This window comes from Symsagittifera roscoffensis, chromosome 10 (assembly GCF_963678635.1).
Source record: "Symsagittifera roscoffensis chromosome 10, txSymRosc1.1, whole genome shotgun sequence".
In the NCBI taxonomy this organism is placed as follows: domain Eukaryota; kingdom Metazoa; phylum Xenacoelomorpha; order Acoela; family Convolutidae; genus Symsagittifera; species Symsagittifera roscoffensis.
The window spans coordinates 40,224,229-40,292,300 of NC_087071.1; the positions used below are offsets into that span (position 1 = coordinate 40,224,229).

General features: G+C 34.2%; 2 protein-coding genes across 2 annotated transcripts; both read right to left on the reverse strand.

The window, feature by feature from the left end:
- Positions 1-9,848: 9,848 nt before the first annotated feature.
- Positions 9,849-18,164, reverse strand: LOC134855297 (uncharacterized). The gene is made up of 6 exons (XM_063871783.1): positions 17,451-18,164; positions 16,054-16,305; positions 14,726-14,938; positions 13,486-13,806; positions 12,025-12,173; positions 9,849-10,055 (listed from the first exon to the last, which is right to left on the reverse strand). The coding sequence occupies exons 1-6, from the start codon at positions 17,650-17,652 to the stop codon at positions 9,849-9,851; spliced, it is 1,344 nt and encodes a 447-aa protein (XP_063727853.1). The 5' UTR covers positions 17,653-18,164.
- A 24,905-nt stretch (positions 18,165-43,069) lies between these two features.
- On the reverse strand, positions 43,070-49,921 carry LOC134855257 (synaptotagmin 2-like). Its single transcript, XM_063871722.1, has 5 exons — positions 49,226-49,921; positions 48,549-48,653; positions 45,552-45,695; positions 44,198-44,390; positions 43,070-43,820 (listed from the first exon to the last, which is right to left on the reverse strand). Exons 1-5 carry the CDS (start codon positions 49,715-49,717, stop codon positions 43,393-43,395), a joined length of 1,362 nt encoding a protein of 453 aa, XP_063727792.1. The 5' UTR covers positions 49,718-49,921; the 3' UTR covers positions 43,070-43,392.
- Positions 49,922-68,072: the final 18,151 nt, after the last annotated feature.

Genomic DNA, 68,072 nt, shown 5'->3' on the forward strand with positions numbered 1-68,072 from the left:
GATTTTGAAAAAATAATTCGAAAACTTTGACGACCTGTTTTTTTAGGCCGATCAACATTTTATTGATTTTCCGAGCTCTCTTAAAACACTAAAAAGAGGCTGTGCAACTGGGGCGGATTTAGGGGGGGGGGCGGGGGGGGGGCGGACGCCCCCTCCTCAGGGATTCGACCCCCTGCCGACCCAAAGGGTCCCCCCTTTGATACTTTTTCAGAAATCAATTTTTGGCCGACCGACCCTAAAATTTTTCTAAAGGCGCCTTAGGCGCCAATATATACTAACTTTGAGGGGGAGCGCGCGCCAAAAAAACGCGATTTTTTTGTCAAAGTTTTTCAAAAATTGCCCGAAAACGGCTTTTCTGACTGTTTTTTCAAAAATTTGCCTGCGGCGCAGAAAATTTAGCCAAAGTAGGGGCAAAACAGTGCTTTGGGAGAGCTCGAAAAATCAATTTGGTCGACCTAAAAAAAAAAAAAAGGTCGTCAAAATTTTGGAAAATTTTTTGAAAATCCGCCCCCCCCCTCGAGAAAATCCTAGATCCGCCCCTGCTGTGCAAATTTATGAAAAAACTGGTTAAAAAGCCTTTTTTGGAGTAATTTTTGAAAATTTTTGAGAAAAAAATTGCGTTTTTTGGCGCGCGCTCTTCCTCAAAATTAGTATATATTGACGCCATAGGCATCTTTAGAAAAATTTTAGGGTCGGTCAGCCTGATAAAATGTTACTTTGTTGTAGCTAATTCTAGGTTAAAACTAATAAAAAGAATAAGAATTAAGATGAATTAGTCGATAAGTTAAAACATTAAAACAATGAGAGATCATTCTCTCCGCCGGAGAGAATGGCTCATGAAGGTCATATATGAGTGACCGGTTAATTAACTAAGTATGTTTTGCAATAATTGCAAAACCTGATGTAAGATCACAACATTCCCCTAAGCAGGAAAAAATTTAAATTGCGAATAAGGTAATGCACTAAAACTAACTATGACTGACTCCTTTCTCCCCCTTTAAGGACGAGGGAAAAAAATTAAAGCGCCTTAAAAATGAGGAACTGACACTAACTAAAGCTCCCTATAGCCTTAAATATAGCTATTATAACTGCAAGAAAGATTATCCGGAATCCAACGGATAGGGGTTATGTTAAAGCAAAATAAAATGCGGTGAAGTTTACCCAACGTTTTATGGGAGGGGTCTTGCTTTGTAATAGGCTAACTAAAGGGAAGTCGATTTGGATGATTTATGAGAGCACACGATGATGTTTTCTTTTTTTTTTTTTGGATTAAGTTTATCCGAAGGATAAAGTTCTTACGTTTACCGATCGACAAATTAGTATTTGAAGATTAGCACCAGTTTATAAGGTAGTATGTGCTACTTGGTAAGCCAAAATAACAGATTAGAGTATAGCTGAGTGATTACAAAGATTTATATTCTTTTAGAAAGTTTTCAAGTTCTGTGTTGAAAAGTTCGCTATCGAGATCGGAGTGATCTCCAAAATTTTCTATTTCCATTCTCAGTGATTCGTCGGTTGATGAAGTTGACATTTGATCAGGTGATGTTGAATTTGAATCTAAGACAATTAACTCCGCCGGATTTGTCTTGTTGATGGTGTCGTGTGGTCCTTCAATTTCTATCACGATAGGATCGGCCGCCGAACCCGAGGCTTCTTGAACGTTCTCTACTGCATCAATAAAATAACGTTTACCATAAAATTTTGGTGGACCAACATTTCTACTGGAGCGGCGGATGGTAGGAGGAATTTACCGGAAATGCTGGTAGGGTTAGCAGGTATAGTACACTCGTCAGGTAAAGTACACTCGTCGGTTGAGTCATTAATCTCGAACACCGGGAAGTCCGTATTTGAATCGTTATCCATTGGATTAGGCACGTCTTGCAGGTCCTGTTGTTCAATGGTGTCATTACCCCTTCCCTGGTTTATGGTTCTCTGCTCCTCAGTACTATGTGTTCGGTTGGCGGGTATTATACTTATTGGGCACTCGTAAAATTGGTCCAAAGGTTGTTCTCTGCTTGGTTCAATGTCGTTTTCTAAAATCTCAGATTTTATTTCAGGATTGGTTATGGTGTGATTAGAATTATTTGCGATTGAGAGGTGAGGTGTAAGTGAGTCTGAAATAAAACGCTCTCTGGCTACATCCCTACAAGGGAAGCCGCCCGCTATCCATTCCCATTCACTTGTATCCGAAATATCCGAAGGAATTAGCATAGATTCATCCGAAGCAAGGTAACCTGGAGGAGTTGATGACTTCTTTGAGTAGCGTGTTTGACTTCTTGTAGTATTGCGTGATGACCCTGATATGCGTGTCCTAGTTAAGTTGTCAGAAGGGGTCGGATCCACTTGTCTGGTCCTTTTTTTTGTTGGCTTTTTCGTTCCTGATTTACGTCTTACGCCTTCCAGTTTCTGACCTACTTCAACATTAGGATTAGGAAAATAGGGGAATGAAATGTTTCCTTTAAAAGGTCTGATTTTATTTGAAGTAGAAATAGGAATCGCAATGTCGGATTTTCGAATTATTTTTCCGTCGGATAATTTTACTGTTGAAGTAGAAGAATCTATAATTCTTTTATTTAGTTCCTTATAGAAACAGACTCGGTTGATGTTACCGTTAGTTTTCCGAAGGATTTTACCTTTGAATGGACTTTTGATTGGTAGTCTATTTGGGATGATTTTCGAGGATGAAGCATAGTCCGTGTCGTATCCTTTTTCTTTCGGGTTTTGATTCTTCTTCGCTATCAAGTCGTCCTTGTAGCCATCCTCTAGTCTGTCGTCCGCATTCCAATCCTTAGCTCGTTCCTTAGACAGAATTGATTTCCCTTTGTCTAAAATTCCAAAGGAGGGTTTAACAGAGGCTAGTTGTTTCCAAATAGTATTTGGTTTTCTGTTATAGCGGATTTCGAAGGGTGAACATTTAATTTTTGATTGATAGGTAGAACGTAGATTCCAGATGATTTTTGAAACGGCACTCTGCAGTGTGTTTTTATGATGTTCTTTTGAAATAGCCAGTAGTTTGATTTTCACAGTGTGTACTAATTTTTCAACTAATCCGTTGGAACGGTGGTCGCCTACTGTACAAAAGATTATTTTGATGTTGTTGGAATCGCAGAATGATTTGAAGTCTTGACTTGTAAAGCAAGTAGCGTGATCTACCCTTATAGAATAAGGTATCCCGTGTAAGAATATGTAGTCTTGTAAAAATTCTACAACTGTTTTTGAAGAAGTAGACGATGTAATTTTTGCCGACGGGAATTTAGAAAATCTGTCGATACAAAGTAAAATGTATTTCTTTGGCCCCCAGTAAGAATCCAAAGGACCCGCGAAATCTAAATTAAGTTCTTCGTTCGGTTCCGATAGTGGAGGAAGTTCACTAATTTGTGACTTAGGAATGACAGTTTTCAAATTCTTACCCGCCGATGTACATTCTGAGCAATTTATCCCGTGAAAGTAGATTTGCCTGTTAATATGAGGCCACCAGATGTATTGAGCCAAGTATTTCATTCCAAATTGACCTGGATGTGTTTCGTGGAGAGTCTTCATCATTGCGCTTCGTAAAGTAAATGGAATAACGAGTTTACCGTCCATATAGAGCAATCCGTCAGATTCGTGCAGGTCTCGGGTAAAATGTTTGAAGTACGGAGAATCCGCATTAATCTTCTCCACCTTATTTTGAAGTGCTGTAACAATTGGGCTTAACATGGGATCGTCTTCTGTCAAGAGAGCTACTAACTTGGCGTTAAATAAACTATTCAAATCCAAGGGTCGATCCGGCAACTTCAAGTTTTCGCGGTATTTTTTAACTAGATTAGCGTGGTCTGGTAAAAGTTGAAAGTCTAAATCTACGGAAATACCGGAAGTGGTGGGATTAATTACAATAGTCTTATTATTCATATTAACAGTATCTACAATTTTTTTTATCTACAGGTGAATTAATTAAACTACAATTAGAGATTAAAAAATAAAGAAATGCGGAATTAGAAATGGAAATAATTAATGTATTTGTATTAGAATAATCCGTTGGAATGCAATTTGAAGTACAAAATTCTGTTCTTTTGTGATTAAATGAGCAAATTGGAAAAGACGAGTTAATGAGTTTTAACACTGCTGCTATTAGGTAATTACGTAATAAAGCGTAATCGGAATTTTCCAGATTAAAACCAATGGCTGAGCATGTAGTTCTTATTTTCTTCGACGGATTTAATGATTTATTAATCTTATTAATGTTTGCTACTACGAATTCTTCATCGTAATGTGATATTGGAAGAGCTTTTCCTGATGGAATTCTAGAAATAAGGTCAGTGGAAACCCATGTATTTTCCTGCGATATGTTTGATAGAGAAATTAAAAGGTAATAATCTGTCTACCCATCTTGTTAGTCTACTGTGGTAAGTTTCATTCCCGTGGTTTGGTGATAAAGCGGATAATAAAGCTTTGTGATCAGTAATTACTTCGAAATCTGATCCGTAAAGGTAATTCTTATAATGTTCGACGGCCCATACAACCCCTAGTAGTTCGAGCTCGTTCGTAGAATATTTAGACTCGTGAGGGTTTAAAAAGCGTGAAGCAAATGAGATTGTTTTCCAATCGTTCCCATGGAGTTGTTCAAGCGAGGCTCCGAGTCCATTATGTGACGCGTCTGTTTTTACTCTAGTTTTACGTTTCACGTCAAAATGAGTATTCTCTGTTAGGTTTACGATTTCTTCTTTAATTTTTTCAAACGCTTTTGTATGGTCATCGTTCCATTGGAATATTGATTTCTTATTTAGAAGCGGTCGGAGTGAGCTTCCTAAGGATGCTAAGTTTGGGACGAATTTAATGTATTGGTTTATAGAACCAAAAAATGATCGTAGTTCTTTCAAATTCTTCGGAATAGGTAGATCTTTTATGGCTTTCGATTTGTCGAATAATGGGGTAATACCTGATTTAGAGATTTTGAATCCCAACCATTCTATTTCTTTTTGAAAGAATTTACATTTTGACCATTTCACCGCAAAATTGTATTCGTCGAGGGTCGATAAAATTTTTAATACAATATTCTTGTGGTCTAAGAATGATCCTTTGGAAGAGATTAAAATGTCGTCCAAGTAACAGTTAGTAAATGGGATTGAACCTAACGTAGAGTCCATTACTCTTTGAAATTCGTTAGGCATATCCCCTAAGCCGTAAAAACCAGTTAAAAATTGGTAAGTACCCGTAATATCACCACCCACGATACTGAAGTTACATTGGTTACTAGTGAATTTATCTAGTGCTAATTGGCTGTACGCGTTTTTTAAGTCTAAGTTAGTAAACCACACTTCTCCAACGGAATCATTAGTAATTTGTGCCGCGACATTGTTTACCAGTTCGTGGATGTTTGGCATTTGATATTTGTTCTTGTAAGTCTGTTTGTTTATGAACTTGGAATCTAAGGCTAATTTGATGGATTTATCTTTTTTACAAGTGATGACTATTGGGCTAATGAATCTGTCTTCATCGCAGTTTTCTAATTTTTTAATATGTCCTTCCGCTTTTACTCTATTGAGTTCTGTCTTAACCGCATCCAGTAAGTGAAGGGGGACTCGTCTTCCCTTTAGTTGGATTGGTTTTAAGGGTTCATGGAAATGGGTGATTTTCATCTGATTTTTAATTTTTCCAATCCGAAGGAATAAATTTTTGAATGATTTTGTTATATTCAAAATTTCCCTATCTTGGTTTGTTTGAGAGATGGAATTTATTGACTTACACTGCTTGTTAGTCTGAAAGTGTGGGAAGTGTTTCTGAGAGACTTCTATCCCCACTTTTGGAAGGTTGTCGTTTCCTAAGATATTTCTCTCGTGTCCCTCGGTTAGAAAGAATTGACAGTCGTTGTCTGACCAACCATTTGAAAATATCGGAAGCTTCACCTTTCCAGTGATTTTTATGGCATTATCTGTGAAGCCACAGTATAGGTCTCTAGTTGACTTATCCACTGGATAAATTTTCAAGTAGGGGTCTCGTAACTTTAATTCGTGAAATACGTTTTTCTTAAGGAAGCTCACCGGGCTAGCTGAATCCACTTGAATGTTTAAAATTACTTGGTTTTCTTTTCCGAGTCCAATGTTTAATAGTTTCTTCAATTCTTTTCCATCGTTATCAAAAATCGTAGTTACATTTAGTACAGAATAATCGTCGTTTTCGCTTTGTCCAGATTCTGACCATGCGTTTATGACGCCACAACATTCTCTATCCATGAGGTCAGTATTTACATCCTGAATATCCGACGGATTAAAATCTGTATTATCTACAATTTGTGTATTTACAATGTTTACAATTTTGCGACGAGATCTACAAAGTCTGGTGAAATGTCCTTTGAATTTACATGAAGTACAAGTCGTGTCCTTTGCTGGGCAAACTGCTAAGTGACCTTTTGCGAATAATCCGCCACACTTCATACAGTTGTTACTCCTTTCGATGTTAAGGGTTGGTTCTCTTTTGACGTTAAAGTGGTTGCTTGGTTTGTGTACGGATGATCCGTTGGATTTAAAATTATTGGTTAACTTCAAGTGATTTAAAATTCCTTTTTCGTCTATGAGTGCTACATTTAGTGCTTCGCGTGGAGGGAGGGTTTCTGTTAACAATTTCCTTTGGATGTCGTAGTTTTTCATATTATTTATGAAAATATCCCTTATCCACTCTTCTTCTCCTGCGATTATGTCGCACTTTTTCGCCATTTCAGCTAAGGCACCCCAGAATTGTTCAAGGGATTCTCTGTCGCGTTGTTTTCTATTTAACAGTTTATGTCGTTCAAATGTGACATTTGTTTTTCTTACGAAAGCGATCGCTAATAACTCCCAGAATTCCTTAAAAGAAATTTGTAGGACTTTCACCTTGGTATATTTTTGTCCGAAGATCCTTTTTCCTTCATTTCCCAGTGCCAGATACAAAACCGAACGTAATTTCTTGTCTGCTTCTTCTATTCGCATTCCGTTGAATTTCTTGGTTTCGGTTTTTATCGATGCTGTTTCTTCTTCGTCATATCGTCTTTGTTCTTGGGAATTTCTCTCCAATCTCGAGCGTCTTTGAGTATCTGTTTCACCGTCCGTTGAGTTTTCCAAATTTGGAGGTAGTGGGTGATGTCTCTCCGACGGATTGAGTAAATTTTCTATATCTATGTTTTCCTTAGCAATTATAGCTAATTGAAACAGATCACTCCAGTCTTCCCAAGGGATGGGTGGGTCTACCGTATGGTTTTGCCAAAAAGGAGGTATTCCTCTCACGTTAGATTCGTTAGATGACTGCGCCATGATAAAATGTTACTTTGTTGTAGCTAATTCTAGGTTAAAACTAATAAAAAGAATAAGAATTAAGATGAATTAGTCAATAAGTTAAAACATTAAAACAATGAGAGATCATTCTCTCCGCCGGAGAGAATGGCTCATGAAGGTCATATATGAGTGACCGGTTAATTAACTAAGTATGTTTTGCAATAATTGCAAAACCTGATGTAAGATCACAACACAGCCAAAAACGGATATCTTAAAAAGTACCAAAGGGAGATCCTATGGGTCGGCAGGGGGTCGAATCCCTGAGGGGAGGGGGAAATGAGAGCGAACGACGGAATATCAAAATAATGCAAGGGGGGACCCTTTGAGTCGGCAGGGGGTTGAATACCTGAAGAACTTCCCCTCTCCTTTTCCGCTAAATCAACTTTTGTACGTTATTTTAGTTTTTAAGGAAATTCGGTCAAGAAAATAATTCAAAAGTGTACCATTCCAAAATTAACTTTCCTTGCTTGAACAATTTAAGATTTTGATTCAAAAATTAATACACTGGGTTAAAGTACAAGGATAACTGGTTGCTGTGAAAGGCTTTTTTCCAAATTTGTGTGATTTTTTTTTGCGCGCGGTGTATTAGAAAGATTCAGACGAACACTTGTAATTTCCTTAAATTAGACATAATTAACAAGAGTTGTCTTCTAGAATATCAAGAACAGAAGTGCTTAATTGACAAAAAGCGCTAATGTAAACTTCAAAATCAGTTTCTTTATGGATGAAACTAAGGCAACACAGACTAAATAAACTTTTTTTATTATCTTACCTTGATAAAATTCACAGATACGTTTGATAATTTTGAAGTATAATGGAAATGATTTATTGTATTAATGCAAGTTACGAGATAGAGAAAAATTGGATTAATAAAAAAGTGAAATAAATGAAAAACTCTATAATTTATTCCTAGAAATCAACGACAAAAAGCAGATTCCACAAAAATAAACAATTGAAACTGAAAGTTTTCGGATCTGGTTGGTTTTAAGAGAACTGTGGAATCAAGTTTTCAATGTAATACTTGAGTACCATTATTGGTCATACAGTGCTGATTTAAATAATCCATACAAAATGAATAAAACTTGAAATTTAATATTCATTCTTCTCAAATTGAGTCGATTGTAAAGGAAGAATGACGAAGAATAACCTTTTTTAATTTTTTACAGAATTAATCTGGGGTAATTTGCTTTGCGAAGTTCGGACCCGAAAAATTCCACTAGAAACGATTGTTTTTGGCTTTGTTTAGACATAGACATTCAAAAAATACTTAAACCCAATTCGTTCATTTACTGACAAAACTATATCACTGCAAGCCTCTCATGTCGCCCAACAAAACTTGAGAAAGGTGTAAGAATCCTGCTTTGTAAAAACAAATTTATTTTCGTTTGATAGCCAAAGAATATCGTTTTTTTTTAAAAAAAAAAAAAAAAACCCTAATTTCTTTTAATAAGAACCTTTTGCACCCACTTTAGGCGGTTATACACTTCCTAATTTTGTTGGGCTACATAAATGGCTCGCAGTAATATGGTTTAGTTAGTAATGAACAAACAAGTTTGAAGTAGTTTGATTGTCTAAACAAATCCAAAAATGGTCCTTTTTGGGTTTTTGGGTAGTGTTTTGAGCCCGAACTTAACAAAAAAAATGCAACACATTAAATCTGTTAAATTTTTAGGCAAGGTCGATCGTCATTCTTTTTGTTTCTAAAATCAACCCATTTCGAGAAAAACGCTTTTTAACTTCAAGTTTTATTCAGTTTGTTCGGATAATTTAACTCAGCACTGTGTCGCTATGTAGCAAATTGTCTATGAACTTAGTATAGTTATGGTAATTTTTTTTCTAAATAAAAATCAAATCAACCTCCATGTTCTCAATGATGTTCTCAATGTTCGCTTACATTAGATTTTTGACTCCATCGTATTTCCAGAACGCAGTACGCTTCGATGCAAAATTACGAGTGCTTTAGAATGTCTACGGAGTTCAGTTCGCTTCCAAAGTACACAACCTTGGTGCTATGAGGGAGCTATTAAAGATCAACTTTTCACCGCAATCTTGCATCTAATTCGGTATTAGCTTCGCAATGCTAACTTTTAATATCAGCTTTAACAAGCGATTACTAACTTTGCACCAGCTTTGAAAAAAATTGCACCAGCTAAGAATGACCAGCTTAGAAAAAAAAATGTTCTACCGTCTACTCTTAAATTGCCTTCCAGATAAAAACGTTCTATGGAGTAGGAATTTAAAATCCGATCCATTATGTGCTTTCTGTATCAATGGGTTCGAGAACTGTGCCCATATGTTTGAAAATTGCATTACTATAAAACCGTTCCTGGAAAAACTTCACGTCAAAGAGTTAACCGACCTCGTCAAGAGTAACAGTGTTATAAAAACGAAAGCAGTATCAATCGTCCTTTTTGATTCATGGAAAAGCAACGATGCAGAATGTACAAGTTACAGACTCAAAAAACATACAAAGTTTACGCATTAATTTACCTAAAACTGTTTTTTTTGCTTAAACACCAAATAGTTGTAGTACATAACTTCTAAGAATTTACGATTTACATACTAACTTGTAATATCAGCGGCACTGCATAGATGGTAGTTGAACCCAATCATTGCATTCACGAGTGCAGCCAGCATCAGTTGCCCATTGTACTTAGCCGGACTCTGGCCATCGACTGCCCAAGGCGTACCTTGCAGGGTCCACCTGATTGCATTACCCCCATAGGTGATCAAGGGGGGCTCTTTCAAGTCGAAGAAACATGGAATGAGCTGCAAGTTCAGAATAAATTTCAGATTGTGTAAATCTGTTTTTCTCAAAACTTATAGTGCTGCCAGGATGTTTTGTATTACGCCTATGAACGAACATTTTTGAATTTCTTGATTGAGTTTGCAAAACTTCTACTGAAAATTTGAGAAATTGACAGAGGTCCTAAATTTGCCACGCTTGACTTTTATTGCTGCCAAGATTAACGATACGTTATATTTCTTCGTCCGTATATTTTAAAGAAGATATTATTGAGCCATATCAATTTTTCTGAGAAATTCATGAAACGAGAAATGAGAAATGAGCGTACTTCATAAAAAGAAAAAATATATTTTTAGAAAAGTAGGCTAAATTGCCATTCCAGGGCAGTTTTTTGACAAAAAAAACACTGTCTTTGCCATTCAAATTTAAACATAGCCATCAGGGCAATTGAAAGTGTTTGAAAAAAAGACTGACTAGTTTTTTGAACAAATCTCAGCTTTCGAATTTCAAAGAACTATACACATGCTTTTAAAGCTCATCAGGTTTTCAGAATAATTTAGCAAGTTTGAAACTTTTTGATAGGAGTAACCCAATTTGAGAAAACTGGATCATCCGCATTTATGAAAAGTGAAAGCAAATCAATCATAATGGATTTTTGTGGTCTAAAGTTTTGTCAAAATAATCGATTCTCATGTTAGGCCCAGAAAACAAAAATGCACTAAAAATGGATTAAAATCTATTTTTTCTCGCGAAAAAAAAATCAAATACATTTTTTTTAAATCCTTTTCAATGGATTATTTAATAAGTAGAAAATCACCTTAAAATGTATTTTTTTTACTTTATTTTTGTTTCGCTTCGTGCAAAAAATTGCAAGAATTTGCTTTTATCAAATGAGCAATGCCGAATCTTTGCGAAGCGAGTGTACGGCCTACTCCATTTCTAAACTAGGTGAGGGGATTACGGATGTAAGGGCACAAAGGGACAAACGTTGGGCAAGGGGGGTTCTGAGGGGTCGAAGGTGGAAAACGCTAGGGGTTAATGGATATAGGGAGATTAGTGTCCACCTTCAGTTTTACCCCCCCCCCCCTCCCAATTTTATAACGTTTTATGAAAATTGTTGAAAAGAACAAAACTCCGTTATTGAGTAACATAAGTGAACAACAAGTAGCCAACTTTAGTTTAGCACGCAGAAAAAAATTTATGTACGTTGAAATTTGCAACTCAATAAGTGGTAAACGTTGATCATATTTGAGTTTCTTTGACGGCGTCCTCAAAAATGAAAAAAAAAAAATCTATTATAAAGGATTAAAAACGGATTTTGTTGCCTCGAACAATAGTGATATTATAATCCATTTTAACTGATTATAATCTTTTTTTTTCAGTTTTGTGAAAACTGACAACAAAACTCAAGTATTACCGATTTTTATCCATGGAATTCCAATGCGGGAATTAATGAAAAATTCCTTTCTCTGAAAAATTTGAAAAATATTTCTTCGAAAACTGGAAATCGAACACGTTTTTGGTAGTTTTTACATTTTCGCTGTTCGATGCCTGAGTTCACTTCCTTTTAACAAAAAAAAATGAAGTGAACAAAACTGAAAAAGAAATCAAAAGTCAGACCGCGATAAAAATCCGAGCCTGAACAACTTTGAAAATTTTTGCCGAAAAAAAAACGGAAAAAAATCAATAAGACCTATAAGGTCTTATTGATTTTTTCCCGTTTTTTTTCGGCAAAAATGTTAAAAGTTGTTCAGGCTCGGATTTTTATCGCGGTCTGACTTTTGATTTCTTTTTCAGTTTTGTTCACTTCATTTTTTTTTGTTAAAAGGAAGTGAATTCAGGTATCGAACAGCGAAAATGTAAAAGATTCTGAGCTACGTCAATCGACTCTTATTTTTCTGATACTACTTTTGAGCTAATGTAATTTGTCTACATGCCCCATGAAATATTATCATTCTTTTTCTTAGTTTGATTCTTTTAATTTCTTCTAACCTGAGACAGATATGTATGAATCTGTTCGTGCATGTGTAGTGCGTACAGGTGATTGGAGTCCTTCACCCCCACAGCACAATAGTAGGTCTCTTTGGGGGGCATATTTATGAAGAAGAACACCCCCTTGTCAGTCTGGCTCCTGCTGATGTCTTAATTAAGGCGCGTTTATATAACTTGGGTCAAAAAGCGTAAGCTGCTTGCCAATGTATTGCCCGGGTTGACCTCCATAGACCGAAAATGCTAATCATACAATTTCATACACTTAGTCTATGGAAAAATGCTAGTCATACAAATTTCATACATTTTTGCAAAATGAGTTTAATCGAATTTCAAGGGAATTTAATAGTTGTTTTGGTATCGAAAATGGTATCTCTTCATTAAAAAAAGGAAGAAAAATGGTATGAAAAAAATGCTAATCATACAATTTCCATATATGGAAATTCTATGATTAGAAATTTTTTAAAATTTTTTTTTGTGAAAAAAAAAAGCTTTGAACAATCAATTCAACTGCTGGCAAAACATTTAAGCGTTTTTTGGGCTGCTACGACTGAAAACTGTGTTTTTTTTTGATTTTTGTTTTCTGAAAAAAAAAAACACTTGTCATACAATTTCCATATATGGAAATTGTATGACTAGCATTTTTTTGATGGCGACGACAAAATTTTATGTTTTTTGAAATTGAAAGTATTTTTGAAATTGCCCCCTAAAAATTTTTTGTGTTTTTTTTCCAACCGCAAATTGATTTTCGTATTCAAACAAACATTTTTTGAAAAAAAAATTTTGCATGCAAAATTTAATTTTTTGTGTGTATAACGTAGTCCTGGATATACTAATATTGGATTTTTTTCCTTTTCTCTTCATAACTTTTTTCAAAAACGCTTAAAACTCCTCTTTCTTTTGTATGACATGTTTTTGTATGCCTTGATCAATGTCTGGTAAATTAAAATCTCTAATTTTAGAATTAATATATGGAAATTGTATGACTAGTATTTTTGGTCATCCCTGATGAATATTTATCACCGGAGTCCACTTTTAAAGCAAATAACACAGACTGTTTCAATTTCCATCGATTTGGAAACAGAATTTCAACTCGCGTTTATCCCAATTTTTGTACCGACCGACCCACTTTGCCCTAGAACGGTGATATTACAACTTTGGAGCTTGTTTCACAAACGATACAATGTTTTTACAGTTCTCAAAAAACTTCAGTTCTCAGAAACTTTTTACAGTTCTCTACCAGCAAAACGACATTATCCACTGAGCTAAAGAGAAAAATCAAACGTCTCACGGAAGAATGACATCAAATCTTGTGTTTCATGTGTTAATTTGTTTTCTGCTTACTTAATGCACAAAATTCACATAAATCGCAACTTTTTATCCTATACTTTGAAAAGTTTTGCCTTTTCACGAAAAACTTTCCGAAAGTCTGGTTCTGTTCTGACCCAAGTTGTACAAGTTGACCTAAGTTCATGATAACTTTCCACCCCACCCTCCTCAGAGCAGTGAACAACTGACACAGGAGGGTAACACTGGGCAGTCCTCGCTCCCCCCGACTGTACCAAGGGTACCCTTTCAACTTGAATTCGTGACTTCCGAAATGATTTTGCTCCCCTTGGATCTCCGACCAAAACTGAGTCACAACTCCTCGAACTATGTCGACTACCTGGGAGTTCGAATTCATGAGCCGCAGTCGGTCGTTTAGGTTCAGACTGATTGCGAACATTGATTGGGTGAAATTAGGCGATATGTACAAATTGGGCTTTCGGCAGAAAAACATCGTATCTGTTTTTTGGCGCAAATGTGATAGATATATGTCCAATTTTCAACTGACTCAAATATATACATAAGTAGCCGATTGCTAGGTGTATAAGCAGGGGCGGATCTAAGATTTTCTCGAGGGGGCGGATTTTCAAAAAAAACTCGAAAACTTTGTCGACCTTTTTTTAAGGTTCGACCAAATTGATTTTGTGAGCTCTCCCACAGCATTAGAAAGACCTTGTTTTGGTCAAACTTTCTGCCCCGCAGGCAAAATTTTGAAAGGCGTTTTTAGCCACTTTTTGGAAAATTTTGACCAAAAAAAATTGTGTTTTTTCGGCGCGCGCTCGCGAAGAATAGTATTTATTGGCACCGAAGACGCCTTCAGAAAATTTCTAGGGTAACTCATCAAAAATAGAGATCTCAAAATAGTACAAAGGAGGGGCCATTTTGGTCGCCGCGGGTCGAATCCCCGAGGGAGGGAAGCGCCCCCCCCCCCCCGGCCCCTAAATCAGCTACTGTATATATAAGCAAATGACTTTCTACATGAAAATTTGTAGGCAAAATTTTTCATCAGGTTTATGGATTGTTTCTGTTTCGTGCCATTTTTTGGTCGATCATCAAAAGTAAGAGAAACCTATATTTATAAGTTTTAAAAACCTTTGCTAGTACATCGAGATCTAACGTTTGTTTTTGAGTCTGTATCCGTCTAAACCAAACCTAACTTATTTAATTTGTATAACCAGGAAACCCCGGCGAGGAGTTTTCTTAAGTTTCAGGAAACTTTTCTCCCTCGGTGGTCTTTCAAACTGATTTCATTTTTCTTTTAAATGATCTCTTTCCGTATTTTTCAAACTGGATCTAACTTGCAAACACTTTATTGATTTTTTTATCGTTTAGATGAAGCGACTCTATGTTGATGGACTTTTCGCTATCACATCGGCACCTGTCTGTGCGTCTATATTAGTCGCAGAATATAGTGTCCATCCGTAATTCGCCATAACTTGTATCATCTTCATAATTAGCAAGCGGTTTCGAACCCCGTCCTCTCCTCCTGGGTTTTGCCAGGGAAACCCTTTCAGTTTCATAGTGAAGATATTGTCTTCTACACGCGCTTGTTGGACTCCTTTCCAGTTCTCGAACACCACGTATTTCATCGCTAAATGGACATAAATAGTGAACTAAGAACTTAGGAATTTAGAAAACTGAACAATCAACTTCATTTAGAACTTAGAAGGTAGAAAAATTAACAATCAAAGAACATAACTGCAACATTTTGCATCCACAAAACCGAAAAAACGTATGAAACCAACTTCATATCCTATGCCGACCAATACAAAGACTAACGAGGATTACTGATTGCAATACAAGAAGCACCGAATGCTCCTACCATATTCGTGAAAAAAACGAAATAAACGTTTTTTTTTCCTTCGTATTAGTGTCGTGTTTAGTGCGCAATGTTATTCGAGAACTATACAAAGGCAAATAAGTTCACTTATTTCGTCAAATTGGCAAAATTTGTCTAAAAAACTGAATGAAAAAAAAAACAAAAAATTACGTTTTTCTAAATTTTTGCTTAAAACTTTTTGTCGTAAAACCTTAACTGCCAAGAAAGCGCCAAATGAAACAGCCAAAACCAATTTTTTTGAGTAATTTTTCGTAGAACGATCGTAACTCGATCGCTTTGCTCGCTAAAAAAAAACAATTTTTCTCGACACTGGGAAATGTCTTAATTAATGCTTTCTAGGTTAGTTCGAATCACTTTTGAAGAGGCTTCAGCTTACTCTTTTACCCATTCAGATGATTATTTGTGACGTCTGATTTTGCGTAGAAAACGAAAAAACAAACGAAAAACAAAAAAAAAAAGCAAAAACACCCCCGAATTCAAGTGGGCAACACTGGGCAATCCTCGTTGTTGTTCTCCCCATTTTCAATAGTCGGAACAACAACTCAAAAAGAATTTACAACTTTCAGTGTTTTGAAAATCTCAGGAAAACGCTACAACTTCTCAATTTTTTGGAACGCTGAATGGAAATTCCCATCCAGAAATCCAAAAGGTGATGTGCACTACGTTGGTTTTTACATCTGTTACGAGCAAAAAAACACCTCATGGGTATTTTCTGTTATACCGCCTAAATTGACAATTTGTCCAAATTTTAATTGAGCTGTTTTTTATTGAAAATTCCGTGATTTTTCTTCCGTCATGTTAGCTTGTGACGTATAACAGAAAAGATCCAAAGTCATTTTTAGAAATCAAAACAAACAATTTGATACCCTCGTTGATTGCAGGAGGAAGGTTGAAGAACTTCAACTTGTCCCAGCCCCACATGTCAATGGCACAGAACTCTATGTCATTCGCCACAGTGGTAGGCGACTTGTAGAAGAACCACGCACTCAAACTACAGTACCAGTTCACATCCGAAGACATTATTTTGATGTATCCCGATCTAGACAGTTCTTTCAGCAGAATACAGGCGAAGTGGACAAACTGGGCGTGGTCTGATGATTGGGGCCAGAAAGGGTTTCCTAGAACAAACACAAAACCAACCACATTACAAAACCAAAATTTTTGTGAATAGAAAGCGGGTTCCGCAACAAGGGCGCTCTCGTTCTTTTTTTGTTCTTTCGTTCTGGCAAAATTTTGACATAATTAAAGAATTGTCTCTGGATTGCAGAGACCTAAAAACACCAAATTGTGCGACTATCCAGTGCAGAGTTAGGCGTCGTAATGGACGAGTGTCATTTATTACAGTTATTCTCGAATTCATTCGCGAAATTTTGGAATATTTCGAAAATTTTGACGACCTTTTTTAGTTATTCAAGCCAATAAGTTCGGTTTACTGAGATATCTCAGCAACCCTACAAGGCTCTCTTTTTGAAGAAAAAAGTTAATAATTTCGTTTTGAGCAGTTTTTGGAAACTTGTTGAAAATTTTTAAGGGGCTGGTTGCCAAAAAAGAAGGCAAGAAGGCCCTAAAGTACGGCTGCATATCATTTTGCCTCAAAGCAATTCCAAATTGCCCCACATGCTAATTTTTCCAATGCCATCTGGTTCCAGATAATATATAAACAAAACTTGCCGCAAATTATTTGATATCCTCGTAGATCATTTAGTCGGTATAAAGATGAACAATATTTTTGTAGAACAACTAAGCATGAAAAAAAATGCGCTCAAACAAACTGTCAAGCCTAAAACGCCGCCCAGACACTGTTGGTTTCATTACGAGTCCAAACTGCGCACTGGAGCCCAACTCGATAAAAAGCAATACAACTCCAAATATGGAAAACTGCAAAATCTGCATATCACGATTTTTTTCCTGCTCTAAGTAGTCATATGACAAGAGTTGTAACTCCGTGAAATTCGTATGACTGGCATTTTTTTTAAAGTTTAGGTCAACCACTTCAAATACCAATTAATACTTTTTTTTCTGCTCGAACGCAAAAATTTTAGTTTCTTAGATACGATCTAAGAAACTAAAAATTTTGCGTTCGAACAGAAAAAATAGTATTAATTACAATATTCTGCCTATTTCGCACAACCTTTAGCCGTATAATTTGATGTTTGCAGAGGCTATCTTGGGACTTACAGTTTGAAAAATTAGCTTTTCCTTGATTATGTCATTCGCACACTTTATAATAAAATTTATGTTCAAATTTCTTGCAAAATCTTACCTTTCAACTTGAATGTGATCACATCTGACACTCTGCTTTCTTTCTGAATCCCCTTTGGCCAATTGTACATTATACATGATCTTATTTGGCCAACCAGCTGTTCATCTGCATTGAACACATTCAACTGGTCCCAGTAGAAACTGATGACGCAGAATGGCACATTTGGGTTGTTTGTTGCCAGTCGTGAATAGGTTTCTCCCATTTTTTTTTGTAAAATTAGGATGAAAGAGTGGTTCTAATAACTTGGAGGGAGAAACTTTATTGATCAAATCAGAAAGGTAACTTGTTAATAGTAACTTATGGACTTAAATTGAGTGTTCTTTATGACATCGTGGATTAATTGGAACAATCAACAATTATTGGTTTGAAAAAATTAATATTTTTAATGCAAATAATTTATGAAAGATCCTACGACAGTTTTTTGCAACCATAAACTTTTGATATCTGAAAATCAGTTTGTTTAAAAAAACAGAAAATTCAACGTATAAAATGAGTCTAAAAACGACAGTACGGAGTAAAATTGTAATCTGGACTGAAATGAAAATGATCAAGTCGTCTGGTCTACTTTAACGCCAAACAAATGGTTGAAGCTACTTATTCACATATCAAACTATGAAGGCTACATTTTATGCATAGAAAATTTGAGCCATTACCAATATTTACCAAAGAAAGTAGCATGTTGTAATGGCATATATAAGCTTTGATCACGGTTATTCCTTATTTTGCAGTTTCATGCAGATAACGTATTTTATTTTTTCAACGCTTGGCAAAATATATTTGCAGCGAGCGCGGTTGATTTTTTTTTTCTCTGGACAAAAAGTCAACGCTACAAAGCAATCTATCTTTTTATACTAACGGCACTGCGGTTGAAAAAACAATTTCAAAGACTTAGAGCTAGTCCAAGACTTTGTTCATCCGGAAAACTTGTTTGCGGATCAACAATAAGAATATGAGTAATATCGTTCAAGTAGCGAATGAAAATAAACTTTTGAACAGAGTAATCACTGCAAAAAAATAAAAAAGTCGTTTTTTCATTCCAACCACTGCATTTATGTCTGTAAACAGTACTTCCATTCCATATATTATTACATGTACACATTTGTCCATTTCTTGACCTATTCCAGACTTCGGGTGCGGTTGAAAAAAGACAATATTTTATTCATACTTTTCAAAAAGTAGACAACAATTATACATACCAATCAGAATCGAGAACAGAAAGCAAAGTTAAGAAATAAAAAACTATTGATTAATTTTTTTTAAGTTTGCCTCCTGTTCTCGATTCTGATTGTTTAATATCGTAGTTGTCAATTTTTTACGTGTCTGCTTTGTGACTTGTCTACATTTTGCTACGTAACCACCAGACCTGTACACTGATATTAGCTAAACGAGCATGCATAGAAGTTGGCAAACCTTCACAACACATGACTGAGAACTGAACAGACAATGCTTCCGGGTTAATGTTAGACGACAAGCTGGAACCTGATCTAAACTACATTTTATGATTGGATAATTTAGATATTTTACCAATGTAAAGTATTTAATATTAACCAATCATGGTCCATCTAACTAACAACCCACTTATTTGTAAGTGCTGAAGTTACTTGTAATTTTAGCACCAGAGAGATTTGAATTTAACTTAGAAATTAGTTGGACTCTCCCGAGCACTTCAGCAGCCGCAATAAACCAGTATACCCTAGATCTATTGAGCCTAGCAGAGACTAGTTAAACAACCTGAGACTAGATAGTATAAGAGTAAGATTAGGATCGGTATTAGACTAAGAAGTTGCACGAATCTATCCGGCCGAAAATAAGATAGCGTGACGAGCAGACGGTGTACCCTATCCGAAATTACTCTATGAGTTAACCAACTCGGTCATAACTCATCTGGTGCGACCAGTGAGGCTCGAACAAGACCTTAATAGCTTAGAATTAACCAAAATAGATTAGAAATTAGACAAAAACATTTACAAAATGTTATACGACAATAATTTAATCGAAATGTCTCTACGACTCAATAGATCAGAGCCAATATTCCGAACCATAACAGAACTACCCGGAATTGAAAGAAGACCTCGAACCAGAGACGACATACGACAAAGTAGAAATTTGCCATATAGCTATATGATAGTTAGGCAAAAACCAGAACAAACTTTTATATTTAGAATACTACTGGCAATGAATTTAGATTTTCATTTGCAAACATAAAACCTTGAAGTTAATCTTCAAAATCATTTCAGGCGCTAAACAAAATTATTAATATACAATAACGATTGATAGAAAGATATAAGATCGTTTTCCTAAAACTCTGCAGTAATATACAAAACATGTTTGAAAAATATTTATTGAAAAATAAAAAATAAAAATTAGTAGCATGACAATAAATGGTTAGTAATCATAAATCATCCTGTTGTTCCAGCTCCATCACCTAAAACATAACAGCAATCATAAACCCACTAATATCATCAAAACACTAAATCTTTCCTTTACACACATTTAAATTTTTATTAAAACTTAAATTCACTTAATTTTAAAACCAGATCATCAAGGCTTATCCTTGGATCTTAAATCATTTTCTACTTAATTAAATTTCAAATTTGATCATCAAGGCTTATCCTTGGATCAAACAGAACAACTTTGTTCTCCCCCACCCACTTAATTAGTGTCTAACGACCTCAAACGTCGATTCACTACCCAACCCTTTCTAAAGACCCAAGACTAATAGAAATTTTTAAACAAAACTAATCATTCAAATTAGGATAAACAGTGAAGAACTTCGGTTATTCATCCTTCACTTGACCCCCCCTCTTACCAGACCCAGGATAAATCTTAGACTTAGTAAGTTTAAAATAGTATCTAACGAACTACTCGCGTTCTAATTATACCTGAACCTTGTGGATCGATTTACTATTCTCCAACCCTTGAACACAATCACTACCCCTAAGTAAGATTAAGTAAGTTAACACCTTAACTTATACTAGCCACGAGAAAGTAAAAAATCATTCTTCGGAATCGATATACTTTTCTCTCCAACCCTGAACAAACAGACCCAGGTTAAGCTAACCAAAAAATCGTAAGAACTAACAGTTTAGGAAAATAGAAATCATTTAACAACCTTTTGCATCCGTCATCCTAAACCTTATGTCATTTAAAAACCTAGGAAATAAACAAACAATCGTTTTACACAATTGTGAAATAGATAACAAAAAATACGACCTTGTAATCACACCTCATACACAAACAGTTGGATACATTCGAACAAAACGACAAACACTAAAAAGAAAAATAATAACGAAACAAAGACAAATAACACGAAAAAGATTTTCAAAAAATCGAAACGCATTTTCAGAATCAGAAACCAACAGTTTAGACGAACTTTACAAACTAAAAGAATCAATAGATAAAAATTACCCACTTCACGATCAATTATATTTTTCTGACTCAGAAACAACTTCAAATTCATCAAAAAGAGGAAAAAGAAGAATAAAAAAGCAGTATAAACACAAACCAGTACATTTATACAATTGGAATCAACCAATTCGACACATTAATAATTACATATTAACAGTCATCGAACGAAAAAATGAGCTCAACGCACACCCCAGGTGAAGAAAGTCCAGATGATGATGAAATCTTTCCTTTTATAGTAGATGCAACCACTGATAGAGGACAGCATATATTTTGCAAAAATTTACTATTAAATTTATTTGAACCCGGAATCAGTCCATGTAAAACAGAGTTCCCAGATGTAAAAATCAAAAGACAAATCATAGACCACTACTTAAAAGATATATGCAACATAACACAACAGTATGGAATCTACTCCATAGAATTCACCTCACCAAACCATAATAATAGAAAATATACAATTCAAACAGACGATCTTGATTTAGAATTTTCAAAAGTTTTTTCAGAATATATAAAAAGCATCCAATATCATAACTCACAAAGAGCAAACTCCATATTCACCAATGAAGTTTTCGCAATAATATATAGTTATATTTCGATATTAGAAAACGAAATCCCAATAACAAATGTCTCACCGACAGAAACATCTAAACATTTAAGAGTACGACATGAAATCACACTACTCTCTAGTTATTTAAACATCATTAAAGAAAATTTCACGAAAGACGACGTTTCACAACATACAAAACACGATCTACAAAAAATTTTGGCATGGTTCATAATAGATTATTTCACACACAATATTGATTTAATTGCACAAGCAAGAAAAAATTTTAGACCCCAAAACTCGAACGATGATACCGCTATCACAGAACAATCAGATTATGTTTGGGACCCCGAATGGTCTCATCCCGCATTTATAAGCTTCCCACAAACAATCTCAAGTCAAGCAATAAGTACGATATCTTACATAAGAGATTATGTAAAAGTAATACCATTAACCATTGATGCAACACCATTAAACTATAATACATTTTTGCCAGATACACAAAATAATAGTTTAAACTCTACAGTTATACACAATGAAAACCTCAATGGAACTAGGAATCTTACTCAACAAGATATCCAGACACCATCACACTTCATAAATGAAGAAATTGTACACACAACAACTACACAACAAAGTATTTCACCAATACGCCCAAATTTAACAACACCAAGAAATACAAATCCTTCACAAACACAGGTAACCTTACAATCAACCGTTAAACCTTCGGTTGCCCCTAAATATTCACATATGGATTACCAAACATACAGACCCATGACAATACCATCAAAAACACGCAAAACATTCACTAGAAACAACTTTACAGACCATAATTATAATTATACACATCCATCAAAAACATATAATCAACCACAAAGAAATTTTAACCAATATACAAGATCTCGAAATTGGGATAACCCAATGACCCAACCTAATTCAATAAATTTCCAAACAAATCCTCCACAGGATCACAGTGAAAATTACCCATTTTTTCAACAAAATAAAAATAAAAAACAGACATCTTATCAAATGGATTATTTATCCTCAGATGATGATTTCTTACAACCAGATATATTTGCAACAAATACTCAAGAATATCGTAGACAAGGAATACAGAAAACACGTACAAATCATAGAAATTTTTCTCCACAATCAATAGATGCACAACATCAACAACCAATTCAACAACAAAATCCAATTAATACACAATCTTTTCAACCAATTCAACAACAAAATCCAATGACTGCACACTCGTATCAAGCATCACAAATGCAAAATGAAATACCACTCCCATATTATCTCCAACAACATGAAATAACAAGAAACCAACTTTCAAATTTTTCTCAAATGCCAAATGCAGCAGAATCATTACAAATGACAATGAATCCATACCTTATGGGTGGATCATCAATAACATCAAACAAACCTTTAATGGTTTTCACAGGAACAGACCCTGAATATTCTGTAGAAGATTATTTAAATGCAGTAACAGCAAACCTGATTTTAAATATAGGACCTGAACCAATTAATACGCCACTACATCAAAATTGGATACATCGACGCACAGCGTTAATACAAACAACCTTAGATGGCGCAGCCCAAAAATGGTTTTCAGTACTACCTCTAGAAATAAAATCAAACTGGAAAAGGTTTACACAGGAATTTTCAAAAATGTTTGACTCCGAAAGAAACAAACAACAACAAAGAGTTTTATGTAATGAAATTCGCAGATTACCAAACGAAACCATCAAGCAAATAGCAGTACGAATCGAAACACTAGTTCGAAAAGCATACTCACTAAATACACATGACTATAAAAACACAAAGATGACAGAAATCTTAATGATGACCTTAACACCACAATTAAGGAAAATAGCAATAAAAAAGAGAGCATCCCATCCTTCTTCAATTCGAGAACCCGATTTAGATTTTCGAAAACTAGTAGACAAATTAGAACAAGCAGAAATCACGATGAAACTAGAAGAAACGGAAAATCTGAAATTACAATACGTTAACAGAATTGAAACGACTCCCACTAATATTAATAATATACAGGAATCAGAGACAGACCTCGTTGAAAAAATCACTGAAATACTCAATATTTATGAAAAGAACCCAAACTTTAAAGGCAAACCATCTTTCAAAAAATGGTGTAATTATTGCCGACGATACGGACATAGTATTTCCGAATGTAGACAAAAACAGCAAGACAATCAAAATAAACCTCAAAAATATAAAGAACCAAATAAATCATTCCATCAATACATGAAAAAAGATCAAAACCTACCGAACAAAACAGTCTACAGCAACAACAGTTCAGGAAAACCACTCCCGAACAATACAAATTATACAAGAAATCAATCACCATATAACTCAAGTTATAGAGGAAGATCACCAGAACGAAGAAACACGCATAATTCATCACAAAATCACTACAATAGACCAAATAGTCGAAATAACTACTCCAGATCAAATTCAAATACACAACGATTTGTTTCTAGATCTAATTCCCAATCAAGAAATAACTACTATCCAAACAACCAATCACGAAATTCATCATACAATAGGAATAGAAACTACTCCTATAATCGAAATAGAAGTTATTCAAACAACCGAAACCAGAATTACCCGAACAATCAATCAAGGAATAACTCATATAATAGATCGAACTATAACAGACCAAACAACAATTATCAAAACAGATCGCGAAATAATTCACAAAATCGACATTCAAGTTATAATAATCGTTATAGAAATTATTCCCAATCACCACACAGGAATAATAACCATTATAATAATTCTAATAATCGCCACAGAAGTAGTACACCTAAACATCAAAGACAAATCAATCAAGTACAATCTAATCCAGAAACAACATCAGACCCTCCAGGTATTGATGACACAGTAACTGATACGTTACAACTCAATCAAATAAACTGTACATCATCAGATTCAGAAAGTGATACTGAAAACACTCTTTCTATCAATATGATAAAAGTCAAAAATGACTATGAATCTGTCATATATGAACAACCCTTTTCATCACACATATATGAAAATCAATCAGAATTTCTTCAAAATTATTACACTACACCCATAAATTCCACACCAACGACGCAAGAAACAAATGAGATTAACACTACAAATCAAACCAATAAAAATACCAAAACAAAATGCTTGAATACAAACCACATTTATCAAAATATACAAAAAGAACAACCCAAAGAAAAAATTTGGACAATACCATTTCTCTTAGAAAGCCCAAGAAATAAAGAATTTCAACCACCAGACCTTGAAATAGATTTTTTAATTGATTCAGGAGCAGAATCAAACATAATAAACATCCCCACATGGAATGAAATAAAAAATTTACACCCAAAGCTAACACCTCTTGAAACCTCCAGCAAACTAGCAACAGCACAAGGATCAACATTGATAAACTACGGAAAAATCCAATTATTTCTCCTCCCCACCAGAACAATGGAACAAAGCAAAATTTTAAATAAGCCATTTAAACAAATATTCCATATCACTGACATTAAATATAATATCATTGGAATACCATTTATTTCGAAGTATATACCAACAATTAACATACTAAATAGTAAAATATTGATCAAAGATAAATATACAAAAACAAAAGAAACATCCTTAACATTTTTTCAAAGATTAAATAAACAACCACCATTCTTTTCAAAATTCTACCCGATATTTAACCAACAAAGAAAACACCTAAAACCACTATCAGGAAATATCTATAATTTTTCAATCAAACAAGTTCACCAATATGATAAAGAACAAAACAAACAAAAATTTTATATGTCAGAATTTGAATTCAAACCTATTCACAAATTTTTCAAAATCACAATCTCATCCATAAAATATTTGAAAAATTCGAATTCCGATATCATTTCCTTACAGGTCTATAACAACACACCTTACCAAGTAACATTACCTTTAGGACTTTTAGGATATTGTGAAACCAACGCTACAATATCACCCATACACGAAAAAGCCTATCGCGTAAATAATATACTCCAATTACTAGATATTTGCCAATCTACAATTCTTAATGAAGAATTATCTATAAATAATATAATAAGTAACGAAAACAGAAATACGGATTATTTCACAAAAACTCCATATTTCAAACCTACATTCAACATAAGTAACTACACAGAGGATCAACAGAAATTTTTAACAATGTTTAATTTCCAACATTCACAAATAACACAAGACGAATTCGAAAAATTAGCCAAACAGCTAGTTAAATATTCATCAGTCTATGCAACATCAAAATTCGATGTTGGAAAAATCAGTTCATCACTACATCTCCCGTTAAAACCAGACGCAGTTTTCAAAAAACAGAGAGCAAGTAAAGTACCAATTCACTTACATGATAAAGTGAACAGATTACTCGATATTTTAGAACAATACAACATTATATCACCAGTTAATAAAGAAGAACAACCAAAACGCAACACATTTATCAACCCTGTTATCATTCTAGCTAAAGGAGAATCATTGAAAATCGTTCTCGATGCTAGATACCTCAATTCACTTATAGATGAATCAAAATGTAATTGGCCCATTGAACCAATACAAGTTATTTTAACAAAAATAAACGGCAAATACTTTACAACCGCCGATATGAATAGTGCATACAATCAAATGCCACTAGATGAACAATCACGACGTTTAACACAATTTGTTATCGGAAACCAACAATATGAATTCAACCGCTTATTCTATGGAATATCCATAGGACCAGCAGCATTTTCAGCTTTTATGAGCAAAATTTTTAGACCACTAATACTCAAGAAAAACGCAATCACCTATCTAGACGATGTTTTTATGCAATCACAAACAAAAGACGAAATGTTCAATGTTTTAGAAAAATATCACCAAATACTTCAGAACGAAAATCTGAAGGCCGCCCCCGATAAATCACACTTCTTTTTAACACGAGTTAAATTCTTAGGACATAATATAGAAAGAAAAACAATAACTCCATTGAAATCACGCATTGACGCTATTCAAAAACTTCAACCACCAACAAATAAAAAGAAAATCCAAGAATTTCTTGGAATGTTAAACTTTTTAAGTAAATATGTTTATAAAATGCAATTATATCTACGACCATTTTATAACATCCTTAGACAACAAAATAATTTTGAATGGAACACAGAACATCAAACACGATTTGAAGAAATAAAGAAACTTTTAACTGAACAAATTTCAAACACAATTCCAGATTCAAATCAACCATTTTATGCAATGTGCGATGCTTCGAACTTTGGCATCGGTGCAGCACTATTACAATCACATAATGGTACAAATAAAATGAACCTCATATCAGCAAATTCTCGATTATTCACTCAAGCAGAGCTACGACTCTCAACTCTAATGAGAGAATGTACAGCCATAATATATACACTGACAGAATATGAATTTCTGATACTTGGATCAAAACATCCAACAGTTCTATTCACAGACCATAAACCAATCATCTTTCTCTTTACACAAAAATCTAACCCAAACCACCGAGTTTACAGATTTCAACTAATTCTAATGAAATTTCCAAACTTACATATAGTTTGGACTGCAGGAAAAAATCTTGCATTACCAGACACCTTAAGTCGAAATACACCACCTGAATTACTTACACGAAAAACAACAGTTGAAATACCCAAAAACATAAAATTCTACCTTGCAGAAAACGAAACATCACCCCGATTGGAATGCAAATATGCAGTAAAAACTGATATTGAACAATCACAAATAAATAATTTACAACATTTCCCACTTTATTTAGATTGTCAAAATAATCATTATGAAGTTGATCTACTTGGAACATCAACTTTCAAACCAATCCCATATTCTCAATGGATAAAAAATAACACCCAACAAAAACGAACAAAACAACACCCGCCTAAGAAAGACCATTTTCCACTAATTGAAAAAGAAGATTTAACTGATAAAATAAATTTATCAGGACCACAAACAAATGATTCAAAATACACAATAAATCAAGTTTTTGACCTTCACGACCCACTTGATACAATACCCTTATCTAAATTAGAAATCGAAAACATTTTTCTCCCCCCAACAGAAACGATTACAATTTCAACACTGAAACAATATCAAAATCTTGACCCGATAATTAGACAACTAAAATCATGGCACAAATATAAAACTAAACCTGTCAAGGCAGATTCAACCATTCTAGGAAACAAAACACTCCTCCGATACTTTCGCAAATTTAACAACACAACAATTAACGAAAATACAGACCTTTTAGAGTATAACCTGAATGAATCTACAGTTCCCTGTCTCCCTTTAAGTTTGATTCTTATAGCTTTTAATATTTCACATACACAAAATATTAAAGGACACTCTGGATCAGAAAAAACATATTCAAATTTTATACAAAATTTTTACTTCCCAAATGCACCAATTTGGATAAAAGTACTATGCAATGATTGTATAGTATGTCAACTAAATAAACCTTACCCAAATCAAAAACAAATAGCACAAAAACAAGATTTTAAAGGACAAAGTTTGTACTTTAATCATCGTATCTCATTTGATACCAAAGGACCAATTTCACCCTCATCCGAAGGAAACTCCTACATTATGGTAATTGTTGACGCATTTACACATTATGTAGCACTTAACCCAGTACCACATTGTAACGCTTATTACGCTTACACAACACTCTATGAACACTGGATAGCAAAATTCGGACTACCAGAAATTTTAGTTACAGACAACGGTACAGAATTCATAAATAATGAAATTATCACACTATGTCATTTATACAACATTAAACACAAACCACGTACATCTCATGCACCTTGGACAAACGGCTTAGTCGAAGGTATGAACCGTTCATTACAAGAATATCTTAGATGTATCATCAACGGAAATGAAACAAAATATACCGAATGGTCAGCAGATGTAAAATTATTTCCCTTAGCATATAATTCACAAATTACGACAACTTTAGGAATGTCACCATACGAAATGGTTTTTAACCAAAAGCCACGCAAACCAATAATGTTTACAGCAAATTCTCATAAAAACGCACAAGGTTATTGTCAACCAAATAAAGACTCAATTTGTTATAACCTACCTTTACATACACACGATGAAGATCATTTTCATCACCCACAAATTCTTAAACTAGCCTCCGGTACACACACCGAATGGATTCTAAATAGAGATAAAAAACACAATGAAATTTATCAAAAAATAACAAAAAAGTTATTACAAAGACAAAACATTAATGAACAAATCAATTCACGTTTTACACCAGCCTCCGATTTAAAAATTGGAACATTTGTTTTAATACCTAATTTTAATACTCAAAAAGGAATTTCTAAAAAATTACAACCCCTTCGAAAAGGACCATACCAAATAATTGCAAAACCCACTGATGTCACATATAAAATTACCGACTCAAACAAAAAAGAAATCGTTCAACATCGAAACAACCTATTACCTTATTACCCAAAAGAATACGCACTCCGCGAATTAACTCAATTATATTCTTTCACAGGATTAAAAATCATTCAAAATGAACCACATCTGAAAAACACAGAACAAAATGATAACCCCACCGAAAATCAAAACACAAAACCAACCGCCACCAAAATCAATACACAAAACCATAAAGAATCTCCAAAACAAAGAAAAAATAGAAAAATGACCGAACAAATAATACCCCAAGAACAAATCGACAAATCAGAAAATAGAAAAACAACAAGACTCCGAAATCAACCACGTAAAAACTATAAAATATTCATCCCCCAATCTAAAATTTTAAAGAAAGTGGAATTTCAAAAGTAATTTTAACATTATACTTCACTATCTTGAAACCTTCGAAACATTTTTCATTTACATTTTTCAAAATAACATGCTGACAAGTACGTAATAATTCTAGTTCAAAATAAACCAATAGGATTCATCCAATCCGTCACTTTCTCTAACTCAAACTAAGACCAATTAGACGAATCATATAGAACTCCAGGCACATCTATAACTATAACTTTACGACCTCGAGGTCAAAAATAAGCAAACCACTCCAACTTGACAACTAAAATAAATATCACCATAATACCGTACCCCTCCCTTATCTAATAACCCAAAGATCAACAATATTTCCCCAACTCAGACCACGAATACCCCCAAAGCAAATTTGTTAACTTAGCCTAAAGTAACAAAATGAACATTTTAATTAGCCTAAAGTATAAAAATCTCACCATACCCCGGATCATTTGACAAACAAAAATAAAGAAAAAGACGACCTCCCAGTCACCATGAAAATTGCCCCCAACAATTTTTTACAAAACTCAACCCACTTGTCAAAAAACTAATAAATAATCCGACCACACTTGAAAATCGCCTCAAACAGCAAAAAATATTCGACCAAGAGATCATTTCTCAAATGCTCTTCTCTCAATCAGTTACTCAAATACTCATAAATTTTAAACATTTTTTTACAATACTTGAAACCTTTATAATATTTCTTTTTGATATACTTGAATCTTTTCTAATAATCATAATCATTTTTTGTAACATTTTTTTAATTTTCTACACTATACTCGAACTATTCCTCCAACTTTCCAAAACCCTTGATTACATCCACAGGTACGAGTCATATAACTTGTCTAAATGATACGAACAATTTTCAGTAGAACCGATATTTTTTTATTGTTTGTAATTTTCATAACATTTTTATCATCCCTCATTTTGACAATATGTAAATGTATAAAGAAAGCAATCCTCACATTTGCCCTAGCAACAATCCTTCTAATTCTTTTTTTGGAAGAATATTATAATAAACACAAAATTTCTCACTAAAGTAATAATTCAAAAAACTATCAAAAATTGCTACCCAAAAGTCACAAAGTCAGTCTTCACCGACATCATCCCAAGATAACCAAACACCACCTTCAATTACTCAAAATCCTCAAACATCTACACGAATTTCTTTTCAAGACAATCCATACACTTTTGAAGAACGACATGCTCGTTTATCAGAACCACTAGAACCAGTTCAACGACAAGCACCTCTAAGCGAACCAACATATAACCTATACCCAACACTACCACAAGAACTAAGTAGAATAAGAAATCCTAGTCAAAACCAAAATACAGTCGAAATAAATAGACAAATTATACATCCTCGACGAAACAGAAATTTTCAAACTCCCCGAGTTCATTTTGATATACCTCAATCCCCATCACAAAACACTCCAGAAAACCCCATTGGCATATTACCAGAAACCCCTACGCTTCTTTCACAACGTAGCACCTCAAGCCTACCATCAGATTACTTAGGTTCAACACCAACATCTGAGCAAATACGTGAAAATCCTTTCAACCCCACAAACCAAACATCACGATTTCCATATTGGACTACACATTCATTTACACAAGGTGAACCAAATTTAGTCAATGACCCCATAGATATTTCTACGGATACAACAACATCCTCATCACTACCAGAAACATTATCACTACCATCAACACCATCAATAAGCCAGATTTCACCACCACCTTTTAACTTAAATTTTCCAAATAATCTCGACGCCAGATATCGAGAACAATCATCAATAAATATTCCTTTAAGACTAGATTGGAATACATTTACAGCACCTCCACCACTATTTGGACAACATCAAGAAAGTAACCGCCTTCATAACTGGGCACTTAATAGATTACAATATCGCCAAGATATTCACAACGATATCCGTGATCACAATATTCAAATACTCCAACAAAACAGTTTACAATTAAAATTTGAAATCACAGTTAAGTTAAATAATATTACCCAACATCCCTACCCATTAAATCCACCTAACATAACAGCTCAATCACTACCACCACCGTTTATAACTACTGAAGTAATATACAAATACGACAGATATACCAAAAACACAATTGGCTACATTACATTTTATAATCCATACTCAGGATTATCATACACATGTATATTCTAAAATTATTAATTTTTCTCCAACTCCTTTTTCTAGTAATCTCAAATCAAAACATAAACCCTTCTCCTCGTACAGGACCACAAGATTTATTAGTAACACATTACGATTGTGAAGAAAATGAACAAAAAACACTACATAAATATGCAATAAATCAAGTATCACAATGTGAAACAGAACCACAAGCTATAGAAACCACAGATGTAATAGCAACACTCTATTCAAAAGCCCGAGCAACAACAGTTACAGGTTATAAATTCACAGCAACATTTTCCGAAAAGAAAGTACATTGTTCACAAGTCTCGAACGGAAACAAAAACCGACTTGACCATGAATCATTCTATCAAAGTAATATAGACCCTTTTTTACATCTCAATCCCGACGATTGTAAAAATGAATTACTTAGACTAAACATCACACGAAATAAAAACTCCCAAAGAAAGTTAGTTAATTTTCAAGTTTTTCCAGACTCTGTACATCAATCACAACTTGAAAGACACCAAGGACATATAAAACTAGACGAAAAATACCCGTATAACGGCGCACACGGACGATTAACCTATGACCTACACGATAAACATTGGATACCACACATTGGTATAAATAACCCATCAAACTGCAAAGCAGACACAAAAAATAAAGGATACCAAGAAATAATGTTTTTTGATTGGAAAATACAACTCGAAAAAATACAACTAACACGAGATTTATCAGATAATACAATGATCTATCAAGGAATCCGATTACCTTGTAAAAATGATCAAGGTTATTGCGACCCTACAACGAGAACACAAGCAACAATTGTTTGGTTCCCCGAAGATACATGTACAACATTTCAAGTAGCAAAAATACACGCTCGTATGATAAAATTTCACGAAAAATATTTTATACAATCAATTCCATATGAACAAGTCCATCCATCACGAAAACTAAGTTCTAATTTTAGAAACATAGACAATATAGAAAATAAATTGACACGTTTTCAAATATACCAAGAAACAGAACTTGCATGTAAATACAGGAATCCACTTCACAAAACACAATACTCTGAAATATTAGTTGAATACGAAAAAGGATTCGACATGACCACTGGAAAAGTAAAAATCGACCCATATGCCACAGGTCATCCTCTAAACGAAGGAACATCCTATATACCAGTTAATTTTGAAAAAAGCAACGGACAACCTGGTGGACATCTAAAACCCCATGACACCAGAAGCACACGCTTACAAGAATTATCACTAATGAATACTACATATTTCGGTAATATCCACTATGATATTCATTTAGATATGAAACTAGATTATACAATTAGCCGAATTTTTCAAGAAATGTCACTCTCCGAATTAGAAACACTACACCAACTATGCGAATTAGAACGAACACAAATATTACAATCACTTGCACTAGCAGTATTAAAAATACCCTATGCAGGATACTTATTATCTGGAAATAGATCAAATTTTTTAGACTATGAAGGAAACATCTTATGGTTTTATACTTGTACTAAAAAAACATCACCACTATACGTTTTTGAAGATAAACGATGTTATAAAAGAATCCCTATCTTTTACAAGAATAAAGTACATTTCGTGGATACACTTTCACGAAGAACCTATTTCTGGGATACCGCAGTCCCATGTGGATCAGAAAACAGCCACAATGTAGTACAACTAAACCCTGATGAAAATAAATATTATCTTCTCACTCCATATCCCACATTAATGCAATCACTCAAAAAATTTTCACCAGAAAGCATTCGCGCTATTGCTCGAAACCCAAATATAGACTTACAATCAATAGGAATCTATTCAAAATCAGATATTCAACATCACATTAGAACACAACAATTCCAAGAATTATTAACACAAATGGACACTATACAAAGACAATCAATAGACCAAAATTTACGCAAACTTGCGGAAACCGCAGGATTTGCCGATATCTACACGCAAGACTATAGCGGATATTTTAAAGACATTAAAGATTATATATATCTAAACGGTGAAAAATACCGTCCCCAAGATATATCACCAATTAACATTTTTAGCTTTGTTACACTCAAAAATGAGATCCTCGATTTTCTAGGATGGCCCTACTACATCTTAGAAAAATTGACTATTTTATACGCAATGTTTAACTTTATTGGATTTCTTTTCTCACTTTTAAAAGGAATCTACAACACATGTGCTATACACACACAAGTAAACAGACAAGCAAGCGTAGCACGCATACTCTTTGCAGGATTTTTTGGAATCTTTTCTACATCTATAAACAAAATTCTTTTAGACGCACAAATAAAAGAATATAACACAAAAATAGCAACACGACAAAGTACATACGACGAAGAACATAACAATGTAGACATAACGCCAACGGCACCACAATTACCACCCCTACCAAATAACCATCCACTATCCCTAGTCCCACGAAATTTTCGAAATTTAGCCATCACACATAATCCAAATTTTCGACTCACCACATTACAAAGTCCCATCCAACATATAATGACACACCAGTCACAAGATGATAATACTTATGAACAAATTATTGAACAACCCCATACCACCGCTTTTCAGTCTCAAAATAATCATTTTTTTAGCCCACGATGAGCCGCCAACTTGGATCACTACACCGATCAAATTCCCACCCAACCAATCTTACCTCTCCAATCCCAATAATACCACTTTTTGCTTTTCCGCCACCCGATTTTTCACCTAGTAATGTAACATCAGGCATGAATTCCGACACTAATTCACACATCTCAGTTTTATATTCCATCTCACAACTCAATAACCCGAATATTGAAACCCCCGATGAATTTGCCGACTCAGAACCATCCCCATCCAATAATTTTCATAACTCTTCTAATTTTTCTCAACCCCCTTTTCAAACCATATTATCCAATAACCCTGACCCAATCACTCCCACACCCTCTTATGCTTCCCAAGTTACCCCAACCTACTCCTCATACCATTCTGACCAATCATCTCCAGACACCCCCCGAATCTCCCCAGAGCTAGATAATTTTATTACCCTTCAACAACAACCCTACCACCTTAATACCCCAACCATAAACCAAATCTCCTCCACAATAAATTCATCCAACCCCCCTACCCCTACACCCTCTTCAAATTATACTGAATCATTAGCACCATCATCCACATCAACTGAATCTTCACTCAACACTAATAGAGCTTACCGCACTTTTAAAAGAAAGTTCCCCAACCATCCTTTCCCAGCAAAACCAGGAACAGCCCGTGAATACATCAACCACCCCAAGCATACTAACACAAAAGAATTTTTAGCCATCACCTTACCCTCATTCCCACAATACACCTTAAACACCCCCCACGACACTAACGAAACACGCAACTTTGTAGATGAATACGTTTTAATGCCCACTCTCTCTTGGACCTCATATTATCATTTTACTAACCCTCTTTGCTTACCTTTATCTAACACTCACATCGATATAGAGCGAAATACGGACATGCTATATCGACTCACTACACCACTAACCGCTAGACAATTTACTTACGTTGGATATAAAAAATCACTAAAAACACACACTGCACCTAGAGCTAACGAATATACACTCGAATACTATGATCACAACATCATCAGAGCTAACCAAGATCAATTCTTAGACGACGATCGCTTCGCTAATCCACAAATTACCGAGAAATTTTTCATCAAGACACCATATATATTTACACTAAACATCTTCGATCGAAAGTTTGATCACATTATTTCAGAAGCACTAACAGACACACAAGCATACGAAAGTTTTAAAGAACGCTTCCAACTATTTTCACTAACCTTTCATTTCCTTGCACCACACGAAAGAGATTTACACTGCTCACACGATATTATGTTGCGCACTAAACAAACCCACACATATAGTTATTATCGCTTCATCCAAAATCACTTTGACCTACACACACCCTCTAGACAACCACACCATCGTTTTCAATTCATTAATTCCAAATACACTTCACCATTTTTCCTGAATTTCACATATTGTATTAAAGACACTAACCTCCATGGTATTCTTCGTAATTATGATCCCATAACCCAAATGTACATCTTCTGTCCCATCACCAAGACCTTCAACGCCGAAGAATCCCGACCCTTCCTTATCCCGCACGAGTTTGTACAACCTATAGAAATCCCAATTTTAGAATTCATCCACAACACTAAATTCAATCACAAATTATATAATCTAATCCAAAACACACCTTATGAGTTTGCAGTTGGCACTGAAGAACTAACCACTATCAAGGCACTCCAATTGCTTTGGCCACTGCTTCAGACTAAAAATATCATCCGCATCTTAGCTAAACTACTAACAACTTCAGAACTAATTCACGACATCTTCCCCCACGGTTTTTTCCCCGACGACTAACAGGTAAGTATGAATTAAATGAATATTACTAACTAATTAAAATATTAAAAAACTCACCATACTTTATTCATGTTTTCTTTAGATTTTTAGCCTTCATCTGACGATCACCTACAAAAACCACAAAAGACAAATAGAAAAACAGATTTCAAAAACTCTATTAATCTCTTACACTTATAGATTTATAAATTTAATACCAATGCAGTAAATTCATTTCTAAAATTTTCCCCACAAGCAGTAAATCTAATTATAATGAAAATTTGTAACTTAAAATTCCCCCATAACTAGCAGTAAATTTCCAAATTCTATGCAGTAAATTAATAAAATGCAATTGCAGTACTAACCTTTTGATATTCTCATTTATTCGCACAGAAATTCTATCCACACTCGCACAGCTCGCCCACGAAGAATTGTTTAAAATAATGAATTTCAGTTTCAAGTTTTCACACTCAACAACTCTAACATATAATAACATGTTTCAAACTTTCCTTTAACCCGGTTGGAAAGGAATCATATATTAAACAAAACTAACCAACGCAGCTTACTAAATACCACAAATCATAGAATAACAGCATGACTAAGAAAAGGAAACCAACGGTACCCAAACCGGATTAACCCAGTTTAAAACTGGATAATTTATTCTTTTGAAGACTATTATAAAGTCTAAGAAAGAAATAATAAAACACAAAAAAGTCGAAAGACAAACCCATACCACGAACAATTTACTTTTTGGAAAAAGGACATAACCAACAAGACATAAGAAAAACCACAACAAACCCAACATAAAACGTTGTCACATAACAGGACCCCTCACAAAAACCGCATGAAATCATACTCCCATTCCTGAGCATGCTCTATAGCCGGCCTAACCCACCGCGCTACATCCACGCTTTGTGACCACACCTCTATTTTTAATAAGAGCTACTCAAGTGTGAGTAACTCTTCAAAATAACCGAACTAAAACAAAAAGCTTTTGTGAAAACAACTAACTAAAATCATAATTAAAAAATATTAAACTAATAAATGTTTTATAAAATGTAAATTACATTATGCAATACATAGATCAGAATACAACACCAAGGACGAACATCTAAAGACAAAACGACCCCACTATACTCGAGAGAGAATGACCAACCACAATCGATATGCCACTCACAATCACAACTCAAAGGATTTAGAGTACGACTTGACTTCGCAGAAAAGGACTTCATTGAACTAGACCAATGACCACCTCAATGTTCAAGTATACGTACAGATCCGAGTAACCAGGCATCCCCTCCACGCACAATCTCCACGCCATTCCCAAACTAGATCAGACACAAAAGAAGTTCTCCACGCAGAACAGAAAAACCTGACATAGCCAACCATTCTGAAATCAGATTTGAGTTTGTTGCGAAGACTTAGTCGTTGTCACTAGAAGACACAACGTCTTATGTCTCTAACTCCAGCTTCCTGGAACTTCTTTAACAAAAAGGAAACAGAAGAAATAAGATGTTCGCCAAACACAAACTTCCATCATCCATCCTTCGAATTGCAGAAGAACTATTCTAAAAAACTTTGTAAAACCCGGATGGGTGGAACCTGATCTAAACTACATTTTATGATTGGATAATTTAGATATTTTATCAATGTAAAGTATTTAATATTAACCAATCATGATCCATCTAACTAACAACCCACTTATTTGTAAGTGCTGAAGTTATTTGTAATTTTAGCACCAGAGAGATTTGAATTTAACTTAGAAATTAGTTGGACTCTCCCGAGCACTTCAGCAGCCGCAATAAACCAGTATACCCTAGATCTATTGAGCCTAGCAGAGACTAGTTAAACAACCTGAGACTAGATAGTATAAGAGTAAGATTAGGATCGGTATTAGACTAAGAAGTTGCACGAATCTATCCGGCCGAAAATAAGATAGCGTGACGAGCAGACGGTGTACCCTATCCGAAATTACTCTATGAGTTAACCAACTCGGTCATAACTCAAAGCGAATTAGGCTACTAGAAGAAAGTCAGCGCATTTCGGCGAAAACTTGCGTGCAAGTTGCGTGAAAACTGAGTACATGCTTGAGTTATTTTTTGGCTGAGCAAACGCTGGTCGAAATGCAAATCAAGTTTTTAATGTCAAATTTGTAAAATTATGCATTTCAAGTTTTTTCAATTTATTATTTTTTTTCAATAAATTCATGTTTAAAAACTTTGATGGGTTCTGTAATAAAACACTCTTCTTTTTCTGTGTAATATCACTCAAATAAAAAAAATGGTTGACCTAAATCATGTCGACTAATTCATAAAAAGATATTGAGTATCAATTCCCACATTTTTGGTCGTCTAATTTGCTTGTGGGCTATTTTAGTAGGCCCTTGTTTCCACATGACTGAGAGTTCGACAAAAATAAATCAAACAATTGGTATTTAAGCTCAATGTATATCGGTTACATGTCAGTATTTAGACAGCCGCGTATTCATACTGGTCAGTATTTAGACAAATACTGTTTCAACCAATCAGAATCGAGACAAAGAAGAAATTTATAAATAATTATTACTTATTTTGGATTATTTATGTATTTTCTCGATTCTGATTGGTTCATACAGTATTTGTCTAAATACTGACCAGTATGAATACGCGGCTGTCTAAATACTGGCTGCACTCCATGTATATCTTTCTCCCGGGTTGACTAAAAACGCTACTCATACCTTTTACACTTTTCATATGTGGAAAAATGCTAACTAAACACTGTTCATGCAATTCCACACGCAAGTACAGAAAAGCGAATGAAAAGTCTATGATTGTGATTTTTTATATATATGGAAATTTTATGCCGAGCATTTTCCCATAAACCAAAAAAAAACTAATTTTTAAAATTTAATTTCCTAATATTTTTGGAATGTGTTCGTGACCGAACACAAGTGACAAAAACCAGGGTTTTCTCAAAATAAGAATCACCTAATGCACTTTAATGCATTGGAAACGACCTGAATTAAATAAAAATTTTCTTACACAAATTACACATGAAATCATCAAATTTTGATGATTATTTTCAAAATTTGAATTTTTAATTTATAAGAAAGTGATCAAGGCATGCAAAAACATGTCATAGAGAATAAATAGGAGTTTTTAGCGTTTTTGAAACTTTATGCACACTAAAAAAAATTGCATGTAAAATAAAAAAAAACTAATTTTCGGGGCTATTTCAAAAATTACTTAGACAAAACTTAGTGCAGCCATCAAAAAAATAATAGCCATACAATTTCCAAATATGGAAGGAAATTATAGGGTTAGGATTTTTTGTCAAAAAAGTTTTTCTTTTTTAAAAGATACACCCAGATACGAAAAACCAACTTTTATACCAAAGCAAGAAAAAAAAGCTCTTTGAAAGGTCGATGACACCATTTTAGCAAAATGTATAAAATTTAAAATTTGTATGATTAGTTTTTTTTTCATAGACTAAGGTTTTGTAACTGTATGATTAGCATTCTTGGTCTATGGAAGTCAACCCCGGCTTACACGCAATTTCAATTTTACACTAGCGTTTTATTAATTCTCTTGCTCAATACGGAAATGATTAGATTCAACTATAATCAAAACAGCAACCCATTTCGATTTTTTCTTTAGTGTTACCGGCCAAAAGTACAAAAGTTTATTCGAGTTTCCCCCATTCACCAACAGGTCTGTTGAAATAAATGAATTTAGCTCAGAAAAGATCCCAATTTTTTGTATATCAGAAATTATTTTAATTACCTCTTCTTTCAAAAAACACAAGAAAGTTTACTTTACCCTTGATTTAAACGACGACTTATTTACAAAAATAACTTTTAAAAAACAAATTGTGAGTTTTCTACAAGGAAACTGTTTTTCTCAGATCACTGTGTTTTTTTTGTGGGTTTTTTTGAAGATGAACTCAGAATCTACAAGTCCCAAAAAAACCTGATTGTCGTGATAAGTTTGTTAAATAGACATGATAATAAAGACACGCATCAGTATTTACCAGACCAGGCTACATTAGCAAGAAGACATGACAAGAAAATTTGCAAACGATCAAAGAACGATTGAACAGCGACTATTTGAAGAAAAATTGAAGTACGATACAAAAAACAATTAAGAAAATTGTCACAATTTGAAGAGATTGAAAAATGAAACGGTTGAAAATAATTATTTGAATTGAGAGTTATTCCCAAGCCGTCTATACAAAACGTTTATTTGACAATTGATTTATTTGAAACGACATAAATTGCCTAGCCGATTATTCGAAACAATTATTTGACGAGAATTTTATTTGAAACGGGAGATATTGCCTAGCCGATGGTTTGAATCAATTACTTGAAACGTTTGACGACTATCCGAAAGCAGAGCCTTAACAGTTTTAATCAGCTAAGTCACTTCAAATTATGCAATTGTGCTCAAGTGCCCTGAATGACGTTCCCCAAGAAAAATGCATACCTTACAATTTAATTTACGGGAAAACATGCTTATCATACAGTTTTCACTGCAAAAAGTGAGTGACATTTTTTTTTCGGTCAAATTTTTTTTTCGAAAGTTCTTTTAAGACAGCTTAAAATTTAACCAAAGCAAATTGGTTGCATTTTGGTTTTGAGAGCAAAATGATTTGAAAAAGAAATTGTTTCTGAGCAAAAAAAAAACGCTTATCAAACAATTTGATATACGAAAATTGTAAAACAAAAATGAATTTTCTAAAGAAAACACATAATTTTGATGTGAGATTTTAAAAACCCTTTTTTAATTGCGAACTTGTTTATGTGCTCAAATATACATTTTACAAAAAAATTGCATGCAAAAATTGACATTTTCTGCCTATAATATAGTCCAGGTTGAGTTTTCGAGCCAAAAATTGTTTTTGATGAACACAACTATTTTTTTGTTTTTGTTTGCCAAGATAACTATGAATATATAATACAGGCCTCTTTTTTCAACTACCAAATCTTTCAAAGTAAAGTTTTCATAGATTTTATTGGTAAATAATTCTGTGTGAACAAGTTAACAATCCCACATTGCTAATATCACCAAGTTTAGCTTATCTTCGTAACTGCCAGTTTCACGCTGGGTTTTGTTATGACAAAAATCCTTTTTTTGTTTCGGAAGAGTTATTGTTCCATTTTTATTTATGGAAAAATTGGTTTTTCACTATTTCATAACTTTCTAAAAAAAGCTAATCATGCAATTGATAGTACTAAAAGTTGCGTTTGCTTTTTTCATTAACTTTTTTCCGGTAAAATTTTTTTGGCAAAAGTATCTTCAGACATTTTATTTAACATATTATGTACCCTCTGAGGGTATCGATCTGCTCAAAATGAAATCGATCTGCCTGCTACATTGCATGTTTTGGCAATTCAAAAACTCATCAAATCAGTGAATCACATTTATCAAAAGAGTTTGTCGCGAAAAGAAAAAAAAACAGATTTAAACGCCTTTATAAAGTAAAAACGATCTTATTTTTACGGACATCCAAAAGAAAATTTATTGCGATTTATGCAGAAAAAAGAACTTAATTGCCTTCATATGGCCGAAAAATGGTTTTTGAGAGACCATGAAGCGTTTTTGTTGATGTTGAAAGAATCCGTTTTCAAGTATAATGGAGTTTGTTGCCCAAGTTGGCATCACATTATCAACTGACAACTTTTTTGGCAACTTTTTGTATCGTTTTTCCGACTTTCAAAGAAAGTGACCGAACTTTTCTCGCGGTGACTCTTTTCTCCAGACAAGTTCCGACTTTTTAACTAGCGGTTTTGACAGCATTGTGTTTTTTATCAGCCAAAAGATTTTGATATCTTGAGCTCAGATTTAAAAAATGTTTCACTTGTGATTTTTATTCGTTCAGTTATAAGGGTTTGATGGCTGCCAATTTGGCACATTTGGCACATTAACGTTTAATATATCTTGTTAATAACGCATAAGCGGTAATTAAACCCGTCTTATATATTGATATAAATTGGTTGAAGACGGCTGTTTATCGAAATTGCTACGTTAATAGGAGCGAAGTTCATCATTCTTATTTTATATGGCGTGCGGGTATCTAGAAATCTCAAAGAACTGCAATTTGTTTATTGCAAGCAATGCTCGTTGGGCCTAGAAAAAGGCAGTCAGAACATTCAGGGTATCGCAGTCTGGTTTTATCTATGTAATCAACTTTACCCGGAACCTTCGATGCGGGCAACCAACTTTTTTTTTCAACTAGTTTCTTTGACCATCCGTCAAAATTGCATCCCTGTCCTTCAAATTACTCTAAAAAAATCCAGTAAAAACATAATGACAATTTCCGTTAATTCCATAAGTTGAAAACCAAAAGTAGAATATTTTTTGTCTCGTGACGTCAGTTTTTGTCATACCTGAAAAGTCTCGGTTTTTCTGAACAACTCAGCAACTCGATTGTTTGCCGAGGTGTTCAAAATCGCTTATCATGCACTTTTCATGCAAATCCATGAGTACAGAAAATTACATGAAAGGTCTATAATCAGTTTTTATATATCGTAACTGTATGACTAGTATTTTTCCATAAACCAAATTTTTGATTTTTGGAAATTTACCATCCAGTAGAGTCATCACAGGTTTGACCATCCTTCAATTTTAATGATTTGGAAACGTCATGAATTGTCTTAGATTTATTTTACACAAATAATATAAGGAAAGTATCAAACTTTTAAATTTTGGCAAAATTTTCAAAAATGATCTTTTTAGAGAGATTTTTTAATTGATGATGCGTTGAACGAGGCATACAAACACATGCCATACAAACTAAATAAACGTTTTTGAAAAAAAAAAGTTATGCAACTATTGTGCATCCAGGACTACGTTATTCAAGCAAAAAATTAATTTTTGCATGCAAATTTTTTCGGAAATTGTTTATTTCAGTACAAGTTTCGGGTACAAAAAAAGCAAAAGAAATTGGGGCCATTTCAAAATTTTATAGAAAAATTTTTTGCTGTCGCCATTGAAAAAATGCGAGTCATAGAATTTCCATATATGGAAATTGAATGACTAGCATTTTTTAGACAAAAAAAAATTCTTTGTTAATTATGACGATACACTGACTCATATGTCAAAACAAGAAAAATGTTCTTCGAAAATTCGATGAGTCCATTTCAGCAAAATGTATGAAAGTTGAATGAGAAGTAGACTTTGTTTTTTTTTGAATTTCATGCTTTTTTTTTATCTATGGAGGTCAACCCGTGTGTTTTGTTTCCTGCGTTCTTAAAGATGTAAATAGCACTTCATTTCTTCGAAGAAAAAAAAACAGTTTGATTTTCTTGAATTATATACAAGACTATGTAAACATACAATATTGACAATGGACGTACAATTATTCAATAAATTCTAGACAAAAATTTTGGTGTGGGTTATCAACATCAAGTACATAAAATAGACTTCTACTCAGAGAGCTCGCCGAGCATTTTCCGAAAAAAAAATAACCTAATCGCTTCATCCGTTGTTTAAAGTTTACACCAATAGTATGACCTTCTATTAACTGATTGATATTCCGATTAAATATCTGGGATTTTTGGCGATCAAATTGTTTGGGGGGAGGGGGGTTTGATTATTAAATTTGGAATGGTTATTTTGACAGTAGACTTTAAAGTGTATCTTCTTGTGGCATTAAATGATGCCACTCAGTTTGAGGTCGTTTCAAATTCTCAATCATGTTGTTCCACTGCCTCTCAGCCGCCTCGGAGTCCGGTTCGATCCCCAGCCGGACCGATCCTATTTCGTCATTTGATCCAAGCAAGTCGTAATCTTTTACAATTAATAACAAATCTACAAGAGGAATTTTAGTCGGTGGGATTTTGAAGGAAAAGATTGTGTTGAAATATGGGTTCAAAGTGCATTTTTTGATCGCTGTCTTGTCTTTGTAGATGATTTTGTCTCGGATTTTTAAAATAATTTTGACGTAGGGGTCCGCTTTTCCATTCCAATCCATAGATTTGAGATTTCTGCATTCGATAATTGTGACACTTAGTTTCGAGGTCGTCGGGTTGTATCTCAAAGACATGCAAACTTCGCCTATGACAGTTTAGTTAAAACAAAAAAACATCGGAAGCATCTTTTAACTTTATTTAAAAAAAAAACATTATTTCCATGAGTCGATTATTTATTAGGAAAAGAAAATTGAGCTCTGTTGTGGGTTCGTCTACAGTAGCGGAATTAGGGTGGGATGACTTTCAAATTCAATCCGGTTATTGCTTTTCAAATACATATGTCATGCTGTTCAAAGAATAAAGAATCCGCAACCCCCTTTCATACTTTTACCCGACATATATTTTTGATCGTATGTCGCGTGAAAGCTTTTCAAGGCCTCTTTTACCGCAAAACACACAAATATAAAGGACAGATCAATACTTTTGTTGGATACAAAAAATTTAAGGTGAAAGTTTTCAAACCTAGGGGATCGTCCAAGGCGGGATTGTAAGCGTACATAGGAACAGAGGCGAATCCGAGTCTCAACTCGTCCTTCAATAACTCCACTATTCCATCCCCTATCGGCATGTCTCGGAGGAATTTGTGGTGTTGATACAGTCTGAGTAAGATCCTACATTTGTCCAGATCATCGACCAGACATTTGAAATTGAACGTCTGAAACAAAGGAAACGTTTTAGGGATGGTCAGCTAAAAAGGAGCACCTTAAAATAGTACCAAATCGGGATACTTTAAATGCAACACCTCCCTCCCCCCCCCCCCCCCATAATTAAGCCCCGGAAACCGGAAAAAAGTACAGTTGGTTGATTTGATTTTGACAAATATATTCAACTTTCTGATTGTTAAAAATAGGTCCAAAAACGACCTTTCTTGTGTCGAAATTTGGTTTTAAAAAGCCAAAAGTCAGAAAAAGTTATTGAAGAAATTACCGAATCCTTCTTTTGCCCAAATCGTGGACACATCGCAGAACATCTAACAAGACAAAGTTAGGCTGTCAAAAAATTACCTTGTTTTCTTCCATAACTAAACCTTTTTTCAATAGGAGTTAAGTCTTATTTTTGATTTCAATAACATTTTGTGCCTTCAATAATAACTAAAAAGTCTAATTGAAAAATGTAAAATCGTTCCGATAATTTATTTTTGTCGGGTTGAGGTAAGGGGGGGGGGGGGTTGGTTTAATTGTTCTCCGTGGGAGACTTTATGGTGAAAAACACATTCAACCATGAAGAGAACAATAAACGAACTGTTAAGTTCTCTTTGGAAAACATAAATTTATTTATGTTGTGCACCTACGACCTATATAAGTTTTTCAAGTTGTTTTTTTTTCTAGACCGGGCAAGGCTGCCTTGTCCTCGCAAGCAACGAGCTCAGATATTGATGGGTCTCGAACCACGGACCTCTCAACTCAAAGCGGAGACCTATATAGTCACTTGCCAATCCCTTCCTAATATTGCTTAATGTTTAAGCTCAGGGGTGAATTTCGGACCTGATCATCCGAAGCATTTTCCCTTTGCTACTTTTACTTGATGTTCTATTTTAGGCGACCAATGCTAAAGTTTTTTAAAAGAGAGACTCTTGGGTTAATTTCAAAGGAGAGCTCGCGCAAAAAAAAAAACAATTTTTAGTTCAAAATTCTCAAAAAAGTGAATAATTTTATAAGACTTTTTATAGTCTTGCGGGAGAGCTAGAAAAACCATTTGTTCAACGTAAAATAAAATCCACTTTTGAAAACCAGACTTTTGTTGATTACTTTTTGAAACCCCCTCCCCTCAATAAAGTCTCTTTTAGATATGACCCTAAACAGTATATATTTATCACCTGGTTGAACTGTGGGTTGAGTGTTTTGGTGACTATTTTGGTCTCGTGCTGCTGGTCCATTTCTGGCACGAGATACACCCGCATGTAAGTGGCGAACTCCTTCATGTCCACGTCCTGCTTGTTAGACAGGGTGATATTCTTCACCTGAAATACATGCACTCTTTAAATTACTATTTCTAAAAAGCAAAAGTTTTTAAATGTAGTCATGTAAATCGAAATAATGATCGATAATAATAGTTATCATAAAATTAATCCTAATAATCATATTAATCATTTTAATAATCAGAACCAAAATCGTAATCAAATTCATTATATTCGCAATTATTGATAAAATAATGAATAGGTCTTAGAGTACGGCTTGTTTTACAACCATAGATTGATACGATTCGTTATTCACCAAGCTTCGACGTTAAACGGACGCTGAAGGTCGGAAAGTGATTGTTAATTCAAAGTCGATAACTTGGATTCGTAAGCTTCATTCCTGGATTTGCCGTTCCTTTTAGAACCACAGTAGATCCTGCAGTTTACTTTCAGAACCCTTCTCATTAAAATGTCAAGTTTTTAAATGCTGCAACTAGTAGCAAGATTCAGAAAAAGAGGGGGAGTCTTTCTTTTTATCCAACTTTATTCAACTTTATCCTTTTTCCAATTTTATACAACTTCCTCTATTGACAACCATCTTAATCAACCATTACGACTCCACGCCCGGTGACATTGGTAATGGTTTGAATTCCAATGTAATTGTCGCCTAAGTCTATCATTTTATCAAAATAAATTCAAACCGTCATGGATTTGAATCGGACAGGAATGTGTGAAACACGCTATGGTGCTTTTGATCAATCAGCCAAAAACCTGCCAAAAATGTTTCGAACCAATTTAACTTAATTTTAAATTGATTTTGATTTGATGCAAATCGAACAACAATGTACATTTGGTAAAAATTTTAAATCGATTTAAGTGTATAAAAATTCAAACTAAATTGATTTGGATGGAATTTTTATTCACAAAATATATACGAATCTTACTTACGTCCATCCAAATTTTACAAAATTTCTATTAAATCTCCTTAAAAGACACCTGAGCAGATCAACTTTGGAGTCTAACAACTCCATTTCAAATCGTTTTATTGAAAAAACTATGTACAAAATCAAAAAAATTGGTTAATTTATGTCAGATTTTGAGCTCAAAAACATGCAACTAAATTGTAGAAAAACCATCAGATTAAATCAAAGTTTGTGCAAAAATCAAGAAAAGGGTAGATATATTTATAACAAATTTTGATCTCAAAATATGCAGCGAAATCATAGAATATTATCAATACAGGCATAAATGGCGTTTCAAATCATTCCAATTTAGAAAAATAGTTTAAAATTTGAAAGTTATGATGATTTTTAATACTGCTACCAGACGCGAAGCAAATGTGAGCAAATGCAACACAAACTTAAAACTGATGAAAAAAAATTGATTTGAAAAACAATCAGTCTAAATTGATATAAATCCGTTTCAATTCCACTAAAAACAAAAACAAAAAAAAACGGAAAAAGGATTCAAAATCAGTTTTGGATCATTTTTTGCTGGGATTTAATATGAATTTTGAATGATGCTAAATTGATTCAAATCAACCCCAGTCTTTGTCTATTCAATCGTCACCTTTTTTCATACTCAAACTGATCTCAGTGAAGCGATATATATATTAAAAATTGCTTAAATTTAGGTGAAACTCCTTTGTAAATTCAGCAGTTGAACAGTGCAATTTTTTCATTTAATGAAGACAAAGTTTTTATCGGTCGCATCGTTAGTCTCAATAACGACAAAACTACCCGAGCACAGAAATTTGGTCATTTTCTTCAGCAGTCTCAGAGATTTTAATGCGAAATGAGGGTTTTTTTTAAAAGAAGTCACAAAAAGAGCAAAAATGGGGTTTATCGCTGAATTCCAGAACAAACAAAAGTAGTTTTTTGTTCTGAATTTTGTTCTGAAGAAAGTGACAGAAAAATTGAGCTCGCGTGGTTTTTCCTCCAGACAATTTTATACCTCTTAACGAGCAACTTTCGACGCATTTTTATATCAGACGAAAAGCATTGTTGTCATGAACTCAAATTTAAAGTCAAACTTTTAGCCTAAAAGCTCAAACTGAGCTTTAAACTCAAAAGCAGTAAACTTTAAATGGTACTTCAGCTATGAATTTTTTTGTAAATTTATGGGGGAGTATAGATTAAAGTTTTTGCCAGTTTGGGCTATTTAACGCGCGAAAAATATCGTGATAATAATGCGTAGGCGGAGTTTGAATCCGTCTTATAAATCGCTTCAAACTGAAATAAGGCTTGCAAATTGAAATAGAACTTTGAAAAAAATGCTATATGCAAAGTATATCACTCTGTATTTTACACAATGTGTGGAAGATGATTTAAGAAAATAATTAAAACAGGGAATTTCTGATTAATTTTTTTTCATGAAACTTTCATGAATTTTTTTCAAAGCGAAAAAGTCATTTGAAAATAACAGGTTGTCGGAACTTTCTAAGCTTCGCCCTGAAACAAGCATTCTTGTTAGATTTTTGTGTAGAAATCATTTGATTCTGGAGTCTAGCTACATAAGCCTAAAACATTGAAAACATGTGTCCCTTAGGTTTTAGAAGCGAATAAGCACAATTTTGGCTTCTTTTGCAGAGCCAATATTGACCTCTTGCTGCACAGTTTTCAAACTTTGTGAAAACTGCTTTAAGCAACCAATAATTGCCATTTTTGATTGGCGAGCGGGCGCCAAATTTACACTGTTTTTTTTTTCAAATTAAACCATCCAAACTCTATCAAAGAACGGCGTTTTTGACATTAAAAAATTTTTCTGGAAGAATTTGGCCTATTAACTGAAGAATTGAGAATAACAGAAAATTGAGTTTGAAAGAGCCTATTTTTTTTTTTGAAAATCTGCCGCCTCGTGCATCAAATAATCGCGTTCTTCTGATACAGTCAATGTTAGCTGCAGCTGTGAATTTACCTGCAGGATCTCGATGTCCAGTTTGGCTTCCAAGTAGTTGTATTTGAGAATGTAATCCACAATGCCCAGTCTCTTTTTCCCCTTCATCCTTGTCTTATAGTTGTCCTATAACCAAAAAAGCACTTGCTTATTTTTTGCTATAACTGCTTTTCAAAGTATATTCAGTGTTTATCTCACCGAATTGTTCCATCGAAAGAAGATGGGTTAGCAAAACTATTCAAATGTTAGAACTTTTTGATGTTTTAATAGCTTTTTAGCGAAACGAAGTTTTTTGAAAATTTTATTCATTACATTGCAACTATGATTGGAAAGCCATTTTGTGATTGAATTTGATTTACATTGAGTTCGATATATAGATCTAGGTATACATTTTGTCGTGATGTTCTTTGTTTTAATTCAAACATTGACCAGTTGTTAATTGCAAAAAATGGAGTGGCTCTAAATTTTCATAACTAACCGACCTCTTTCAAAAAAAATTCAAGCAAATTTTTTTAAAGAAGAATTCTAAATGAATTGCGCACTAATATTTAGGTATTTAGTATTTTACTTATTTTCGAAATTTAATTGAACACATCAGATTGAAGAAACAGGAACTTACGTTTTTTCATCAAAAGCTCTTGTGTAAACACAACTTATAAGAGCATGTTAGTATTGAGATAGGAAAACCGAAATCAAACCTGTAGTGTCTTTTTTAGTTGTCTTTGTCTGTACCATCGGAAGAAAAAGAACCCCATGGCTGCCAGCAGAATAACCACAGCGGCTACTATTATTCCTCCAAAAATAAAGATACTATGCGAAGGACCCGAATCACCCGAGTTTTCATTTTGACCGCCAAGAGTCGAGTTTCCGCCATCCGTTTCATTCGAATTTGGCGCCAAGGTTGGTGTTGATGTTGTTGTTATTGGTACAATCGTAGTTCCTGAAGTTGTTCCGCTAATGGTGCTTTGCACATTGTTGTTATTATTGTTGTTGTTGTTGTTGTTGTTGTTTCTTTTCGATACGTTTGGGTTTTTGTTTCGTTTATTTAGGTTGTCGAAATTATGATATGTTTCGCGAGCTTCTGAAATTAAACTTCGATCTTGTCTTTTTTTCGTATTTTTGAACCCGTTTTTGTCAGATGTTCTTTTCCGTTTACTATCGGACCCACTTTTGAAAGCTCTTTTTTGCATATCTAGGGCACGGGAACAGATAACGTTTTTGGAAATTTAACCATACCAGAGAAGAACTTTTGATGTTAAGTTTGACTAAAAACAAGCAGAGTTCATTTGATATAAACGTTTAAAAGCTTTAAAGTTTATGTGCCTTGCTTTAATTAAAAACGTATTCTACGCTAACGTGGTTCATATTTGCTTTAACCATAGCTTTTGAATAGATGAAAGCTTCGCTGTATTATAAAAAGACGAATAAAGATTTGCATCACAAACTTATATTGTTATTTACGAACTGAAAACTAAGGCATTTTCATTAAGTTTTGAGAGCTTTGACATTTGAAACCAAATCTCTTACTTATGTTCTTGCTCAGAATCACAACAGAAACCGTGACGCAAATCACTTGATAAGTCTCAGCAAAATTGATCGGTTTCAATTCAAAATATGCCAAGTCAAAAAACAGGAGGCAGGAGAGGAGGGTTTGCTTCAGAAACTTGACCTTTTTTCTGATCATCCCTCATTTTGTTACTACTTTACAGCGACTATTTAAAAATATCTCGTGAAAACAAAACCAAAAATGATATAGCAAAACCAAATACAGTGCAAAAAAAAACTGAAGAAAAAAACGCGCAAGAAAACTAACAATTACATGGTGTATATAAACTGTGGAAACTGCTTTTAAACAATAAACGCGTAAGACAGAAGAAAAAACTCCTTGAGAGCTAGATTGACTTCTAAGAATTTTGAAAAAGGTTTCAAAAAAGTACAATAAAAGATAACGGAATCACAAGGAACAAAATTATGTTTTTTGCATTCAAAAAAACTAAAAACTACGCGAAATTTCTTCAATTTGTTAATGGTTTCCAGTTTTCACAGAGCAAATAAAAGAAGATTGGAATTGTTATGGGGCAGACTTGTTGTTTCGACTTTCGATTGGAAAGTGACGGAATATTTTGCTCGGGGTGGGTTTTTTTTCTTCAGACAAATTTCGACTTTTTAATTTGCAATTTTTGACGAATTTTTTTTATTTCATTCGAAAAGTATTGCTGTCATGAGCTCAAATTTGAAAAGATGTTTTACCTGTGATCATTTTTCGTAAAGTTATGGGGGTTTAAAGATTGCCATTTTGGCTAATTTCGGACAATTAACGCGCGATATATTTAGCGCTTTTAACGCCTAAGCGGAGATTTAATCCGTCTTGAAATCGTTCCAATTTGCTTGAAAGAAGCTTATTTGCCATAACTGATTTGTTACAAGGAAGGAAATCTATCCTTTTGTACTTTAAATGGCGTGTGGGGTGTTGATTTTCATAAAAAAAGTTCAAAGTTTAAGAAAAAAAATTTTTTATTTTGTTCTATATAATGGTTTTTTTAATGTTAGTACTGCTCCACAAACCTTAAAAGGAAGTCGGAACATTCAAGGCTTTGCCCTGATACGAGCATTCTTGTTAAAAATTGAATACGTTAGAGGGCTCTCAAATACTTTCATTTTTCTGGCGACAAATGTTGCTGTGAAACTTCAATCTTGCGTACAGGTGTGTTGTTAGGCAAAAACTGGACTTACGAATTCAAATTTTAAAAAATCCTTCAATAATTATTGTTTTAAAAAAAAAATTTTTTTAACAAGCGATCTCTCTTATATTGAACGTTTTTGTACAAGGTAATAAATTATTCTAATTCTATGATTCTATATTTACAATTTATGTAGATAAGCCTAAAAGGATAAAACGGTAAAAAGGAAGTAGTTGAATTAAGATCGTTAAAATGGACAACTGAACCTCTGTTCATATCGACCAATGGTCGTAACTAAGATGTTTAACAGGTACTAATTAAAATACCGAAGGTCATTTTAAGATACTAAAAACAAATCACAACATTTCCCACCGGGAAAAAAATGAAACTGCAAACTAACTACATAACTCTATATACAACCTTTTTCCCCCTCCGAAATTGGAAGAATTTTTCAAACTGCACCCAGAAGGTAAATATACAGAAGCAACATAGAATCCACAATTGAAAGAGAATGTACAAATGTACAGGGTGACTATACAGAATTACAAAATTTACCGTATACAGTAACTAACTAAATAAAACTAATCCACAACATGTACATCAACATGTACAATTGTATTTACAGGTAAAATTAAAAAGTCCAGCGGTAAAATATGGATTAAAGAATTGTTTTGTTCAGTTTAATTTGACATGTCGATTAATTGAATTGATCATCAAACTCATCCAATTTAGCCTTTACTTCCGAATCTATAATCGATGAGATCTCGCTATAGTTGTCCACCTCGAGCGTGGGGTCCTTCGAGGTGGGGTAAGTTAGATTTGAGTCCGAAGAATTCTCGTGAAGGTGAGTTTTCGTGGTAGAGGTTGCTGGTCTGACCGTCGGGAGGGAGTTCCTTGAAGACCAGGACAACTTGGTTTCCGCGACGAGAATCTGTGGAGTCAAAAAGTCAGATGGAGAGGTGACCGAGAAAGTAGTCCTATGGAAGTCCGGTGCCGGAGAGAATACGGAATTTGACGCCCCCAGGTCATCTTTCTCTAGAACCACACCTATAAATCTGCGATTTCCGTAAAACTGTGGGGCCCACATTTCTGCGTGGTCTAGAATTTCGAGTCTTTAGAGTCGCGCTGTTCATCTGTTCCGGAATACTGTCTACCAAAATTGGATTGTCTTGTGATCGTTCAGTAGTGGTCGCATCGTGGATGACAACAATCTCTCGGAAGTGGTTGATCTCTGGCCTCTCTGAGCTCTGTTGTGGAGATTCGACAGGACCTGTAATACTTAAGCCATGATTAGACTCGGTATGGGGGTTTTGAGGTACGTTATTATTGGTCACATCGTCAAAATAATCCTCGATTATCCCGTCCCACGAATCTAGATTTAAGGAAGATGAACCTGAAGAAAATCTTGGAGAGTCTTGAGTGGCTGTGATCGCGGTCGGTGCACTCGTCCCTGCTCTGGTGTTATCCGTCCTTGAGGTGCCTTGACCCGAGTGTCCAGCGGGTGTCGATAAAGCTTTCTTCGGTGGAGAGAGTTTCCTTTTCCCAGCTAAACTCGAATGAGTATGAAGATTATGCCCAATGGTTGTCTGATTCACTATTATCTTTTTGGGCCCAGGGAGTATTTTTCCTTTTATAGCCAGATCCGATTTACGTAAAACGTGACCGTTGTCAAGAGTAACTGTGTGCTCTGAAGAATCGATGCTTACTTTCTTAACCAGATTAAAATATGGGTCCCTATTTTTCCTGTTAGACACCTTTCTATATAAGTTACCTCCCATTACTGCTTTTCTTTTTGCCAGAGGTTCTGAAGTTCGGATAGTGACGTCCGGGGTTGTGTGTAGGTTGAAAGTCCTAGATAGTGGCATGCTTTCTTCTGGATCCGACGTGCTGTCCTTTTCCTCGTCCATATAACCATCTTCTGCCCCGTCGTGGAGTTCCCAATTAGTGGCCCGATCTTTGGACATTATAGCCTTCCCTTTATCTAAATGGTCAATATTGGACATAAGACTTTTCCACCTAGTGTTCGCTACTCTACTAAAATGCTTTTCAAAAGGAGTACAGCCAATCGCAGATTGCTTTGTGATTCTCAAATTCTAGATGATTTTCTCGATCGATTCGTTTCGAGATGGCTTGGGTAATTCGAAGGACATTGCCAGTAATATCGATTTAATTGTGTACACTAATTTTTTCACTAGCCCATTGGATCTGTGGTCTCCGACTGTGCAGTAAATAATTTCCATAATGATTTTATCGTAGAAGTTTTTGAAATCATGTGAAAAGAAGCATGACCCATGATCGACTCTAATTTTTCTTGGGAATCCGTGTAGGTGACAGTAATCGTTTAAAAATGAAATTACATTTCTTGTAGAGGTGTTGTTAGCGATCTTGGCCGAAGGAAACTTTGTGTAACGGTCGATGCAAAGAAGGATGTATTTGTTGTTACCCCAGCACGCGTCCAACGGTTGCAAAATCCAAATTAATTTCTACGTTCGCGAATGTCAACGTCGGGAGTTTCGAAATATTATGGGTGCCTAGTAATACTTTAATGTTCTTACCCGCTCTTAGACATTGGCTACATGTTCTCCCGTGATGGTAAATTTCCCGGTAGATATGCGGCTACCACAAGTATTCGGCGAGAGATTTCATCCCAAACTGTCCTGGATGAGTCTCATGTAGCATCGAATTAAAAGTTCCCCTGATGGTAGCTGGGACGACTAATTTATTGTCTAAGAAGAGTAGCTCATCCTTCACGTGGAGATCTTTGGCATAGTTCATCATGTAAGTCCCGTGTATGCCCATAGGTCGATTCCTCTTTATCGTGTCTATCAAATCCCACAGCATCTTGTCTTCTCTAGTCATGATCTGAAGCAATTTCTTCGAACAGTGGTTTTCCGGGCGAATTGGGGAATTTGGTAAATTCAGGTCGGCCTTATATCTTCTTACGAGGTCTGCGGGGTCGGGTGGAAGTCGGTCGTCTCTGAATTTGAGGGCGATATTATGTTCTTCGGGAATGATCAAGAGAGGTTCGTTCACTTTATCTATTGGGAGTTCTGGTTGTTTCTTGCTAGATGGTATGAAGTGTCTGTTTAGCAATAAAAACTGTAGAAGGACTTTGTCCGAAAAGGTAATACTTTTAAAATTAAATTTCGAATTATCGACAGGTTGGCAAATTGTAGTGCAATTTTCTGTCCGAGAGTGTTGATTGTGGTAAATTTTTATCGACTGAGTGATACAAGATATGATAGCAGCAATAATCTTGAGATTAAGTAAAGCTAAAGAGCTATTCAACCGATTTTGACCAATCACGTCGCTTGAATTTTCGTTTCCCGACGGGATTGTATTAACTCGTGTATTATTATTTACAGCGACCGCTGGTCTATCTACAGAATTTACAGTAACTATTTTAGAATATTGTTTAGTCAAAAAGATGTTCTGAATTTTGTCGATTGAAGCGACTACAAATTCGTCGTCATAACGGGAAATTGGAAGGGCTTTGCCCGAAGGAAGTCTAGATAAGAGGTCTGTAAAGCCCATGTCTTTTCCTGGTAAATGTGAAATTTTAAAATTAAATGGTAAAAGTCTGTTTACCCAATGGGTCAATCGACTATGCATCGTTTTGTTTCCATGATTTGCCGAAAGTGCTGATAGTAATGCTTTGTGATCATCTGTTACTATTTGAAATTCCGTTCCGTACAGGTAGTTTCTGAAATGTTCTGTAGCCGATACGACTCCCAGCAACTTTAATTCGTTGGTAGAATATTTCATTTCATGGTTATTTAAAAATCTGGATGCAAACGCGAATGTTTTCCACTGGTCGTCCTGTAATTGTTCTAGGGTTGCCCTTATTCCGTTATGTGAAGCGTCCGTTTTCAGTCTTGTCTTCTCTTTTATATCGAAATGGCTGTTTTCTGTAATATTTACAATTTCCGCTTTTAACTTCTCAAACGCTATTGAATGGCTAGTTTCCCATTGTTATACCGATTTTTTGTTTAGAAGAGGTCGAAGAGGGGAGCTTAAAGTCGATAAGTTAGGGACAAATTTTACGTGTTCGTTCATCGAGCCGAAAAAGGAACGAAGTTCAGAAATATTCTTCGGGGTTGGCAAATTTTTTATTGCGTCGGCTTTACCGACCAACGGTAGTACTCTCTCGCCTGAGATCTTGAAGCCAAGCCATTCGATGTCACATTTAAAAAATGCCTATTTCCCCCATTTAACTGCCATGTTGTTTTTATCTAATAGTGATAAAATTTTATACACTATTGATTTGTGTTCTTCCAGGGATCCACGCGAGGCTACCACAATTTGTGAACGGGATGTTTTTCAACAGTGAGTCCATGACCCGTTGGAATTCATTGGGCATGTCTCCCAATCCGTAAAATCCCGTTAAAAATCGATACGTTCCTGTAGTTTCACCGCCTACTATGCTAAAATATCACCGTTTACTTTTTGATCGCATAGTTTAAGTTGGCTATAGGCGTTTTTCAGGTCTAGATTACTTAACCACACTCGCCCGTTGGATTTTTCTGAAATTTGGAGCGCCACGTTATCAATCAGTTCATGGATGTTCGGCATTTGATCCTTATTTTTAAAGATTTGATCATTTAATAGTTTAGAGTCAAGTGCCAGTTTTATTGAAGTATCCTTTTTCCGAGTGATTAAAATTGGGCTGATAAAACAATCTTCGTCGCATTTCTCTAATTTTTTTATGTGGCCTTCTGTTTGCATTCTTTTTAATTCTTCGTTCACTCCCGCGAGTAAGTGGAGTGGGACTCTTCTCCCTTTGGACTGTATTGGTTTGAAAGGTGAGTGAAAATGAGTTACCTTTCCATCCTTAGGTATTTTTCCCACTCTAGTGAATAGGTTTTTGAACTCGTTAAAAATTTTGTCAGATAAAGAAGGTATGTTTTTGTACTCACTCTCGAGTGTGGGTTGATTGACCATGCAGATTGGTTGGGGGCATTTCCTCTGTGTTATTTCTATGACCAGTTTGGGTAAATTATCGTTCCCCAAGATGTTTTGCTCGTGTCCGCCGGTTATGAAGAATGGGGTTTCTTCGCTGATCCACCCATTGGACTGTGTTCTGACAATTATTTTTCCAAAATATTGATCGTATCGTTGGTGAATCCGCAGTATAGGTCTTTTATTCTTTTCTCCACTGGGTGTATCTTGAGGTTCGGGTATCTTAGGTTAATTTCGTGTAATACGTTCTGTTTTAAAAAACTTACAAGGCTTGCTGAATCTATAGGAATGTTCATATTTACAATCATATCCCAGCCGATGCCTAGTTTCAGGAGTTTCTTTGTTTCGAGACCGTTTTTTGTCGTAAATAGTTCTGACGCTCAACACCGAGAAATCGTCAACTTCACTCTGTCCGTACTCGTTCCACGCATTTATAACGTCGCACGATTCTTTTTCTTCCCTCCACGAGTTTTCCGGAGGTGTGTATGTACAATTCTCGGTATTTACATAATTATCTGATACAGTATTTACAGTTGGTCTCTTATTGCGTGATTTACATAATTTGGCGAAGTGTCCCTTATAATTACAATTTTTACAGGTTATGTCCTTCGCTGGGCAAACATTTAAGTGCCCATTCGTAAATGTATTCCCGCATTTCATGCACGAGTTACTCCTTTCGATGTTTAAACTTGGTTCCTCTTTGATATGATTGTGGTTACTAAAAGATTTGAAAGTTGTCCCGTTGGTCGATGACCGTGACATATTTGTCAGTTTCTGGTGGTTAAAATATCCCTTTTTGTCGATTAGGGCTTGATTAAGTGCTTCCGACGGGCTTATGGTAGCTGAAAGTAGCTTCCTCTGGGTGTCTGTGTTCTTCATGTTGCAAATGAAGATATCCCTTATCCATTCCGCCTCGTCAGATTCCTTGATGTTGCACGTGCTGGCCAGGTCCGTCAGTGCTCCCCAGAATTGTTCGTACGACTCGCGGTCTTTTTCCTTTCAATTTAGTAGTTTATATCTTTCGAACGTAGTGTTGGGCGGTTTGTTAAATGCTGCGTCTAGAGTCCAGAACTCAGAAAACAATATTGCTAGAATCTTGACTCTCGGGTTCTTTTGTGTAAAAACTCTTTTTCCTTCGCTCCCTAGGGCTAGAAATAAAAATGATCGCAGTTTCTTGTCCGCCTCCGTTCGTCTCATTCCATTAAATTTCCTCTTTTCTTCGTTGATCCGTTTCTCTTCGGCGGATTCATACTGTTTCATTGCGCTTTTGCTCCTGCTCTCTCTGTTGGCTTTTTCCGCGTCCGACTCGCTGCCTGTTGCTTGTTCCAAGATTGGAATTTGCGTCTCCGGTATCTCTGGTCCATATAGGCTCTCTAAATCCAGATTTTCTTTCGCAATGATCGCCAATTGGAATTGGTCGCTCCATTGGGTCCAGGCATGCGGTGGCTCTAGAGTATGGTTAGGCCAAAAGGGGGGAATTCCACGCACGTTCGAATCATTTGACTGCGCCATAATAAACTATTCTAATTCTATGGTTCTATATGTACAATTTATGTACATAAGCTTAAAAGGATAAAACGGTAAAAAGGAAGTAGTTGAATTAAGATCGTTAAAATGGACAACTGAACTTCCGTTCATATCGACCAATGGTCGTAACTAAGATGTTTAACAGGTATTAATTAAAATACCGAAGGTCATTTTAAGATACTAAAAACAAATCACAACACAAGGCATATTCTTTCTCTCAAGATATTTCAAATTATTTTCCACAGTTTGTGAAATTTAATCAAAAGCTCCCATTTCAGTTTTCAAATGAAATTTCTTTTTCATCAGCAGCTGTTTCTTCAAACTCCGCAATTCAAATAGCCTGGGTTGAATTGGTCGAAATTTGTATCATCCGCAGAGGTTAGATAAGGTCGTCTCTCGACTCAGATTTACTTTGGTTGACTGAGTTCGGTTCTGGTCGTTTTCTGTCAACAACGCTCAATCTTGTCAAATCTGGTCAGTTCTGGTAAACGAAGTCAATTTTTTGTCAATATCTGCTTTTTAAGGTCAAACGGGATTAATTTTGAACGACCTCGGTTGAGTTTTTTTAAACAAATTTTGTACAAATGTTGTTTGTATATACATACATACAAGTTGTCAAGTCTGATTGCGAAACTTTATCCCCAAGAACAAACTTTTGTGAGCAGCGAAAAACTTAGTCTCTGCTTACAGTTTTTAGGTTCTTAGAACATTTTTTATTCAATTAGTTTCAGTTTATTTTAAACATCGTTTTAGCGGAAAATTATAAAAAATCGGAAAACTCGTACGCTTCACCCGTTTGCATTCAATTTGACACAGAACTCAAATAACCGCCTCCAAAAAATCTTGCTGAAAAAAAACCTTGCTCAAAAAACCTTGCTGAACACAACTTTTAAAAAAAGATTTGGAATAGAAACAAATGCTGTCTCATTACGAGGCAAATTTACGTGGATTCAGCAATAAGGACGTGTTCTTTTTTGTTCTTTTGTTCTCTTTGATCGCCGACAAAATTTGTACAAATTTAATGATTTTTATAGATTCTAGAGACCTACAAAAACCAAAGCCAGTGCACAATTTGGCCTCTTAATGCTGTTTTGCTTGGCAAGGAACAGATTCATAGCTTCTTTTTTCGGCTGAATTTTAGGTTTTGAGTTTGAACAATCTAAAAATCTAGGGATCGATTTATGGAAAAATTTGAATTAGTCAGTATCCTAGAAAAAAAACACAAAACAAGTTTTAGTTGCTAATGTTTTATGCAGAAACTCAAAACAAGAAGTACAAGAAGGACAAAACAAGAGTCATATCGTTTTCTTGAACGATTTGTGTCTCGGTTTTCATTAGCTGGCCATACGTATTTTCCCGATTACATTAGCTTCTGGTTTCGAATTTGGCCAATGTCTAACTGACAGTTCTAAAAAACATTTTTTTATAGTTTTGCAATTTTTGAGTATTGTTTTAAATGAATGGTGCTAAAGTTATTTTCCTCATTCGATCCTTCCGACTTGAAGGTCTCGGCCAATTTCGAGCATACATTGAAGCATGTCAAAAGGTACTAATCTAACTAGAATTCATCAAAATTAACATAATCAATCAATTGATCTGATCCAGATTTGTAGATTTTTTTTTGCAGATCAAAAACATTTGGATCACTCTTGGATAGTTCTTGATGAATAATTGTTAGATTCATATCAAAAACACAACCAAAGTTGCAAACTTCATTTTTCTACAAAACCAACAGAAAAGTTAGACGTCCAAAAGTCTCTCAAGAGGGAAAAAAATGTTGAAAAACAAAATCTAAACCTTTAGAGGAAAAAAAATAAAGGAAAGTGTAGCTGCAAAAAAATCACTTCGACAAATTTTTTTCAAACAAATATTATATTAGTTAGAGAAAAACAAAACATCCAGCAAAGCCGGCTAGGAAATTAGTGAATATTGGAAAACTGATTTTTTTTGAAAACAAATTTATAAAAGCGATCTGTATATCCATCATACAATGACAATTTTTAGTCAGCATAAAAATTTCGATATGGAAGCCGAGGACATCAACAAAATTTTAAAAATTTTCTTGACTTATAGGCAAAAAAACAGCTCAAAATCTTGACAATGCTTCAAAAAAACAAAAATTTTCTCCGGAACACATTTCGAGTCGCTATCGAGACTTTGTTTTGTACTATAAAAATTAGGAAGCATTTGATTGCTACAATTTAAAATTATTATTTAAAATGTAAACAAAGAAGTTGTTTCTGTTTTAACTATATCATTGCAGAAAAAACCTTTCTGCACAAACTTTTGCAAATTGACTTCGTATAACAAAAGTAAGACCACTCTACAAAGAAGGCGGAAGAAACTACGCACCAAATTTTTGGCTTTTATCACTAATGCCAGCTAAAGGAACAAAGAGAAATTGCTTTTTGGAACAGCCTGAGTTTTTAGCAAAAACTTAATTAAAAAATGATCAAAACAGTTTCAGAAGCAAGCGCCAATAACGTATGCAATAGTTGTCTTAATTGTAGAAAACTGTTATCAATGAGACTCTCACCCGAATGAAGTTCGTTGCAATATCATAAGCTTGCGCAAAGTTTTCGAGACGGTAAACAATAATTTCTTTTACAATAAGGTTATTCACATGGGCTATGCGGACTGCTTTTAAATCTTTTTAAGTAGAAAAAAAACAGAACAAAAATCAATTGGTTTTACTAAAAATACGTCAAGCACGCAGTTACTTAAATTTTCTATGCCAAAAATAGTTTTATTGGCTTTCTCCGCTTAATTTTGAGTATCATTGACTTGAACAGCAAAAAGTGGATTCAAATGTGGTTTTGTACAATGATAATACTGCAAATTAAATTTTGTTAAAATCCAATTGCAAAAAACCACCAAAATTATCTGGATGGGGTCTCAAATAAGCCTGATAAAATCATTTCAAATTAGGAACAAAAAAGTTTTCTCAAAAGTACAACTAATAGTTATCGGAAACAGAATTGAGAAAAAAAATAGTCTGAGCATTTAAGTGTTTTTAATAGTCTGGATGTTTACAATGACTAAATTTCAAGTTTTGTAGAACATGTAAACGAAAAACAAACAAGACTGCTCATTACAGGGCGAAGCCCTGAATGTGCCGACTGCCTTCTAAGGTTTATGGGGCAGTAGTTACAATAAAAAAAATTTATTGTTATATAATAAAATGCAAAAAAAAATTCTAAATTTGATTTTTTTTTTTATGAAATCATCCCCCCACACGACATATAAAGTACAAAAGAATATATTTCGCTATTGTAACAAATCAATTATGGCAAATAAGTTCTTTCAGACAATTTGGAATGATTTCTAAGACGGATTAAATCTCCGCTTACCCGTTAATAGCGCGAAATATATCGCGCTTTAATTGTCGCAAATTGGCCAAAATGGCGATCTTTAAACCCCATAACTTTACAAAAAATGATCACAGGTAAAATATCTTTTCAAATTTGAGCTCAAGACAATTATACCTTTCGATTGATATAAAAATTCCGTCAAAATTGCTAGTTAAAAAGTCAAAATTTGTTTGAAGAAAAAAAAACCCACCCCGAGCACAAATGTTCCGTTACTTTCGTATCGAAAGTCGGAACAATAAAACTGAAGAGATTTAAGGGATGCCTCAGCAACTCAGGCAGTGTTTGAAAACAATTAATTCGAAAGGAGCATACCAATCTGAAAGACCATGTACCACTCTGTGCTGCTACAGATAGAAGCAAACTACAGTTATTGAGAAACGCGAAAAACCGCTAAAAAAAACACGTAGTTTCAACAAAGCAGTCAGCTAATCAAACAAATAAACTACTCCAAAAACTATTTTTTACAGTAAAATAACTAAATCATATGAATCGTGACAAAATTTTTTTTCGAAATCTGAGGAAATAGTTTTTACTTGTCATAAAAAATAGATCAATCAAACTGAAATCATTAAACTCAAAATATACGATACAGCACATTTTTTCGATAGATTAGTCATGAAATTTGCAACTTTTTTTCAAAGTTATTGCATTTCTTGTTTAGTGCAGTTGCTACGTATTAGGTTTCATAAAATATTACATTTCTCTTTTCAATGTTCATGAATTTTGTCTTATATACCCCGTTTACCCCTCCCCCACTCCTGTTAACCCTCCCCGTTTTCCCCCCTGTGTACACCCCCCTCCGGGTTTACCTCCATACACCAAAAATGCTTTTCATACAATTCCATACAACAAAAATCATTATCATACAAATCCATACATCAAGTGTATGGAAAAAATACTTGTCATACAATTTTCATACATTTTCGAAAAACAATAGAAAAAATTTATTGTGCGGCTTTTTGAGAACAGTTGAACAAACTGGTGACAAAAAAAACTGTTTCAAAATATTTTTTTGAAAAAAATACTTTCCATACAATTTCCATATATGGAAATTGTATGAGTGACATTTTTTGTGATAGTGAATAGTTTTGAAAATTTGCCCCAAAATTTTTTTTCAACCGCAAATCGAATTTTGTACGCAAACAAACAATTTCCGAAACTTATCTTTTCACTTATAGTTTTATCTTTTCACTCAAAAACGCTGAAAACTTTTATTACTATTGTATGGCGAGTTTATGTATGCCTTGATCAATGTCTGTTAATTTGAAAATTCAAAAAGTTAAATAATCATCACTGAAAAACTTTGCCAAAAAAAAAAGTTTGTTACTTCTGATATATCATTTGTGAAAGACATCTGGAAGACAATTCAGGTCGTTTTTTAGACATTGAAAATGCAAGACAGTTCAACTTTTGGTGCTTTGAGTAGTAACCAAGGTCTTTGTCACTTGTGTTCGGTTGCAAACACAACCCAAATTTTTCAGATAGTAAATTTAGAAACAAAAAACAACTTCATTTTTATGGAGAAAACACCTACCATGTAATTTTCATTTATGGGACAATGTTTATTAAAGAACTTTCTTTCAATTTTCTGCACGTATGGAATTGTATGAAAATTTATGAAAAGAAATTTCCCATTTATGAGAATTGTATGATAAGCATTTTTGGTCAACCCGGGCCCTTTGTTTAATCCCCCACCCCCACCGGTTTTCCTCCCCGCATCCCCACCACCCGTCACCTTCCTGTCTGTTTACCACATTCGCCATTCGCCCTTCTTTATGGGGTTTATGTATTCCCGGGTTGACCGAAAATGCTAGTCATACAATTTTTATATATGGAAAAATACTAATCATACACTTTTCATGCAAATCCATAAGTACAGAAAAAAGCATGAAAGGTCTACGACGAGTATTTTTTCATATATGTAAATTGTATGACTAGCATTTTTCCATAAACCAAAAATATTCATTTTTTAAATTTTATTTTCTCAAAATTTTTTGGTTGTGTTCGTAATTGAACACAAATGACATAAGCCTTGGTTACTCAAACGTAGTAACCAAAGGTTTGGCCGTCTCGCATTAAAAATGCATTGGAAACAGCCTGAAATGTTTTAATTCTGTCTCACACAAATAATATATCGAAAGTAACGGCAAAATTTTTCAAAGATGATTATTTCTAAAATTTGAGATTTTAAGTTAACAGACATTGGTCAAGGCATACAAAAAGATGTCATACAAAAGAAAGAAGAGTTTCGAACGTTTTTGAAAAAGTTATGAAAAGAAAAGGAAAAATCCAATATTAGTTTATCCAGGACTACGTTATACACAAAAAAAAAATTAAATTTTGCATGCAAATTTTTTGTTTCAAAAAATGTTTGTTTGAAAAAAAAAATCAAATAATTTGCGGTTGAAAAAACACAAAAAATTATTTGGGGGCAATTTCAAAAATACTTGCCATCAAAAAATTGCTTGTCATATATTTTCCATATATGGAAATTGTATGATTAGCGTTTTTTTTGACAAAACGTTTTTCTTTTTTAAATAGTACGATACACCGAATTTTGGGCCAAAACAAGAGAAAATTTTTTCGAAATTTCGACGACACCATTTTAGCAAAATGAATGAAATTTGTATGATTAGTGTTTTTTCATAGACTTAGTTTATGAAATTGTATGATTAGCATTTTTGGTCTCTGGAGGTCAACCCGGGTTGGTAGACTTTGGAGGAGGAAATTTATGATTTACACCCCCCTCCCCAAAGTGCATGTTGAATTAAGTGTTTACAATATTCTAACTACGATAATTTTTTCAGATGAATTCTTCAAAGATAATCTAAATGCGCCTAAATTTTAACCTGATTCAGTTATATGTAAAAACAAATTTTTTGATAATCACACCTTAGCTAACTATCTAGTTACCTTTGAGCAAGCCTTTAACATCTAAGAATTATTAAAGAGAAAAACATGGTTAATTATACTAGCATGTACTCGTAGTATCATTAATGAGAAAATAAAGGCACGCAGATTAGAAAAAAAGAAAGTTTTGCATGGAGTTTTAAAGGCTCGATCCCTAAATCAGACAATTGATGTCTAATTGCGATCTACCAAAACATTCCGCTTTTTTCAAAAGAGTCCGTATAAGCAGGTATTGACAAAATAATGGATATTCTTTTGTGAACGGCCTAGTTTTAAAAACTACCGCGATGTCATCTTGGAGCAGAATCCCGGGTTGACGTCCATAGAAGAAAAATGCTTATCATACAGTTTCATATATGAAGTCTACGGAAAAAAGGTTTATCATAGAAAATTTATACAAATTTTTAAGTGTTTAAAAAAAAACTTTTAACATTTTTGGTCTAGTTGCGTCTGTTTAGGCTTTCTGGTCAATAAAAAAATGATTTAAAATTTTTGTTAAAAAAAGCTTGTCATACAGTTTTCATGTATGTAAATTATAAGATGGTCATTTTGTCATAGAAAAAAATTACCAAAAAATGTGTCTGGGTAGATTTAAATAAATATATCTATGATAAAGGGCGGGAATTTTGACAATCAAAAACATAATTTTAATTTCGGTCAGAAAAATGCTTCATAAAATTGTATGATATACGTTCCTGAAAATTGTATGATAGGCATTTTTTTCATGAACAAAAACAAAAATTTGAGATAAAAAATTTTATTCTTTTTTTTTGGTTGCAAACTTGTTTTTGTGCTAAAATATAAATTTTATAAAAAAAAATTTGCATGCAAAAATTGACTTTTTGTGTTTGTAACACAGTCCAGGATGAGTTTTTCACCCAAGAAATCTAAGAATCACAAAAAAGTGTTTCTTTTTAAACACAATTTTTATCTTTTGTGTCATTTGCTAAGATGAAAATTTATTTGTACAAAAACAGGCCTTTTTTTCTCAACCACCAAAACTTTCAAATTAAAAAATATCTAGCCATGTTCAAAAAGTTACTTTTTTGGGTACATAATTCCATGTGAAAATGTTAAAATTAACTTTAATGGCTAAAATTACCAATCACCTGCCAGTTACACACTGGGTTTTTTATGACAAAAGATCCTTGGTTAGTGTTTCGGTTGATACACAAAAATTCGAAACAAATTTTTTTTTGTTTTCATTTATGGAAAAAATGCTTCTCATACAATTTAATAGTATGGGAAAATGCTTATCATACAATTTCATAATATGGAAAAAGGCTTTTTTTTGCTATTTCATACACTTACTTTTTCTCTATGAAATTGTATGAAAGAGTATGATAAGCACTTTTTTTATATATGAAAATTGTATGATAGGCATTTTTTGTCAACCCGGGATGTTTGAACCTTGCCATTGGAGCAAATGGTTTTAAAAATTGGCAGGAACAGAGCTTGGGCAGAAAATTTTAATATTCTAGACCATTACGAGGCCAAACTGTGCACTGGATAGGCGCACAATTTTGTGCATCTATGTTCCTGGATTCCAGAGACAAGTCTTTAAGCATGTTAAAGTTTCGTCGGAAAGATCAAAAGAAATGGAAGACCAAAAAAAGACCAAGTGAGAGTCCTTGTTGCGGAATCCGCTTACATTTTCCAAAATTCACAGTTTGGCCTCGTAATGACTTTTCTTTTATTTGAAAGCTTGTATCAAATTTAACCTTAAAAAACATTTTGATTTACTAGTAACAAAATGAAAATGACCCTTCGAAGAATTTCTCATAGCTAATTTACATTTTTGATTTCTCGTGTGAGTATCTCAATTGGAGTACCACGTGAAAGTTCTAGACGCAAAAAAACGGCTTTGGGTCTTGAGTTACAAAAAAAGAGCTTCGCTCAACAAAATAACACAGTCCGGAAAGTGTGGGGATAATACAAATAGATTATCCTCGACAGGACTATCCTCGGCAGGATCCACGATTCAAAAGAAACACTTTATTAATTTTTAAATTAAAAATTTCTTTTTCAAAAAAATGTTCTAACCACAGATAACAAAAAAAGCTTCAACGAAGTTGAGTTTTTAAGAGTGAGAAACCTTCTCTACAACTATGAGAAGGTTTCGAGCGTGCAAAAAATATCAAGCGTGAGAAAAATGTCAAGCGAGAGAAAAATTGTGAGGTGTTTTATGACGTTTTGCAAACATCAGCAAATTTAAGAATAAAACCTCTTAGTGATGACACATGAATCTTTAATTTTTTTTGATCTTGAATTGATATTACTTAGTAAGGCAATTTATTAACCAAGGCTTTTTTATGGCTGAGGCAATTTAACATACCAACCCGCATCTAAGAGAATTGAAAAGAAAACAATGACAATGCTTTTTTTGCGATCCAAAATGCTATCATACTAATCGATTCTCATGTTGCGCTCAGACAAATAAATGGAAATAAAAATCAATTATAATCCCTGGTTCTTATCTAATTTAAATTTGAATATAAAACATTTAAAGTCAATTGATTTGGATTTTGACCTCTTTGTTTTTGTTTCGCGTCGTGCAAAAATTTTGAAGAGTTTCTGCATATATCAATTGAGTAATGCGGAAGTTTCGCAAACTAAAGGTACGGCCTGCCCAATTTCTAAATCCCATACTTTCTTAATCTGCAGAATCAATTACGTTGACTGTTGACCTCTCCCTCCCAACGTTTGCCATGTTTTGACTTACAACCCCAGCACCCCAACGTTTGCTTTTTTTTGAAAATAGGGTCGAAAAAACCAATTTCTGAAAAAAACATGCCAAACAGACCATTTGCAGTTTTATTATCTCTCCATCTAAGGTTTATAAATTTTTTAGGAAAATTGTTAAATTGTTGAAAAGAGCAAAATTGAGAAAATGAGTAACATAGAAAAAGGAACTAAAATCAAAGTTGCGCAGGAAGGAAATTGAAATTCAACAGCACATAACCACTTTTTGTTTAAAATCCTATAAACACTTTATGTTCGTTGTAATTTGTATCTCACTATATGGAAAAAAAAACGATTGTAATAGAGTTTATTTGGTCTGAATCTTTAAAAAAAGAAAAATAACCGACTATATTTCACTTGAAATTGGTTTTCATGCTTTATTAAATAAAAGCAATCTAAACTACTTTTCTTTGATTCTAATTGATTATTTTTGACTTTTGTTGACATTGACACTAAAACTAAAGTTTAGTCTTAATTTTTTCATGAAACTCCAGTGCGGGTAAAGCAGTTTAAGGGAAGGATGTCAATTTGGGTTCAAATTAAATTTTCATTGGATCAAAATCAAGTTTTTCTTAAGCAGCTCTTGGTAATCTTATTTCAGACTAAACGCTGGTGAGAAAATTCGTAACCTAATTTATACGGTTAGAAAAAACATTCCTCTTGTATATCAAATCAAATACTAAAAAGTCTATGGACGCAAGGATTCCAGTTTCTCTCAAGCAAACTAAACATTCTTAATCTGGACAACTTTTTTCTTGTTTTGCTAAACACAACGCTTTAACTATAATCATTTAGCATCAACTTATTGGCTAGACATTTCCTGTCAAACTAAAAATCAGCCTTTTTGAAACCTGCAGGAAACCACAAACATCGACTGGAAACTTTCGCAGCTCATCATTAGGAACTCTCAAACCTATAGTTGAAAATAATTGAAAGTTCTTTTTTTTGGGGCTTGGATTTTCTAGGCAAGCTGTTCTATCAAGAAACTGTGAGTTATTCTTTTGACCATTTCAAAAATTTCGACAATTTGAAAACATTTGTTAAAAAAAGTAACATCGAAGAGAGTTGAGTGATATATCATAGTAAAGTTTTTTCAGTATTGATTTGAAAAATAATAAAAAAATTTACAAAGATTTCCCAGTGCCGAAAAAAACGATTGGAAACCGTTGGTTTTGTCTATATTCGCGTGACTAAAGAGAGCAAGCACGTTTATTTTTGCCAAAATTAGGCCGTTCGCAAAAGCTTATTTATGGTTACTTTTAATTTTACTCAAGTAAAAAGAGTTTTCAGAGATTTTAATAGTCAGTTTGATAATCAAAAACTTCAAAAAATATAAAAAATTTCTGCAAAAGAAA

Bases quoted from the DNA above. Each gene is read 5' to 3' on its own strand.
- LOC134855297 (XM_063871783.1), bottom strand. From the start codon at position 17,652: ATGGGAGAAACCTATTCACGACTGGCAACAAACAACCCAAATGTGCCA. The intron at 16,306-17,450 runs GTAAGATTTTGC...TGTTTGTTCTAG, and splicing joins GATCACATTCAAGTTGAAAG to GAAACCCTTTCTGGCCCCAA. The intron at 13,807-14,725 runs GTGCCGATGTGA...GCCAAAAAACAG, and splicing joins TAATATAGACGCACAGACAG to ATACGATGTTTTTCTGCCGA.
- LOC134855257 (XM_063871722.1), bottom strand. From the start codon at position 49,717: ATGCAAAAAAGAGCTTTCAAAAGTGGGTCCGATAGTAAACGGAAAAGA. The intron at 48,654-49,225 runs GTTTGATTTCGG...TTTTGGTTATAG, and splicing joins AACTAAAAAAGACACTACAG to GACAACTATAAGACAAGGAT. The intron at 44,391-45,551 runs GTGATAAATATA...CCTTTGTTTCAG, and splicing joins TCAACCCACAGTTCAACCAG to ACGTTCAATTTCAAATGTCT.